Source organism: Zingiber officinale, chromosome 11B, assembly GCF_018446385.1.
Source record: "Zingiber officinale cultivar Zhangliang chromosome 11B, Zo_v1.1, whole genome shotgun sequence".
Classification (NCBI taxonomy): Eukaryota; Viridiplantae; Streptophyta; class Magnoliopsida; order Zingiberales; family Zingiberaceae; genus Zingiber; species Zingiber officinale.
This window is the reverse complement of record NC_056007.1, coordinates 87,404,482-87,464,653: the sequence shown is the minus strand read 5'-3', so window position 1 is coordinate 87,464,653 and position 60,172 is coordinate 87,404,482. Positions and strand designations below refer to the sequence as shown.

At 40.3% G+C, this 60,172-nt stretch overlaps 6 protein-coding genes across 8 annotated transcripts; 3 read left to right on the top strand and 3 right to left on the bottom strand.

The window, feature by feature from the left end:
• Window positions 1–15,586: 15,586 nt before the first annotated feature.
• LOC122033718 (probable receptor-like protein kinase At2g42960) lies at window positions 15,587–19,252 on the top strand. 2 transcript variants are annotated; one of them, XM_042592872.1, is made up of 8 exons: window positions 15,587–16,011; window positions 16,293–17,080; window positions 17,197–17,301; window positions 17,726–17,848; window positions 17,999–18,169; window positions 18,292–18,421; window positions 18,591–18,800; window positions 18,872–19,252. In XM_042592872.1, the coding sequence occupies exons 2-8, from the start codon at window positions 16,413–16,415 to the stop codon at window positions 18,989–18,991; spliced, it is 1,527 nt and encodes a 508-aa protein (XP_042448806.1). In that variant the 5' UTR covers window positions 15,587–16,011; window positions 16,293–16,412; the 3' UTR covers window positions 18,992–19,252. The 2 variants fall into 2 exon arrangements, with proteins under 2 accessions (XP_042448806.1, XP_042448805.1); XM_042592871.1 differs by having other exon boundaries at window positions 15,588–16,011; window positions 16,406–17,080.
• A 130-nt stretch (window positions 19,253–19,382) lies between these two features.
• LOC122033716 lies at window positions 19,383–28,529 on the bottom strand. The gene is made up of 10 exons (XM_042592868.1): window positions 28,199–28,529; window positions 26,837–26,880; window positions 26,356–26,470; window positions 26,146–26,272; window positions 24,518–25,206; window positions 22,919–23,189; window positions 22,575–22,854; window positions 21,818–21,979; window positions 19,960–20,439; window positions 19,383–19,882 (listed from the first exon to the last, which is right to left on the bottom strand). The coding sequence occupies exons 1-10, from the start codon at window positions 28,380–28,382 to the stop codon at window positions 19,610–19,612; spliced, it is 2,625 nt and encodes an 874-aa protein (XP_042448802.1). The 5' UTR covers window positions 28,383–28,529; the 3' UTR covers window positions 19,383–19,609.
• A 1,343-nt stretch (window positions 28,530–29,872) lies between these two features.
• LOC122034613 (probable WRKY transcription factor 31) lies at window positions 29,873–31,957 on the top strand. Of its 2 annotated transcripts, none has more exons than XM_042593926.1 (6): window positions 29,873–30,163; window positions 30,244–30,312; window positions 30,427–30,576; window positions 30,654–30,947; window positions 31,022–31,135; window positions 31,206–31,957. In XM_042593926.1, the coding sequence occupies exons 1-6, from the start codon at window positions 29,888–29,890 to the stop codon at window positions 31,818–31,820; spliced, it is 1,518 nt and encodes a 505-aa protein (XP_042449860.1). In that variant the 5' UTR covers window positions 29,873–29,887; the 3' UTR covers window positions 31,821–31,957. The 2 variants fall into 2 exon arrangements, with proteins under 2 accessions (XP_042449860.1, XP_042449859.1); XM_042593925.1 differs by having other exon boundaries at window positions 30,424–30,576.
• A 950-nt stretch (window positions 31,958–32,907) lies between these two features.
• On the bottom strand, window positions 32,908–35,228 carry LOC122033528 (putative pentatricopeptide repeat-containing protein At3g47840). Its single transcript, XM_042592572.1, has one exon. The coding sequence runs from the start codon at window positions 35,170–35,172 to the stop codon at window positions 33,010–33,012; it is 2,163 nt and encodes a 720-aa protein (XP_042448506.1). The 5' UTR covers window positions 35,173–35,228; the 3' UTR covers window positions 32,908–33,009.
• Window positions 35,229–48,361: 13,133 nt separating this feature from the next.
• LOC122033621 lies at window positions 48,362–55,082 on the bottom strand. Its single transcript, XM_042592686.1, has 8 exons — window positions 54,619–55,082; window positions 50,637–54,045; window positions 50,439–50,517; window positions 50,233–50,306; window positions 50,066–50,131; window positions 49,905–49,994; window positions 48,909–49,085; window positions 48,362–48,611 (listed from the first exon to the last, which is right to left on the bottom strand). Exons 1-8 carry the CDS (start codon window positions 54,948–54,950, stop codon window positions 48,576–48,578), a joined length of 4,263 nt encoding a protein of 1,420 aa, XP_042448620.1. The 5' UTR covers window positions 54,951–55,082; the 3' UTR covers window positions 48,362–48,575.
• Window positions 55,083–58,563: 3,481 nt separating this feature from the next.
• LOC122034719 (protein RADIALIS-like 3) lies at window positions 58,564–59,353 on the top strand. Its single transcript, XM_042594054.1, has 2 exons — window positions 58,564–58,827; window positions 59,273–59,353. The coding sequence occupies exons 1-2, from the start codon at window positions 58,593–58,595 to the stop codon at window positions 59,275–59,277; spliced, it is 240 nt and encodes a 79-aa protein (XP_042449988.1). The 5' UTR covers window positions 58,564–58,592; the 3' UTR covers window positions 59,278–59,353.
• The last annotated feature ends 819 nt before the right edge of the window (window positions 59,354–60,172 follow it).

Sequence of the window (60,172 nt, the reverse complement as noted above, 5' to 3'; positions counted from 1 at the left end):
GTGCGCTTACCTGATCAACGGAGATGAACTCATTTTATACCGCTTCTTATAATCTCTGTAATAATGAGATGTCAGAGAATATCTGATGTTAAAATATGTCGGATAGTGGAGGATATACAATAGTCTTCTCCTAAGCAGAGGAAGGTTCCGTTGTGTGTATATGTCAAAGTAGTGGAATATTCTTTGGTGAATAACCGTTATTCTCTAACAGGTGGTTCAATTCTCTAACAATATTATCTCCTAGATGGAGTCTGATCAGCTTGAAGTCGATCAGGTTTATGTTTAGAGTCATGCCATGAGAAGTGGGGAGCTGAGCCCCGGAGGTCCGACCAACTCTGGGTCAATCGGGTTTATATTAGGAGGCATGCCCATGAGAAGTGGGGATTCGAGCCCTAGAGATCTGACCGACTCTAGGACAGATCAAGTTTACACTAAGAGTCATGCATATAAGAAGTGAGGAGCTGAGCCTCGGAGGTCCAATCAATTCTGGGTCGATTGAGTTTACACTGGGATCTATACCTATGAGAAGTGAGAAGCTCAACCCCAGAGATACGACCGACAATGGGACCGATCGAGTTTATGATGGGAGTGTCGATCCTGGTGTCGGTCGTATCTCAGGTCAACCACCATGTGTTCCACCAACCCCCTTCCTCCAATGCAACAGCTAACGTACGTTTTTTCATACAAATAGATAGTAATTCATCTCCTCCGATCTAACGACTGCAATCAATTAGGCCATTTTTTATTAGATGGTTAAGCTTTAAAGATATCTCAGGGCTCATGTCAAAAACCCTAAGCATTTTAGGAAATAATCCATTTGTGCCTTGTCTTCAGTTATTTTCTCCAACGACTTCTACCGACTATGCTCCCTTTCTCGGGATCTTTCAAGTAAGTATTTTTTTTTTTATCTCTTTGCATCTCTCCTTCGTTTATCCATGACCCAAAAAAACCTTTACCCCTTGGTATATGTCCACTCGTTTTGATTTTGATAACTACGACCTTAAGATGGTCCTTCTAGCTCCGAAGATCTCTAAAAACTTGTCCATTCTCATTCCTGGCCCTCAAGACTGTCCCCACCATCATCCCCCGAGCTGCATTGCCTTCTTCAAAGATCATCTTTAGGATGATTTACGCTTCCCTATCCCTCACTTTCTATTTGAAATAAGCCAATACTTCCATATTTCGCTCAACAGACGGTGCCAAATTTGATCTCGTCTGGAAGTTGAGTAGACGAGCGGCTGGTAAGAAGGTAGGAATGTTGATAGAGGAAGGATCTGGAGTTAGAAGTCGCGGACCTATGCACACTACAAAGAGAGCAAACAGGAACATTAGAACGAGAACTAGGGAGAGGGTTCCTTGCGTAGGCACTCTGACACTCAAGTCAGAACTGTATGTTGGTGCAATATCCCTTGGTTAGGGTTGACCAAGTTGACTAAGCCTGAGTTGGCTCAAGCTTGAGTCTTGATGTGTGAGTTTCGATATTTGACATATGGAGATTATAGGTGCAATAATCCGATTGGGGAGATTGTTGGTGCAATTCCCTTCTGATCAATGATTAACCAAGTTTGATGTGAAGAAGAGTCAAGTAGGTCAAGGTTGACTGGTTACTTGATTGGAAAAGTCTTAACTAGAAGTTAGGTAAAGGCAAGTCCAATAGGAAGGTTGGCAAAAGTAAAAATCCAAGTGGGTCAGTGTTGACTGGACACTTGGTGATGAAAATCCTGATGAGTGAAGCCGGGTAGTGGCAAAAATTCTGGTGAGTGAAGTCAGGTGAAAATCCTAATAAGTGAAGCTAGGTGAAAATCCTAGTAAATGAAGTGAAATAGGTGAAAGCCTTGGTGAGTGAAGCTGAGCAGTGAGAAAATCCTAATGAGTGAAGTCAGGTGAAAATCCTAATGAGTGAAGTTAGGTGAAAGTCCTGGTGAGTGAAGCCAAACAGATGGAAAGCCCTAATGAGTGAAACTAGGCAGATGGAAAGACTTGGTGAATGAAGTCAACCACGTGAAAATCCAGGTGGGTCAAGGTTGACCTAACATCTAGTGGAAGGAAGTCCAAGTAGGTCAAAGAGTGACTAGATACTTGGCACAAGGAAATCCAGATGGGTCAAGGGTGACCGGACATCTGGTGAAAGGAAGTCCAAGCGGGTCATGGAGGACCGGACACTTGGCATGAAATAGTAAGACCAATTGGGTCATGGAGGACCAGACACTTGGCACGAGATGGTAAGTCCAAGTGGGTCAAGGTTGACCGGTCACTTGGCACGAGATGGTAAGTCCAAGTGGGTCAAGGTTGACCGATCACTTGGCACGAGGAGTTCGAACAGGTCACGGTTGATCGAATGTTGGATTTGGGAACCCTTAGGCTTGAGTTAAGCAAGTCAAGGGTGGTCAATCGATCAACCGATCGTTTGAACTAAAGGCCAATCAATCAGCCGATCGATTGGGAGAGTGCTGCGATAAACAGCAGCCCAATCAATCAACTGATCGATTGAGAGTGTTTATCGTGAGCACAGAATGCAACCCAATCGATTAACTGATCAATAGGGTATCGTCAATCGATTGGGTTGGAATTCTAGCGCGACACGAGGAAGACTGAATCAATTAGACGATCGATTTAGACCTTTTCCAGCGAGAGCATAGAGATGCTCTAAATCGATCATCCGATCGATTCAAGCCTCCCCAATTGATTGACTAATCGATTGAGATATGACCGTTGCGTAGGTAGCGAGCTTTGGATGGCTGGGATGACGCGAATCTCACGTGGCAATCGATTGGGAGCCCTAGAGGCACAGTGTATAAAACCGTGGTCATCTTTCTTCTCGCTAGTACCTTACTCGAGCCTTCTTCCAGTGCACACGATCTTCTCCGACACTCCCCGCCAGTTCTTGGAAACTCTTGGGGACAAGTGTTGTTGCACTTCCAAGGTTTAAGAGGTGATCTACGTCGACAAGGTCAAGTAAGAAGAAGTTTTTACTTTATATTATTGTATTTTCTTCTTGCGTGTGTTGTATCTTGTTGTGTGAGTGTTGTACGAGATTTCTCCAACTACGGTAGTTACCGAGAATGAGTGTTTTTTTAGTGGAGAGTGCGTTATGTGTGGATGCTTGGATTAGTCACCTCTTCTTGAGGTGGATACCAAGTAAATCCTTGTGTTAGCGTTGTGAGTCTTGTTTCAAGTTTATTCCGTTGCAAATTAACAACACCGAAACAAGCAAATCAAGTGCGATGAGCTATTCACCCCCTCCCTCTAGCTACAAATCGACCCTAACATTGTAGTCCCAACAAAAGATAGAGAAGAAGATGAACAATTTAACAGTAGTTTGGATGTGTGTGTGTCCGTGTACCGGGCTAATAAAGAGAACCTCTTTTTATACCGTTTCTCATAACCTCTACAATAATGATACGTCAAAGACTGTCTGATGTCAGAATATGTCGGCTAGTGGAGAATATATAGCAGTCTTCCCCGAGATAGAGAAAGATTCTGTTACATGTATATGTTAGAGTAATGAAATATTCTATGATGAATAGTCGTTATTCTCTGATAGATGGTTATGATTTTCTGATAATGTTGTCTTTTAGATGGAGTTTGATCGGCTTGGAGCCGACTGGGTTTATGTTAGGAGTCATGTGCATGAGAAGTGGGGAGTTGAACCCCATAGGTCAGACCGGTTTAGGGTTGATCAGGGTTATGCTTGGAGTCATGCCCATGAGAATTGAAGAGTTGAATCCCAGAGATCTGACAGCTCTGGGCCAATCAATTTATGTCGGGAGTCATGCCTATGAGAAGTGGGGGTTGAGCCCCAGAGATGTAACCAGCTCTAGGGTCGATCACGTTTACGCTAGGAATCATGCCCATGAGAAGGAGGAATCAAGCCCTAGAGATTTGACTAGCTTTGGGATCGATCAGGTTTACGTTGGAAGTCATTCCTATGAGAAGTGGGGAGCTAAGCCCAGAGATTGGACTGGCTCAAGGGCCGATTGGGTTTATGCTAAAAGCTACACCCATAAGAAGTGGGGAGCTGGGCCCTTGAGGTCTGACTGACTCTATGGACGATCGGGTTTATGCTGGGAGACACACCTATGAGAAGGGGAGCTGAATCCTGAAGATCTGATCGACTCTGGGGTTAATCAGATTTACACTGGAAGTCATGCCCATAAGAAATGGGGAGCCAAGCCCCGGAGATCCGACTGGCTATGGTGCCAATTGAGTTTATGGTAGAAGTCATGCCCATAAGGAGTGGGAAGCTGAGCCCCAGAGGCCCAACCGACTTTGGGGACAATTGGGTTTATGTTGGGAGACATGCCCATGAGAAGGGGGAGCTTAGCCTTGGAGATCCGACCTACTCTAGGGCTGGTCGGTTTTTTGCTGGGAGTCATGCTCATGAGAAGTGGAGAGCTGAGATTCGGAAATCCAATCGGCTCTAGGGCCGATCAAGTTTACGTTGAAAGTCATACCCATGAGAAGTGGGGAGCTGATCCCCGAAGGTCCGATCAGCTTTGGGATGAGCGGGTTTACGTTGGTAGCCATGCCCATGAGAAGTGAGGAGATGAGCTCAGGAGATCTGATTGGTACCAGGGCCGATCGGATTTATAATGGGAGTTATACCCATGAGAAGGGGGAGCTGAGCTCTGACCGGCACTGGGTCCAATCGAGTTTACGCTGGGAGTCATGCGCATGCAGTGACGGATCCAGAAATTCAAGTATGGAGGGGTGATCATGATAAACAAGGGGTGGTATCCTCCATCTCCACCGGTGGAACCCCATAATACTAGGGGTTCCACCGCTTGCAGGGGGGGAGGGGGGGGGGGCGACCGCTGATGCCGCCCCCCTGGATACGCCCTTGTGCGCATAAGAAGGAGGAGTTGAGCCCCGGAGATTCGACCGGCTTTAGGGTCGATCGATTTTACGCTGGGAGCCATTCTCATGAGAAGTGGGAAGTTGAGCCCAGAGGTCCGAATGACTATGGGGCTGATCAGGTTTATGCTGGATGCCAGGTCCATTAGAAGTGGGGAGTTGAGCCCAGAGGTCCGAACAACTATGGGCAGTGAGAAAATCCTAATGAGTGAAGTCAGGTGAAAATCCTAATGAGTGAAGTTAGGTGAAAGTCCTGGTGAGTGAAGCCAAACAGATGGAAAGTCATATTGAGTGAAACTAGGAAGATGGAAAGACTTGGTGAATGAAGTCAGCCACGTGAAAATCCAGGTGGGTCAAGGTTGACCTAACATCTGGTGGAAGGAAGTTCAAGTAGGTTAAAGGAGTGACTAGATACTTGGCACAAGGAAATCCAGATGGGTCAAGGTTGACCAGACTTCTGGTGAATGGAAGTCCAAGCGGGTCATGGAGGACCGGACACTTGGCATGAAACGGTAAGTCTAAGTGGGTCATGGAGGACTAGACACTTGGCACGAGATGGTAAGTTTAAGTGGGTCAAGGTTGACCGGTCACTTGGCACGAGGAGTTCGAGCAGGTCACGGTTGATCGGATGTTGGATTTGGGAACCCTTAGGCTTGAGTTAAACAAGTCAAGGGTGGTCAATCGATCAACCGATCGTTTGAACCAAAGGCCAATCGATCAGCCGATCGATTGGGAGAGTGCTGCGATAAACAGCAGCCCAATCAATCAACTAAATGCTGCCCAATCGATCAACCGATCAATTGGGCATCGTCAATCGATTGGGTTGGAATTCTAGCGCGACACGAGGAAGGTTGAATCAATCAGACGATCGATTTAGACCTTTTCCAGTGAGAGTATAGAGACGCTCTAAATCGATCATCCGATCGATTCAAGCCTCCCCAATTGATTGACTAATCGATTGAGATATGACCGTTGCGTAGGTAGCGAGCTTTTGACGGCTGGGATGATGCGAATCTCACGTGGCAATCGATTGGGAGCCCTAGAGGCGCAGTGTATAAAACCGTGGCCATCTTTCTTCTCGCTAGTACCTTACTCGAGCCTTCTTCCAGTGCACACGATCTTCTCCGACACTCCCCGCCAGTTCTTGGAAACTCTTGGGGACAAGTGTTGTTGCACTTCCAAGGTTTAAGAGGTGATCTACGTCGACAAGGTCAAGTAAGAAGAAGTTTTTACTTTATATTATTGTATTTTCTTCTTGCGTGTGTTGTATCTTATTGTGTGAGTGTTGTACGAGATTTCTCCAACTACGGTAGTTACCGAAAATGAGTATTTTTTTAGTGGAGAGTGCGTCATGTGTGGATGCTTGGATTAGTCACCTCTTCTTGAGTTGGATACCAAGTAAATCCTTGTGTTAGCGTTGTGAGTCTTGTTTCAAATTTATTCCGCTGCAAATTAACAACACCGAAATAAGCAAATCAAGTGCGATGAGCTATTCACCCCCTCCCTCAAGCTACAAATCAACCCTAACATTGTAGTCCCAACAAAAGATAGAGAAGAAGATGAACACTTTAACAGTAGTGTGGATGTGTGTGTGTCCGTGTACCTGGCTAATAAAGAGACCTCTTTTTATATCATTTCTCATAACCTCTACAATAATGATGCGTCAAAAACTGTCTGATGTCAGAATATGTCGACTAATGGAGAATATATAGCAGCCTTCCCCGAGATAGAGAAAGATTCTGTTACATGTATATGTTAGAGTAATGGAATATTCTCTGATGAATAGTCGTTATTCTCTGATAGGTGATTATGATTTTCTCATAATGTTGTCTTTTAGATGGAGTTTGATCGGCTTGGAGCCGACTGGGTTTATGTTAGGAGTCATGTGCATGAGAAGTGGGGAGTTGAACCCCATAGGTCAGACCGGTTTAGGGTTGATCAGGGTTATGCTTGGATTCATGCCCATAAGAATTGAAGAGCTGAATCCCAGAGATATGATAGCTATGGGCCAATCAATTTATGTCGGGAGTTATGCCTATGAGAAGTGGGGGTTGAACCCCAGAGATGTAACCAGCTCTAGGGTCGATCGCATTTACGCTAGGAGTCATGCTCATGAGAAGGAGGAATCAAGCCCCAGAGATTTGACTAGCTTTGGGATCGATCAGGTTTACGTTGGAAGTCATTCCTATGAGAAGTGGGGAGCTAAGCCCAGAGATTGGACTGGCTCAAGGGCCGATTGGGTTTATGCTAAAAGCTACACCCATAAGAAGTGGGGAGCTTGGCCCTTGAGGTCTGACTGACTCTATGGACGATCGGGTTTATGCTGGGAGACACACCTATGAGAAGGGGGAGCTGAATCCTGAAGATCTGATCGACTCTGGGGTTAATCAGATTTACACTGGAAGTCATGCCCATAAGAAATGGGGAGCCAAGCCCCGGAGATCCGACTGGCTATGGTGCCAATTGAGTTTATGGTAGAAGTCATGCCCATAAGGAGTGGGAAGATGAGCCCCAGAGGCCCAACCGACTTTGGGGACAATTGGGTTTATGTTGGGAGACATGCCCATGAGAAGGGGGAGCTTAGCCTTGGAGATCCGACCTACTCTAGGGCCGGTCGGTTTTTTGCTGGGAGTCATGCTCATAAGAAGTGGAGAGCTGAGATTCGGAAATCCAATCGGCTCTAGGGCCGATCAAGTTTACGTTGAAAGTCATACCCATGAGAAGTGGGGAGCTGATCCCCGAAGGTCCGATCAGCTTTGGGATGAGCGGGTTTACGTTGGTAGCCATGCCCATGAGAAGTGAGGAGATGAGCTCAGGAGATCTGATTGGTACCAGGGCCGATCAGATTTATAATGGGAGTTATACCCATGAGAAGGGGGAGCTGAGCTCCGACCGGCTCTGGGTCCGATCGAGTTTACGCTGGGAGTCATGCGCATGCAGTGACGGATCCAGGAATTCAAGTATGGAGGGGTGATCATGATAAACAAGGGGTGGTATCCTCCATCTCCACCGGTGGAACCCCATAATACTAGGGGTTCCACCGTCGGCAAGGGGGGAGGGGGGGGGGGGGGCGACCGCTAATGCCGCCCCCTGGATCCGCCCCTGTGCGCATAAGAAGGAGGAGTTGAGCCCCGGAGATTCGACCGACTTTAGGGTCGATCGAGTTTATGCTGGGAGTCATTCTCATGAGAAGTGGGAAGTTGAGCCCGGAGGTCCGAATGACTATGGGGCTGATCAGGTTTATGCTGGGAGCCATGTCCATTAGAAGTGGGGAGTTGAGCCCAGAGGTCCGAACAACTATGGGGCTGATCGGGTTTATGCTGGGAGTCATGCCCATTAGCAATGGAGAGCTGAGCCCCGAAGGTCCGACCGGCTCTGTGGTCGATCGTGTTTACGCTGGGAGTCATGCGTATAAGAAGGGGGAGTTGAGCCCTGGAGATCGGACCGGCTCTAGGGCCGATCGGATTTACGCTAGGAGGCTAGGAGTCATGCCCATGAGAAGTAGGGAGTTGAGTCCGGAGGTTCGAACGTTTATAGGGCTAATCAAGTTTATGCTAGGAGTCATGCCCATTAGAAATAAAAGGATGGATGATCCTCCATAAATATTTTTTAAATTTTTATTATTTTAGGATGGTATATTTTTAATCAAATTAGTTAAATAAATTTCATCATTTATGGTCGAATAAATATATCATATTTACAATAATAAAAAAATATTGTCTTAAATATTATTACCTAAATTATCTAAAAAAACAAGGATAGATAATATTTATCTAAATACGCTAGATAGCAAAATCATTTAATTAATTTAAATCAAATTAATAAGTCTCATCCAAAGCTTTGATATTATGATTTAAACCACGTTTATATTGTTACACTATAACAAGATAATCATAATAACAAGACTTATTAAATAAGAATATATTTAATACAATATATAATCCAAATGAAAAGTTAAACAAATATACTTCTAAAAAAAGATTGTATATTGACTAAATAATTATTATGCAATCAATATTTGATATTTTTAATTTATATTTTGTAGTTGTTGGTCGAACTTAAGTTTTGATATTGGTAAAATATTAAAAGTTAAGTATGTTTGAGATTTTGATATGCTTATTAAGTATTAAGGGAAGTTCTGATTAAGACTAACTAAGGAAGCCCTGATCGATAGGATTAAATAAGAAAGTCCTAGTCGGTGGGACTAGATAGGAAATCTTGGTAGATCGAGGACATCGAGTGAGAAACCCTGGGTCAAGAACACTAGACAGAATTCTAGATGGATTGAGGATCAGAGGTCTAGTGGAAAGTCCCGAGGAAAGTCCTAGTTGAGGCTAAACAAGAAAGTCTTGGTCGATGGGACTAGACAAGGAACTTATGGTCGATAAGAGTAGATAAGAAGTCTTGACAAATCAATGACATTGAATAGGAAACCCTGGAGTCGAGGATACTAGGCTGAAATCTAGACAGGTTAAGATCCGGAGGTCTAGCAAAAATTCTTGAGGGTTTAGATCAACTGGACAAAAGTTTAAACAAGTTAGGTGGACTAACGTTTGACACCAAGTAAACTCTCTCTAATGGAGTGGTGATGATGCACTATCAGAAAAAGAGCAGTAGGTGTTGATCCAACATAAGATTTTACGGGACACCAAAAGTTGAGACCGGACAACTCGGAGTGCTGTCAATCATAATTAATCATTATTATATCTGTGATAACACTATTATGTAGGGAAAAAAAGGAGTTAGTCGAAAAAAAGGGACTCTGGGTGCCAGGAGTGGATCAAGGCGATTGGAGGTCTGGGCGCCCTGAATGGTTCTGGACGCTTGAATAGTTCAAAACTCAACTCCGAGTCCAGATGAGGTGGTGCATCTTTGTTGGTTAGTGCACATTAGCTTCCATACACTTGGAAGGGATCCAGACACTTGGGAAGAGATAAAGCTTCGATGGAAGAGGTCAGATAGAGCTTCGATGAGGTGTTGCTACATCAACTGACTAAGCACCTTGAAGGGATCCAGGTGTAGGATCGTTGACACATAAGAGGAGGAGGAGGAGGGGCGGATGAATCATATGTATTTTAAAAACTTATCTTTTTATAAAAGTCAATACACAATGGAATAAATTAAAGTAAAATAAAATAGAATGCGGTCAATTTACTTGGTTCGGAGTCTTCAACGACTCATACCCTAAGACTCAGGTCTCTTAGATCTATTGATGAACAATCCATTAAATTTTCTATCGGTAAACTCCCGGTAGAACAATTGAATATAAAAATAGAGAGATAGAAAAAGTGTAATAACCCTACACTTTTCTTTTGCAAGTATAAGAGATATGCAATAAATGAAATTGTTACGAACACTTAGAAGAATGGAATTTGATTGAGCTTGTGTGTTGGTATTAGTCTGCTGGCAGCGGTCGAGCATAGTAGAGTCATAGTAGTTGAAGAACGAAGCGGCAGAATGATCAAGAATAAGCGTGTGAAATTTATTCAAGTGCTGACCGAACATTGCTTATAAAAAGTGTTGAGGGTGCCTCGAACCTCATCTGAGGCACCTCGAGCCACAAATCTGATAGTGTAGACTTCGGACTCTATCAACTCCGAAACCTTCAGTTTCTATCCATGTGAGGGCGCCTCCAAACGCTTTGAGGCTCCTTCGCATACCTCCGAGGCACCTCTAATACGCTCCAAGGCACCTTTGCGCAGTAAACTTCTATCCCCGAAGTTTATCCGCGTGAGAGCGCCTCCTCTTAATCCAGGGTACCTCTTCATAGCTTTGAGGCACCTCGAACACTCTGTTTATCCGAGGTTGATTTTTGTAAACTAACTCCGATACGTTACTTCAAATAACAACAAATAACCTGAAAAATAGAGTTATCACAACAAGATAAAATTATTAATTAGATATTGTTTTATCAAGACCATGGTCTAGTTATTGTCTCAGGTTAGACATCTGAAATAACTCTAAGTTGAATCGTGCCTATAGTCCCACTAGGACTCGTCCTCACTGGATCTCTCTTTTCCAGTGCTTACCTCCACTTACTTGCCAAACATCTGGTCCTCCTGACTTATTTGGATTTTATCTGGTCCTACTTAGTGTCTAATCAATCCGATCTATTAAGACTTACCTACGATACTGAGTTAGTACAATAAATATAAAACAATGTTAGCAGCATTAAGAATTTGTTGGTCTAGTTGGCTACGTACCATCGATCAAAAACCAGCCGGTCATACATACTTAGAGTTTACTCCTTCATGACTTCTCATTCTCTAAGGTTACCTACTCCTAAGGTTGCCTAACTTCACTCACTAATGTTGGTGCAACCTTAGGTCAAGGTTGACTTGGTTGACCTGACTCGAGTTGGTCAAGGGTGACCTGACTCGAGTTGTATTTTGATGTTTGACAATGTTTGACGAGAGTAGAAAAGTTGTATTCTGATGTGTTGACAAGAATACAAACTTGGGAGATTGTTGGTGCAACCGTAGGTCAAGGTTGATCTGGTTGACCTGAAAAGTCCAAGCAGGGAGCTTGGCATTGGAAAAGTCCAAGTATGGAGACTTGGCACTGGAAAAGTCCAAGCAGGGAGCTTGGCACGCGAAAAGTCCAAGTATGGAGACTTGGCACGGGAAAAGTCCAAGTATGGAGACTTGGCACTGGAAAAGTCCTGGTGAGTGAAGCCAGGCAGTGAGAAAGTCCTAACTGGGATGTTAGGCAGTTGGAAAGTCCTGGTGAGTGAAGCCAGGCAGTGAGAAAGTCCTAACTGGGATGTTAGGCAGTGTGGAAATCCTGGTGAGTGAAGCAGGTGAAAGTCCCGTGAGTGAAGCGGTGAGAAAGTCCTAACGGGATGTTAGGCGGTTGGAAAGTCCCGTGAGTGAAGCCGTAGGAGAAAGTCCTAACTGGATGTTAGGCGTATGGAAATCCTGGTGAGTGAAGGTGAAAGTCCCGTGAGTGAAGCCGAAGGGAAAATCCAGATGGATCGGGGATGATCGGACATCCGGTGTAGAAAAGTCCAAGTGGGTCAAAGGGATTGACCGGACACTGGTGGAGAGTCTTAGCAGGTCAAGGGACCGACCGGATGCTAAGCATGATGTACCAACAGTCAAGGTTGACCGGATGTTGGTTTAGGAGACTTGGGACTTGGTTTGGGCAAAACCAAGCTCGGATCGGTCTGCAGATCGATCCAATGATACGCTAGGTATCCGATCGATCTAGTGACCGATCGATAACAAATGTAAGGGTTCTCAAGACATCTGATCGGTCCGAGACCGATCAGAGTCGAAGCGCACACCTCTCGTACAGAGAGGTGGGATTGGTCCGGGGACCGATCGATGGGGCCTGATCGGTCCCCATGACCGATCAAGAGCTCTGTGGACCGATCAGGCTTCGGCACGTATCAGAGTTACTGGTCGACTTCTGATCGGTCCGGGACCGATCAGCATAGAGCCCGATCGGTCCCCACGACCGATCGACCAGCCCGCACCGATCGTGGTGATGCTCGATCGGTCCACACACCAGCCGCTATGGCACAACCGCCAGATTCTGTCTTCGTGTCTTCTTCGCAGTGCGGTATAAGACCTCTACAGGAGACGAAGAAGAGAACAACTCTCTTCCTCACGACACTGCGATTTGAGCTTTGCTGAGCTCCTCTTTGCTGAAGCTTCGCGTGAGCTTCGTGCTGGTTTTCTAGCTGCTGGCATCCGTGAAGCTGCTGCTTCATCAACGGACTCCAGACGAGAAGGCAAGCTTGTTTGTTTTACATTCATATTGTTCTTGCTCTTCTTTGTATCTCCTGTATTGCTTTTGCAAAAGATTGTGGCGAGGTTTCTCCACCCATAAGGAGTTCTTGTTGGCCGGTTTTCCGGGGACTCATCCACCGACGGATTGATAGGCTTCGTCCACCTTACGGACACGCCGAGGAGTAGGAGTTCATCTCCGAACCTCGTTATATGGTTTGTCTTTCTTCTCTTGTTTTCTTTCTACGTTGTATTTCCGCTGCACTAACCTAATCGTAGGAAGAAACGCGAAAGTTTGGGGTCGGCTATTCACACCCCCCTCTCTAGCCGTACAAAGGATCCTAACAACTAAAACTTCCATTGTTTGGCTTCACTCACCAAGACTTCTACTACCTGGCTTCACTCACTAGGACTTACCTTCACTCACTGGGATTTCCATTGTCTAGCTTCACTCACTAGGAAAGCATCATCTACCTTCACTCACTATGACCTAGCTTCACTCACTAGAATTTTCATTGTCTAACTTTACTCATCAGGACTTTCATTTTGTCTAATATCCAGTTAGAACTAGTCACTTAATAAACTTCTCACCTACCTAACCTTCGGTTAGGACTTATCTTTTCTAGTCATCTAGTCCTAACATCGAGTCACTTATTAAACTTCTCTCTTCCAAATATCAAATCTTGTTTGGATTAACCCTTAGTCAATCTGACCCGATATTGGTATATTATCAAATATTGAAACCCTAGAGGCCGATTGCACCAACACCAGGTGCTTGGATTGGTCGAATTAGCATCGAAGTAGGATAGAGGTTGTTAGAGGCTACCTATACCGATCGAAGCGCCTGGAGAGAGCGATAAAAGAAGGTCACGACCAAAGACTTTGTACGATTAATCTACACTTCTCCAACTACAAAATGCTTCTATGCTCAAGCCACAACGACACAACAATGTTGCGAAGCCACTACAAGCTCAAACGAGTCTAGTATTTAGTAACGCAAGTTGTTATTGATTCAGTTTCTCTGTATGCTTTCAGTTAAGGGTCTGTAAGATTGTTATCGAATCTAATTTTTTATAAGAGAAGTGAATTGATAATGATTACCTAATGAAAGCAGTCATACTTAGTAACCACGAGAATGCAAATCAAGTAAAACTAGAAGCGTCATCTTTACTCTCTGTTATTTAATTTCTGCTACGATGACTTTAGTTTTTATAACAAATTTTGAATGCACACTAAGCACGCTATTCACCCCCTCTCTAATGTTTTCTCGATCCAACATATTTTTAATAATTGTTTAAATATCTTAGAAAAGATATAATGTTACATCAGGTATCCAGGTTATGCCAACTAATTTTGAGTTGACCGGTTAGGTTCTACAAAAGTTTTCTATCGACTATCAGGGTAAATTGGGAAGCGCTCGAAGCGAGCGACTCATCAGTTCAATGTTCTTAGATCAAACGCCTATTAAGAAAAATTTATTCATTAATTTACTGAAATTGAAAATTGATTCTTAGATATTTGGAAAATTAAAAAGATGTCCTAATGTTGCACCATTGTCCAGGAGCATCTTAGAAGAGAGATAATAGTTATAGAATGATGCCTTAACAAAATGAAAAATCGTTGTAAAGGTAAAAATATTTTTCCCTTAAGAACAGTAGCGGATCTAGGGGGAGTGGGGGTGTGCTTGAGCACCCCTTTGCTCCTGAAAAATTCTACCAGTATACTGCAGTCCGAGGGACAGCGAGAAGGAAGACAAGCTCCAGCTCCCTTCTTTGAACACCCTTTTCCTTTTTTGTCTGGATCCACCACTGCTTAAGAACATTAATTTTCATCCTTTTCATAAACTTGGATGATCATTAACGTGTCTTACAAGATATAACAAGATAATTTCTAATTGAAGCAAAACAAATGAAGAAAGAAATAAACGACATTTGTTCTAACGGCCTTTTTATATGAAAATGATCATGCAACAAGATAATTTCTAATGAAACATGAAAAGATGTGTATTTTTTAACATTTATCTATGATCAGTTGAGGAAGAGCAATGATCAATCAACTTCAAACTGACAAGGCAAGCAAGTCCAGAACGTCGATCGATATGAGAACGGCTGTATAGCATCCATTATTCTGTCTAGGGGCGTGCATTGTGTTTCCCTACAACCAGTTAAGAAAAAAAAAAATTATAAATCGGGTGGAGGAGCCCCTTGTCAAGTAGCAAAGGGAGTGCTTTTGGCTTTCTTTGTAAGCAAGCCACTCGAGCTGTGATCCCTTGTCAATTAGCAAAGGGATTTGCTTCGACTGTGGGCGGAATGTGATGCAGCGCTCTGCATGCCCTTTATCCAATTCGATCGCCAAACGCCAACAAGCCAGTAATATTATCACATGCCCATTGCCCAGCAATCCAAAACATCACCACTTTCCTTTCTATAATAAATATCTTATGCATACTCTCTGCCCATGGTCAGAATCCACGCTGTGGATGTTGTGTGGGATTTGTTTGACTTCGTCATAATCAATTAAAGATTTTCTCAAGAGAAAGGTTCGTGGCTGTTGAAGGTGAATATGGATGGACCTTAGTGGTAAAGATAATTAATCTCTGATCTTAGCTTTTGCATTAATGTTTGAGTGGATAACAGCTGGTCCACGAATTAAATGCTTAATCCACCAAGGAATATGACCTTATTGGTCCATCTCCGTACCGATGATCTTCGTCAAAAAGATCTGCGACAGTAGAAAATTTGTTGCCATGAACACGTTGATAATCTAGTAAACGAATGCCGATCTGCTTACAGCCTGATGATAAGTGACAGGTTGAGATAGCCGTTGTGAGGGCGAGATGGTCACTTCAGCACCTGAGATGACAGTGGAAGGGAGCTTTCACAGTTGGAATAGGAAAGGGAAAGTGGGAGGGTGAGACGGTAAGCAGGATTTGGAGTTTTGCCCTCCAAGTTGACCCCTCTGTCTCTCTCTCTCACCTCATCATGATCTGAAACCACATTTATTTATTTCTCTCTCCCATCTTCATGTTTCCTCTCTATTCCCCAGCTTTTCTTTGAATGCTAACCCTGTACTACTTACTGTCTCGCTTTTTACTCCTTTCCTTTTCTCGTCGGTTCACCCTCCCATCATCATCGATCCCTCTTCCCAATTTCAGGAATCCTCCTGCCCCTAGATAGTTATTATGATTCTTTCTTCCTAGCCCATCAGCTATTCTGCCTGAGACAGAGAGGTCTTTTTCCTCAGTCCAACCTTTCAAAGATTGGATCTTTGCTAGTCATTCTTTGGTTGTTCTGTTTTCCTTCGATGTCGGAGGCCTCAGCCGTTTGATTCTCCTGTGTTGATGGCGCTCTAGCTGCATTTCGGCGTTGAAGGATCCTATTTCTTACTTGTTGATTGAAAGATTACAAAGATCGGACAACCAAAAGAGGTAACTTCTTCCTCTTTTTTATTTCTTTTCTCTTGACAGGTGGTTTCTTGTTGTTTAGGGTGACACTGAATGGCAAGATTCTTTGTTCGATCTGTTTTTGTTCATTATATCTTGCATATCTGCATTTTCAATCTCTACTTTTTTTTTTTGATGTCGTTAATTATTTATTGATTTCATTGTCAGTACTAATTTAAGGCCCCCTCCCTGTTTTCCTGTTTTTTCTAAGAAGTAAGAATTGTTCACTCCTCTTTGCTGCTCTTACTTCTTAAGCTTATTTGCAGACTGAACTCTTTCTTGTTGTAAACATTGTTAACATTGTGGATTACTTTCACAATGGCATCAAACTGCAAGTGATTTTGGAATAACCACTAATCTCGTGGTCTGCCAATTCCAGATCGAGGATGTCATCTGATAGCTCATTGCACGCAGAATTAACACAAAAGACGCCAGTTTTGGGTCTGAGACTTTGGGTTATCATTGGCATTTGCATTGGTGTTTTGATCGTCTTCATTCTCTCCATCTTGTCCATATGGGTGGCATCCAAGAGAAAGACAAAGAGGTCTTTTGACACCTTGCCGATCTCACAAATACCCAATGTCTCAAAGGAAATCACGGTCGACAGAGTTGGTAAACAGTGCGTTGCTCAAACTCTTCAGGACAGGGAAGGTCCTTTCTTCCTCCCGCAAGACAAATTCAGTGATATGGATTCGGGAAAGACACTTGCACAATTGACCATGAGCAAGTCGAGTGATGCGGATAACATGAGTCAGTCAAGCTCAATATACCACAATGACAGGGCAGGGAGTTCATATTCTGGTGATGAAGGAAGCTCAGGACTGACTAGGAAAACTTATTCTGGATATGCACTCGTTTCCGCATCTCCTTTAGTTGGACTACCAGAGTCCTCACATCTAGGATGGGGTCACTGGTTTACTCTAAGGGATCTTGAGCTTGCTACAAATCGTTTCTCCAAAGAGAATGTTCTTGGGGAGGGTGGATACGGAGTTGTTTATCGGGGTCGTTTAATAAATGGATCTGAGGTTGCTGTCAAGAAACTTCTAAACAATCTGTAAGTTGAACACTTCATGTATCGATTAAGTCATTACAACAGTGTTACCACGTCATCTTTCTATTCGTTTGTTTCAAGCAGTTAATGTTTTCTTAATAAATGGATGAATCATGTAGGGGACAGGCAGAGAAGGAGTTCAGAGTGGAAGTAGAAGCCATTGGTCATGTTCGACACAAGAATCTAGTGAGGCTTTTGGGATATTGTATTGAAGGAATTCATAGGTTAAAACATTCTATGACCAGTTCTTTTGTATGTTTTTTCATGTTGAATCTCCACTTTGGTGCAGTTAAATAACCGTATGTTTCACTCGCCAAATAGCTTTAAATCACAGTTAAAGGCAACAAGAGTTTAAACTTACAAGGAATGGCTGTAGGAATGCTAAATTATGCAAACAAAATAAAACGGCATAAGTGTCCTTAGGAAGCACATTTTTTTTCTTTATCGAGCATATGGAAAAATGGGCTTAGTACATAGTACTACTGTACTAGGGAGAACATTGTAAACTAACCCAATCAGATTGTAGATCAAGACAGCTAACTGGATATGGAATTGACATACTATGTCTTCATGGTAAAGGCTTGAATGAAAATTAGGCTTTAATTAAGTTCATTGATCTCATTTTCTTGGCTACTCTATATATTGCAGGATGCTTGTGTACGAGTATGTTAATAATGGCAATTTAGAGCAGTGGCTACATGGAGCCATGCATCAACATGCTGTACTCAGTTGGGAGAATCGCATGAAGATTATCCTTGGCACGGCTAAGGCGTAAGTGTGACTTCAAGCATGATACATAGAGAAATATATGCTCTCTTTTGATTATTCATATTAAATGTTTAGGAAGCTTTGATTTAGCTAAATCTTTAGGAGTCAACCAAATGTATTTTTGAGAAATATGGATTACTGAATGTTTTCTAGGCTTGCATATCTACACGAAGCAATTGAACCAAAAGTTGTGCATCGAGATATCAAATCAAGTAATATCTTGATTGATGATGAATGTAATGCAAAGATATCTGATTTTGGATTGGCTAAGCTCTTGGGTTCGGATAAAAGTTACGTTGCAACTAGAGTTATGGGAACATTTGGGTACGTACGTTCTTGATGTAGGCCTCTCTATGTTTGGTAGCATTAGTATTTTGTAAATTTATATATAAATTGTAAAGAGGGGACTGTTGACATGAACATCCACATTGGGTCATTAACTTCAGGTATGTGGCTCCTGAATATGCTAACACTGGTCTTCTAAATGAGAAGAGTGATGTTTATAGCTTTGGAGTGCTGTTACTGGAGACAGTTACTGGTAGGGATCCTGTAGATTACAGCAGGCCAGCAAATGAGGTATGACAAATGGTATATAGAATTGAATTAATGTTAAATAGAACTCTTCTAAATATGTTTTCCAAACTTCTTGACTTGTACTTTGACAATTTTTAATGACTATATGATAATGGTATAGAGAGGATTAATTTTCTCATCTTGAAATCCACACTCATTGTCTCCTTGCCAGGTGAATTTAGTTGAGTGGCTTAAAATGATGGTTGGGAATAGAAGGGCTGAAGAAGTCGTGGATCCGCATCTTGAGGTGAAACCAGCTATACGAGTGCTTAAGCGCACCCTTTTGGTTGCGTTAAGATGTGTCGACCCTGATTCTGATAAGAGACCCAAGATGGGTCAGGTTGTTCGAATGCTCGAGGCAGATGAAGTTCCATATCGTGAGGTATTTACTAAATTAATGCATGATTTAAGCTGCATGTTTAATTGCTGATGTTGCTCTTAAACTCTGAAAAGGACCGGAGAAACAGAAGGCACCAGGCAGGAAACATGGAGATAGAATCCCACAACTACAGTTCAAGTGATCAAGAAACTAGTGTTGGAATGCGAAGCTATCAAACTTCTGAAAGGTTTTAGGTGTAAAGCATGGTTGCAGTATATGCTCATTCACTAATCTGTCATCAACACTTTATGTTGCTAACTAGACCAAATTTCTTGTTAACGATGATGGGAAAACTGTTCGAGATCAATTGAAGGACAAGTTCTGAAGGATTAGCTAACCCCTTCCTTTTGAAAGTTAATGAAAAGCTAGTTGAGTTAGAGTGCCTGTACATGTATGTATCTATATCACTTTGAAATTCTTCATTGAACTTTATTACAATATGTTGTTTTGTTCTAGCATTGAACTTTATTACAAAACAAATTCATTGATCCTTTCTCGCTAAAAAGCACCAAAGCAAAGCTATCAACAGGTATAGTTGACGTAAAAGAACCAGAGAGCCCCCTTGTTTAGATAAGCCCACAAAAGTTACACAAATCTCCACAGCAAATGCTTTTATCTGAAAGAACGATGACTTTAAATTGTCCATATCATTGCACGTTAAGAACACACTCGGATTCTAAAATACACGGGCCTAAACTCGCTCAATAATATTAGCATCCCAAGTAGCAGTTGAATGCTTTGACTAGCGTGGGCATGTGATCAACTTATAGCGATCTATTAGACCCAAAAAAAACTTGGGCCACTTAAGCAGCTTAGTAGCCATGTTGCCAGGTTTGGCTAGCCGGCATAGCCCGGGAACCATTCGAGTTAACTTCGCCAGAATTTTGCTGATGCTCTCTTGATGGACCTCCTTGGGAAAGGTACATGTTTGAATACCCCAAGTTGCCAAGGTGCGAAGGTTGCTGAGTCTGACGGAAGCCACCACTGTGCTGATCCTGACCTGGATAATTGTAGAAGATGCTTGATGGAAGAGGTGGCATTGTTCTTGAACCAGCACCGTGAATCCACATGGTAGGGTTCTCATTCTGGTAAACACCAATCATGAATTCAGAATAATTGTTGAAAACTTGGAGATTTCTATTACATATGAAATTACTGTAACCTGCTGAAGCGCCAGGTAGTGACTTGCTTCTTTGTATTGCTGGTTAAGAGGTTCATCGAATCTGATTGTCGTACTAGAAGACATGGTCGTATGGTTGAGGTTGAAGCCTCCGGGAATGCTGGAGGAGCTTCCAAATCCCCCATAAGCAGTGGGTAAGGCAGAAGCCTGAGGTAAGCTGGTCACAGATAAGCTGCCTTTGTATTGTGGTCGAGAGTACTTCATGCCAACACTGGGTACAGCAGTAGACTGATTGAAAAGGCTGTTTGCAGAGAGTGTTTGTTGCAAAGGAGGCAAGAACGCATAGCTCTGAGGTAGAATGGGATAGCTTATCATATTCGCAAAATGACCTAGTGGAAGAGGTGGTTGAGAGTAATGGTGAACAGGAAGAGCTTGAGGAAGTGCAGAATTGGTTAGCGTGGTGGCGGTAGGCAAGGATGGTGGAGCTGATTGAGGGTCAGGAAACATCCCAGGTTTCAGTGCCTGCACAGAGAAGGATATGTTAGGGCATCAAGAATTAGATTATAGAATGTTTCACATATTAGCTGCTGATCCACTGATAAACAGACATCTCTATACCAGAAGATGAAGGGGTCACATTAGAGGGTAAAACAATGCAGAACAAGTATTTGTAATATTATCTTTTCACAATTGTCAGTGCCCCACAAGAAATAAGCAAGGGTTTCCATGGCTAAATAGCGAATACAGCATCACACCAAGTGAATACTTACTTTTGATGAAATGAAAAATTGTTAGACATTTGACTTTAGTCATGAAAATCAAAGCCTGATCATCCATGGTTTACAATGAGATAATAACTTAATAAACATCCTCAAATATCTTTATAATATAAAGATGTTAGAACCAGTTGAGTTCAGCTACATAGCTCTTATCCCTTCATTTGGACGCTATACAAGGCTATCCTAATATTCAAATCTCACAAATCACTTCTAATTCCATTAACTTATTTTCTTTAGCGTGCCCTATTACCCCTTGCATCTTTTCCACTCTAATAGATTCAACTTGTCTAGTATAAAATTTATTTGTCACTTTATAATTGTCTGTACCATTTGAACCATTTTGAACATGTCTATACCATTTAAACCATAAAGAGCATATGATGATCAAACAAAACTACAAAAATGTTTCTCCATTTCAAGTAACCACTATCTTATTTTTACTAGCATTGTCTTCCTGCCGAATAATAGATACATGATAATCAAAATTCTTAAATTAGGAAAATTTCATATTCATTATCGTAATTATTTTCTTGCTTCTTTTCTTAATGTTCCAATCCATTTCATGGACCACATATAATGGTAAGATGGTTGTGTGTGGTTATTGAGAAAGATAAAACAAAAATAGATATATAATTTAAGATGTAAAACATAAAGGAAGACCACAAAAACTCTAGTTAATGTAGTAAACAGAATGTAATTCAACTTGTTTGAATATTACTAGTGCTTGCAGTCTTGTTAAAAAAAAATTGAGGGTCAAATTCCATGCAAGGATGAAGATACATATATCCAACCCCAATAATAGGGCTAATTATCTTTCTTAATGACATGTTCATCAGTAGTTCATTTAGTACAGATGCTAATGTATAATAATAAGGAATCAGTATTAATCCTATGGAAAAGGCGTTAATCCTATGTAAAACTTAACAATAAGAAAATAATTTGCTATGTTATGTATGCTGATACTCCATGTAAACCTATGATTATAGGAAAAAAAAATCATTTCTTACACACCTTCTAATACACATACTTTAACATCAACTGATAATAAAGCTAGATAACAGAACTAAAGTATTCCAACTTAAACTGCAAATCAGATAATTAAAAACATAATGTATAACTACCTCAGGCATGGAAGTGGTTGGTCCACCAATAGACAACCCCATGGTACCATATCTTGTAGGCATTGACTGATTAATACGTAAGGGAGACAAGGGAAGATCAAAATCCCGAAGATGTGGATTACTTGCTGCTGCTAATATATTGTTTTGTAGAATATTTGATTGCTGTAAAATAAATAATTTGTAAAACTACAAATAATACTTGCAAGCGAATTGCATTCAGACAATGAATTGTAATGCAAAAATTTTAAATAATGAATTTATCATGAACATCATGTGATCCTAAGAAGTTAAAGGCAGTGGGCATATATTTACTCGAAACAGATTTTATTGCAAATCACAACAACCATCTGTTAGTCCAAATTATTCTGTGTCAGTTATATATGGATCTTATCCTTCCATTACACTCTGCAGGCTAATTCAAAAATAATATAGGATCAGCTTTTATTGTATTAAATAGAATTTTCTTTGGTCTTCCTCTATCCCTTGCACCCTCAATTCCAGTAGATAAAACATCAAACTCTAATCAACTCAACTCAAGAAAGCAAAATAATAAAGTTTGTTGTTGTACTAGCCTACTTTGCAAATCACTTATCTAAATTATATCTTTTAGGGTAGGATTTACTGTTAGCAGAAACAACAAAATCTAGATCAAGCAAACATCTATCATAACAAGCACCATTTTCAGTTAGTCAAAAGAATCAATCATCAAAATAGTGAGTTAGACAGCTGAAAAGTAAGGCATCAGATACATGCTCACCATTAAACTTGACAAAGGTAAAATATTTTGCATTTGAGAATTTTCTTGTTGATAGGTGTAAGTTGTAACATTTGGCTGTGAAGAGGTTGGCAACCCATAACTGGAAACAGATGGAAATTCACTCTGAGGTCCTTCTGTAGCATCCAGTGGATGATTCCTCACTACTTCAGATTCTGAAATTGAAGTTACATCAAGATTCTCTGAAGTAGTGCCAGATATAGAAGCCACATTCTCAGTGAGAGAAGACTTATGTGGCTCATTGTTATAGTACTCGTGATTTCTGCCAAAAGATGTTAAAGATGAAAATTTGCAAGGGGAAAAAAACAAAAAAGCGCTAATAGTACCTTGTATCTGACTCATTGATTATAGAAACATCATCTAAAGCTGGGGCAGCTTCCAAGTTTCTTGCTAGTAACTTCGATGGAAAAGATCCAGAAAATGCACCAGAACCAAAACTACCAAAGCTCAGATGGGCACAATCTGCATTAGTAACCCTCAGATGGTCAGGGATAATTACTGCAGGGCCAACCTCAGTAGCTTTTGTGCTGGTCTCCTCATGTATGCTTAATTGCATCAAGGTTGTAGCAGTTGAAGAAATTCCCACACCATTCTCAGCTGGAATGGAAAAAGGTTTCTCGTCAAGAATTATTCTAAAGAGTAAACAACATCAAGTTTGCTCTACCTACTAGAAGCAAAATTAATAAAGTCTTTCTGCATTACAAAGCATAATATTATCTAATATCCAGAATTATGAAAAAGGCAATGTTCATCAGCTGAAGACATCATTGGCATTCCACTCCTTAAACAACTAAATCTATTTGACTAAACTTATCTAATTATAAGATTCACTAATTTTGTTAACTTGTTGATACTGTCTGAAACTATTAACTTTTTCTGTAAGGTTATGTTTACCATGAAAAGCGAATAAAGGAGGAATATATTCAAGGTGGAAAAGGATCATCCGTGAAAAGAAAAGAGGAAAACAAGGGAGGAAAAGAAGCAAGTGAACGAAATAAAGAAAAAATGAAAAGAAAAAAAAAACTCATCAGTGGCAGCTGCGAACTCATGGCCTGGCCACGAGCTCGTAGTGGCCTAACCATAAAGCTCATAGTTGTTGTGACTATTATTTGCGACTAGGCCGAAACTCACGGCAACCGCAGCCAACGACGTGTAGCCAGGCAGCGAGGTCGCGATTGCAAATTCACAGCCAATTCAGGAGCTCGTGCTAGGCAACGAGTTTGCCCATGTTGATCTATGAGAGTTTGACAAGGGAAGATGGAAACTTGCTTCTCCTTGATTTTGGACAGACAAGAAAATGATAAAAAAAATGATTCATGGACGAATTATAAATCCCCTTTGCAGACTATTTTTACATTGAGTAAAAGGAGAAAGTTGTTTCAACTCTCGTGCAATCTATCTTTTCCTTAGACCAACTTTCAAAGTAAAGAGATCATAAGGGAAATAAAATATCATCGAAAATGAAATAATAATATCTTTTCCCAAGTGGTTTGAAGGTTTAATTTTGTTGTTACATCAATTAAGCATAATAATTGAAGCAAACAATAATATCTTGTTTTTCTTTCCTCATAGTCCATTGCATCAGTCTCACGCATTTAGCTACACTAACCTTTTATTTTGTCTTACTCCGTAACTCATAAGGCAATGCATAAACACTTGCTGTTTGACTTCCGGTTCCTAAATCTTTCTATAAGTTAGTTTATTATTTCTTAAATTACTTTCAATTCTCAAGGACACAAGTAGATTCTTCTTGCCTATTTCCGTTCTCTGAAATTCATTTACCTCCTTTGAAATAATTTTACAGCCAAAACGATAGTTTCTAAAATACCCATAATTTTAAAGCAATTTTATGGCAATTTCAATAACCCAATTTAAAAAACCAAGATATGTGGGGACAAGGAACAATGCGAAGCATCAACTATTACCTTCATGATGATCAAATTCAACATCTTCAGATTGGTAAGCATCTATACTCTTTGAATGTGAACCATCTATTGAAGTGTCTACATCTATCTTCCTCTCTGGTACAGGAATATATTCGACTGGCTGAGGTTTATCGTTAGGTCGTTCATCCAGGTCTTGGAAATCTTCCAAACAAGGATCTATATGCAAGTCAGAACCAGCAATTACCATACTAGGTGCTGCTAAGGCTGATGGGTTAGCATAAACTGCTGAGGCACCAGATATATCTGTAAAATTTGGAACACTTTCTGTGGGTTGCTCATCACATATGTACCATCCATCAGTAGAAATATGCTGATTTTCAGCAGTTCCAAGGCCATGATTAATATCAGAAATATATGTAGATTCCTGAAAAGAGTCTAATTTCTCCTTAGCTTCAGATGGCAAAATTGAAGCTGGGATTTGTTTTGAATTGTGATGTGGTCCATTTGATGTTGCTGCATTTTCAGATATGTAAGGTTTTCCACTTGCAATGGCAGGCATGCTTGGATGTTTCCCTTGAGGTCTGCCCATCTTGACAATATCAGCCATGGAAACATGTGCCAACTTCCCCAACCAATTGTTTTGGAGGCCAGTTGAAGATTGAACGGATGTTGAAATTACATCAGCAAAGTTGGTTGCGTGCAGTGGGATTCCCATGGAAGCAGAAGTGCTGCAAGGGAACAAAGCCACAAATAAGAGATCACAGAGATTCCAAATAACCTAAACATTATTGATCCAACAATCTAAGCAGAACATCACAGGACATGATATCATGATAATCTAGAACATATACTTCTGCAGTAAAATCACAATGCTAACAGACTGCACACTAGTAGTAGTTGATCCGAAGCTACCTTCAAAAAGTTATTTGAAAAATCATACTGGGGCATATTTCAGCACAAGTGACAAGCATGGCTATCAATTAATTGGCAACCTAAATAGTTAGGCATCTCTTAGATAAAACTGGTTAGCTACTCCTCACATGGATCATAATAAACAAGTGCAATAGCTGTATAATACATGCAACAAGGAATTTCTTCATTCCAACCAGTCATTTAACAAGCCACTTAACTACAATGATTTATGTAGATTATAAAATGAGAAAACATAGTTAAGATGGTATGAACATCTTTAAAAAAAAAGATTTTTAATTACACAAGAACATAAGAGTTACAGGTGAAAGGAGTAGAAGAAGACCAAAGAAAATTTTAGTGACTGTTACAAAGTGATTTAAGAGATTTGGATATACAACAATAGAGCCATGGATGCAGTTCAATGGAGGGACAATATTCATGTAGTCAACCCTGACATAGGGACTAATACAGTTTGATGAACAAGAAAAATATCGAAGTTGCATGCTTTAAATTGAACCAAATAAGATGCAAGAAGAACAAATGAGCAAAAAACCTTTAGCAACAGCCAAACTAACAAGAGTAATTCATAAATTCAAATAAACATATATGTACAAATTAAAGGATTCATTAAATCCAATAACATCAAAGCAGGGATAGTAGAATAATCTTACAAAGAAAAAAAATATAAATCCTGATCTAGTTTAATAGGGAAGTAGAAATTCAATGTTACTAGAGAATGTTGAGGAAAAACTTACCTTTGAATTGTTGGTTTTTTTGTAGGGTTGTTTGGTACTGTTGCAAATTCCACAACTGACAAAACAGGAGCAATACTACTACCATTTTCTTTCTTGTTGATGGGTTTATCTTTACCAGCACCATAATCTACAAGTGCAAAAAAAGTAAACAAAGATAAATACACAAAACTAATCAATGTCAAACAACTAAATAGTAATGTCAAATCAAACCTGTTAAAGTGGACTGGGAATAAGAACTACGACCTCCACGGTCACTACCACCCCTAGATTCACGACCTGAATTGATGTTCACAGTTCGGGACCTAGATTCTGGTGGCTCTCTTATCTAGAGAGTACAGGTTAACAAAAATAAGATGCAATGAATCACTGAAATTCAAGTTTGGAGCTCGATAAAGGATATAGAGTTAGAGATAAGAAAATATACATGAGTTTAATTAGTAAACCAACAATCCATGAATTCATACTTCTAAAATATTTGTCAATGGTTTGCAAAGAATGAGCCAAACAGAGTGTATATGTTTCATCAATAGCCAATGGTAACACTAGATAGTGAAATGAGGAAAAGTAATAACTCAAGGAATAGAGATAATGATGGAAATAAATTTAGTTAGAAACTGTCATTGTTGATCGCAAGTGTTTTTTTACAGAAGAATCTGTTAATAATTAATTAGCAGACGACATGCAAGCACACCTCCTTTTTCTTGTCACGCTTGCTCTTGACCTCATGAAAAGTATCTGCAGCAAAATGAAGGATATTTAACAAAAGTGATTGCAGTTGTGTGCATATGGAAAAAACATTTTATCAGATGGCAATGAATGGCAAGGAACAACCAAAACAATAAGTCAAACCAATATATGAATAACTTAAAATGGTTGCATTTTGTCAAGTACAACTTGTTTCAACTGCTAACAAAGATAACAGACATGAGATCTTAGATAGAACAAATGAGAGAACCATTCATCTTTTAATATGAGAGCCTCAATGATCCTTCTGACAAAATTCGCCAAATTTAAACAAAACCCAGTACTGCAATACTAATTGTTATCTACAACCTATTAATTTTTGTAGCAGTTAGGACTGATTAAATAAACAAAGATTACTACCACATGGATGTAAAATGAGGGAGCCAAAAAGCATTATAAGATGATCCTGCATAGTTAAATTTCTCAAGATTAAAACAAAAAACAAAAGACAAAATCCAAGAATTCTGTCCACAGGCTGTTGAAGAAAAACACACTTTGTTGACAAATCATCTCAAACAATCTTAAGCCAGTATCATAATTGCTTCCAGATACACATCTCAAACTATTCAATCAATAATCCCATTTGATAAGCAGCAGGGAACAAATCACAGTTTGACAAATAATGAGATAGCACGGTTAGTAGGAAGAACCGCACTTCATTATGAGAAAAGTGCAATGTGCATTCTGAAGAACCACAGTCAAAAGAAGGATGAAAAAAAAGTGAACTAGGAATGTGGCTGGTTATTAATATTGACAATTTACCTGGAGAAGTCTTATGAATGGCCAGAGCCAAATTTTGGCAGGACTAAAAAATTTCCCGAGGGGATGGACTATTTTCTGATCCATAAAAATGATCCAAGCAAGGGAGTTAAGCAACACTTGGCATAAGAAACTGAACCAAAGAAGTCAAATGGGTGCAGATTTCAAATGTATCTAGATAGAACAGTAGCGCAGACGAGAACAAAAATTTCAACACGTTCAAGTGAAGGCTTTCCTCTTTTATATCTCCGCCCTTGACTAACCATTACTAGTCCAACAAATAAACAAAAAAAAGGTTAAATTACCACCAAAAAATAAGCATTTTCAAGAAAATCGCGCATGAGGAAGCAAAACTGGCAGGCAAGACTGGATCTTTTTTCTTAGATCAAGCGGAAAGAACAACAGGCACCGAGTACCACCATCGAGCGACCCTTTCCATCCCAACCCCTACCAAGTAGAACTCGAAGGAAACCACAGAAATAGCGGGATTCCGTGAATAATCGAATAAATAAAGCGAACCCGAGAACAAATTAGGAGAAGCAGGTCGCGCCTTGGGAGAGGAGTCGGTGGACGGCTTCGTTGGGGTCCATATTGCACTCACGCAGCATGGCGTAGATCTCGGCCTCGGGGCAGTCCACGATCTCCTTCAGACTTTGCACCAGCTTCCTCGACCCCGACTGGATCGGAGCCGCCGCCGGCCCGCTCCCCTTGCCCCCGGCTCCGCCTGCGCTCATCCTCTCACTCTCTCCTTCCCTTCCTCTCCGCCCTTTGTTTGGCCCCTGTTTCCCCAAAGCCGGAAAGAAAAAATACAAAGCACCGGACTGCGGGTCTTATAGCTCCGGCTGCCAAAACCCTCTCCTATAACCTACTTTACAATAATTAACGCCACGTTATCTTGTTGCTCCTCAGAATAGAGAGGAGAGGATTCCGATGCACTAGATACTTACTAATTACTTTACTAATTGTCTTTAGGGTAATATTAAATGGTTAAAATCTGATGAACCAAAAAAAAAAAAAAATATATATATATATATATATATATAAAGATATTTTAATAATATCATATTTATATATTAATTATATGTATATACATTTTATACATTATAATTGGAAGATAAAGATTTTTAATTGATGATTCTGACCAATAAAATTTACTGATTAATAAAATATCTTGTACATGTATGCATATATTCTGACTGACCAATTTAACATTACAAATTTTGTTGATTAGAATTTTGTCAACTAGAAATTTTTATCTTTCAATTATAATGCACGCACATATTCATGTAATTAATATATAAATATGATATTACTAAAATATTTTTATATATATATGTATGTATGTATTTTGATTGATCAAATTCTGACTATTTAATATTATCCTTATCAATAATATTAATGGTTTAATGATTTTTTTTTGATGACTTAGATTATATATTGACATATTGTTATGGTTCAATTTTAACACGCGATAATCTATTGAGACTTGGCAAGGCTTGTGAACTATTGAGAATTTTTTTTTGAATAACTTCCACTGAGCACTACAAAAAACACCTTGGAAAAGCATACTGCAACTTTTATGTGCACATGAAACTGATTACGCATCGGTAGAAGAAAAAAAAACGACTGAAAGAATACATCGGAAAACTACGGCGTCGCCCCACGTCACCTGAAAAGGGAAGCAAAGAGAGACGACGGAGAAGAGGAATTGATAGGAAGGCGGCCGAAGAATCATCAACGGTTGATATTTCATAACCAGAAAGATCATTCGGTGGAGCGTCGTTTTCCTTCCCGAGGAAATACTTGGCGTAGACATACGGTGTTGTTTTCCATATCGTCGATTCTCGTATAATACAAATTCGATGGAAATCTTCTACAAAATATCTCGACGGACAGACGGATTGCCTGTACTAAAATTGTGGTAGTTTAAAAGGAAAAAGAGGTTAATCGAGAGTTGAAAAGGAAAAGGTTGACGGGGTCGCCCATCGAGGGACCCGCCGGGCCGTTCGGAGGCGGTGGACTTACCGCTCCAGAAGCAGTCAAAGCCGATCGCTTGCCTCCTCCTCCATCTCTTCTTATCTTACAAAAGAAGCCCACGCCCACGGAGGAGATCTAACGGTGGACTCACCACCCTTCTCGCTCATCCGCAACGACTGTCAAACTTACACGTGCCCGTCACCCTACGACTCCACTCCGTCGCCCAAGTCATCCTCTTAAATCCTCCCTCCTTTCACAATTAATGCACGGCTCCTCCTCCTCCTCCTCCTCCTCCTTGCAGCTTCTCATGGAGATTAGTAGAGATTCAATCCACGAAGATGATATTCAGGCCACCGAACGGGCTACTGGCGGCGGCTCTGGTGACGACGGTTCAAAGGCCGCTGGGATGCGTGGGACGGTGCATGAGATGGATTTCTTTGCAATGAAGGAGAGCAGCCAACCGCCGACGTCCTCCAGGATGGATCGTGCTCGTGTGCCGGATCTCAATCTGAACAAAGAAGTTGATCTCGCCATGAACGTTAGTTGCATTAGTACTGTGGTTTTATTTAATTATGGCTTTATATATAATCGATCGTTTAATTTCATGTGCTAAAATAGATTGGTTTTACTCCGACGCGGGATCAAGCGCCGATGGCCCCGGTTGGAAACAAGAGTGTTGAGATCGAGGTTGGGATCGATCTAGTTTTTTTTTTTTAAAATTATTTCGCTGATTAATTTCTTACGACAATCGACATGCGAAGTTAATTAATTGGTTTAAATATTATCGGAATGATCAAGAAGTTAGAAGAGATGCGTGAAGAGCTCGCAGAGGCGAAGGAGGAGAACCGGCGGCTGAGGGAATCGCTGAGCGACGTCGCCGACAAGTATGGATCCTTGCGGGCTCATTTCATGAAGCTGTTGCAAGAACGAGGAGGAGGGAAACTCCACCAGGTGGGAGGGATCATGTGCAAAATTGCGTGCTTCTGCAGTAATTTCTGACTAAAATCAACAACTATATACCTACTCAGGCCGAAGACGAAGTGACCCGGCGAAGTCATCAGCTGGAGGAAGAGGAAGGTGGATCGACTGTGGCGAGGCAATTCGTCGATCTCCGACCCGCCTTATCGGCCAAGGAAGAGTCTCACAACACAGAGCTCAGTACTGATGATCAGGACAACTCCGCTCACACTAATCTCGACGCTGGGGAAATGGAAGTGGCCGCTTCACAGCCCAAGACGACTCAGCAGCAGCAGCCGCCGGACCACGAAGCGACCATGAAGAAGGCTCGGGTCTCAGTTCGAGCTCGATCCGAAGCACGAATGGTACATCGTATAATTCATTATATTAGATTGAGTAGCTTGATTGGATTTGTAAAGCTTTCCATGGAATTAATTAGATAAACGACGGCTGCCATTGGAGAAAATACGGCCAAAAGATCGCCAAAGGAAACTCCTGTCCTCGAGCTTATTACCGCTGCACCATGGCCGACGGTTGCCCTGTTCGAAAACAGGTAAATTTCTGATTATATTATTCAGGATGAACTATTTTTACCCACAATTGTCCTTCGATTATATCTATAGGTTCAACGGTGCGCCGAGGACCGGAGTGTGTTGATAACAACCTACGAAGGGACCCACAACCACCCACTTCCTCCGGCGGCCGCCGCCATGGCCAGGACTACTTCGGCGGCCGTGTCCATGCTTCTGTCTGGCTCCACGTCAACTGCCGACCAACCGTTGCTCGGTTCCAACAGCTTACTCGCCAAAAGAACCCTGCCTTTGTCGTCAGCGAGTGTGGCCATGATCTCGTCATCTGCTCCGTTCCCGACCATTTCGCTCGATTTAACCGGCGTTCCCAATTCTCTTCCACAGTGGAGGCCGTCGACGAATATCGATCCATTTCGAGTGCTCCCATTCTCCAACGGCGTGGCTCCGAGCCTCGCATCCTTCGGCCACCACGACCAGCAGTCTCATTTCTCAGGGTTGCAGATGTCGACAAGTTGCCTCACCGCCGGCGATGAGGGCGGAGCAACGAGCGAGTTTTTGCCGATGAAGCCGCACCCGTCTGGGCCAAGGTCGCTTGCTGAGACGGTGAGCGCGGCGACGGCGGCTGTCGCCAACGATCCCAACTTCACCGCCGTGCTCTCTGCTGCGATCTCCTCCTTCATGAATCGCAATGGCGACGGCAGAGAGTGAATCGAATAAATCAGATGGGATGGAGCATTAGAGATTTTCCTTTTTTTCCATATCGTTCTTTTACTCATTTTCTTTTAATTTGTATTAATTAATTAGGATTTAAGAAAAGAGTTAATTAATTAGTTGTTTTTTTATAATCCAGCTTAAGATTAGGAAGAAAATCTCCTAATTATTCCATAGCAATTGATCCTGTCTGAACGCTGAATCGATGGATACTGGGTACGTGGCGCTCTTCCAACCGATGACGTGAATCTCTGACCGGTCATATGGATCTTCGGCGAACCTGTAAAGAAGTCGGGCCGGGAAGGGGTTCCCGGCGACGACCCTCCGACACTCAAGTCAGACAAGAGAAAAATGATAGTGACTTCGAAGATGTGAGATCATGTGATCGCGTACCTCCGGCGAAGTCTGAGAGCTCTTATATAGAGCTGCGAAGAGGCTTATGCATACATACCGAGACGAACACGTGTCCTTTTACCATACCTCAGTATAGGCTTGTCAGAGGAGCTTGTCTGACACCATACTGCTACAGTTCGAGCACGTCTCTGATGGGACAGTAGAACCTTCCATCGTCGAATTCTGCGTATAGTCTGGTCGTCGAATATGCCTGTTGTCAGAAGATGTTCCCCAATATCCCCTTGTCCTTGTCTCCTTTTTCCCCGAGCCGAGTGTCCCTCCGCTCAGCAGGCATCGGTCCGATCGGGCGCAGGTATTGGTCCAACCGGGTGCTCGGCTGAGACTATTCCTTCACAGCATTCGTCTCGGCCGAGCGGGCTGGCCGCTCGGCCCGGAGATCCTGTTCACCATGAGCGTCGGAAACTCGACTCCCCGTCGAGTTGTCTTTGATTCCGCTAGGACTCGTTCGGCCGGTCGACCTAATCCTTCTTCGATCGGCCGGACTTCATACTGACCCTTTTGACCTTTGACCACCATCTGACGTTGACTCCCCTCCAGAGGATCCCGTCCGAACGGGAGGATCAGCAATAGAAAGAGATTCTTTAATCCGAATTCAGTTAATTCATTTTAAATTTAGTTTGATTTTGACTCAATTACTTTAATAAATAAATTTGATCATCCTAAAACTTGATTAGGTGGTTTTTATTATGCAATACGAACCCTTTATAAATTAACTAATATAAAATATATGAAAAGGCTCATTGAATATAGACCGTTTGACTAAGCCGCACTTTCAACAACTCACCCTGCATTCTTCTTCTTCTTCTTCTTCTTCGAATTCAAACTCTGCTCTCATGGTGATATCTCCTGCCATCCTCGCTTCATAGTCGGCCAGCTCAAGCATGTAGTAGATGGCGTCCTCCATTTTCTGGTGAGAGCCACCCCCGGCTACAAACACCCCTAGCGCCTCCCTGCCGACGGCCACCCAGGACCATCCCACTTCCTTCCTCAACCCCTTCTCCCTCATCCATTTCCTCTCCGCCGCTGCTTCTGCCCACCTCCCTTGCCCTGCGTATATGTTAGCAGACACTACGTATGCCCCCGCTCCGCGCGGCTCCAGCTCCTTCACTGTTGCCGCTGCCCTCCTCACACCCTCCACGTCCCCCTTCGCCGCGCACGCCCTCATCAGCGATGCCCAAGCCACCGCGTCCACCTCGCTCTTCGGCATTTCCTCGAGCACTTTCTCCGCCTCCGTCACTCTCCCTGCCCTCCCCAGCAAATCCACGATGCAGCCGTAATGCTCCCTCCCCGGATCCACCCCCTGCTCCCTCATCGATTCCAAGTACTGCAGAGCACGATCCACCAGGCCGGCGTGGCAACACGCCGTGAGCACCCCGATGTATGCAACTCCGTCGGGAGATAGCCCTGGCGTGCGCTGCATCCGCTCAAACAGCTTGATTGCCTCCGCGCTTCGGCCATGCTCTGCGTAACCGATGATCATAGCGGTCCACGACACTACCTCCTCGGAACCGCGACCTTCGAATACCTGTGCCGCGTCTTCGAGGCTCCCACTTTTCGAGTACATGGCGATCAGTGCGCTTGTGATCATCACATCAGCGTCAGACCCATCGACTATTGCGCGGGCATGGAGTTGCCGGCCGATGCCTAGCGCTGCCGAGGAGGCGCATACACTGAGCAGGCTGGAGAAGGTAAACTCGTTGGGAGGTGGCCACCCATCGCGCCGCATTTCTTCAAACAGAGCAAAAGCCTTCTCGATCTCACACTCCAGGGAGAAACCGGAGATGATAGCTGTCCATGAGACGATATCTTTTGTCCTCGTTTCCCGGAACATTGCGTAGGCGGAGGCAAGGAGGCCGGCGCGGGCATATAAAGTAACGAGGGCGTTGGACACCGAACTGGCGACGACGAAGCCCCGCTGAATGACGCTCGCGTGCAACTGCTCCCCCAGCTCGAGGTAGGCGAGCCCAACGCATGCCGAGATCACAGCTGCAAAAGTGTAATTGTTGGGGCTTACCGCCTCTAGGGAGTCCGACTGCATCCGGAAGAAAGCACGAACTGCTTCCTCGTAGCGGCGCTCCTGCACGTAGGCAGCGATGATGGTCGTGTACGCAATCACGTCGAGGGAGCGCACACGGTTCAACAAGACGAGACCTTCCCGAAGGACGCTGCACTTGGTGTACATCGCAGCGAGCGTATTAGCCACGAACGGTGCAGTCTCCAGCCCAAGCTTCGCGGTCTGTGCGTGGATTTCACGGCCGCGTGCGAGCAGGCGTGCGTCGGCGCAGGCCTTGAGGGCGGTAGCATAAGTGTGGGAGTCGCACGGCACGCCGGAGGCCCACATATCGGCGAAACACCGGACGGCTCGTCGGCACCTCCCTGCGCGGACGAGAGCGGAGACAGCGCTCGTCCAGGAGACGGCATTTCGGTAGGGCATTTCATCGAACACCTGGAGGGCAGATGCGGGGTCGCCGGTCTTGGAGTACATATCCAAGAGGGCGGTAGCGACAAAAACAGAGCCAGCAACCCTCCCCGATTTGAGTGTGTAAGCATGGAGACAGCGTCCGTGAGGGCGGAGGCCGGGACCGTAAGCGCAAGCTTTGATGGCGACGCTGAGGACGAAGGGGTCCGGGTCGAGGGAGGGATCGGCGGAGCGGACGAGGGAGGAGAAGAGGCAGAGGGCCTCGTGGGAGGCGGAGGAGGAGACGTAGCCGGAGATAAGGACGGTCCAGGAGACGATATCGCGGTGGGGCATTCCATCGAACAGGAGGCGGGCGTCAAGGAGGCGGTCGGACTTGACGAGTTGCCGCAACTGTGTGTTGGTTTCGTAGACCACGGCGGGGCCGGAAGGGAGGGTTTGGGTGAAGGACGAGTGGGCCGGATGTGCGAACCGGAACAGTCTGAGCCGTGGGGAAATGGGCGAGACCTTCATGGTCATGTCTCAGTTGGTGAGCAAGGAATGGGACGCATGTTAATATTGCAGTAAAAAATCATCATCCGACTAGCTTTTTCAGGACACCTGTACGCTATTTAATCTTGACTTTAATTACTTTAATAATTTTTATAGATTTTAAAAACCTAGACAGGTATTCAATTTAGATTTTTATACCCTCTATAAAAATTTAATAGTATCTAAATTAAATTTTTATTCCGTTTTAAAAAGTCATATGATATTTAAATTTAACTTTTTAAAATTTTATAAAAATCTTTTGGTATCTAAATTTTCAATATATATTTGTGAATTCTTTTAAAATTTATTGGGTACAAATTTTAAACACTTGCTACAATTTTAAAATATTGTTCTACTCACCCTTGAAATTTTTATAGATTTGTAACTCTACATGTCTCTCTATTTTCTTCTTTCACAAGATTAGACGTTCATTTCTTTCCAATAAACTACACAATCGAGAGTTCTCACCATCAACTTTCAAAGGGTATATTTTTTATGAAAATTTTTGAATCATTCTTGACATTTTTATTCACTACGACACCGACCGTTTTATCCCTTTGTAGACATGCATTTGTCGTTAAACAGATCCTTTTAGGGTTACAGATACTACTTTAGAAGAAACATTCGGCCTTGCGCATGTTAAAGAATCTTCGATTTGCCTCGTTTTTACTGTTGTTTTCGGCGTCTAGGGTTCCACGGTCGGCTTCGGCTAAGCGAGTTCAGTGCTAGGATGGTGTTTGAAGTCTAATGTGTTTTAGGCTTTGGTTTGATGAATGGAGTCATTCTGCATTATTTTGAGAGGATATTTTGGTCATGAGTTTGGATGAAATTTGAAGCATGAGGAGGGACTCTGGAGGATTGAAAATGGTGTTGGTCCCTAAAGAGGTTCAGTTGGAGGCGTGGGCAACTAGTGGGTGATCGAAGAAGGATTACGAGGAGGAGGATAATAAGAAGGGAGAGGAGATTGACTGTTTGATTTTTGTTTCTTGATGAGATGATGAAATCATGTGGCTAATAAGTGAAAAAATTATTAATGAATACAAGATCTTGGAGTCTTGGACAAAAAATGGTTAAAATGAGAAAAAACTAAAATCTTCATGTTTATTAGGATCACCATTATTGTTTTGTCACAATCGAATTGTAATAAATTGAATTAAAAAGAGTTTATCCTGGGTCAACTATTCCAAAGTTGAAATCAAAAGAAGAAAGGCTAGAACAATAACGGTTGTCAAACCAGTGATAAAAAAGTTGCAAAAGAATTCAAGTTTCCAAGGAGCATAAATTTCTTGGACCACTTTTTTATGGTCCAGGGGATGTGTCACTCTCATTTACGGTCAGATCATGATCATGATCCGGTCGTAAATGGTTGCGATCCCTTCTAGGGTTCATCGTCCCCACCAGGTTATAATTTTTATTCGGAACGTGTGGTCGGAGGCCGCCCGAAGGCCTCTGGTGGTAGATAAGTGGCCAGATTACTGGACGCCGAGCGAGGGTGTCCTTGGGGGCGGCCTCCGACCACCCGCTCCGAATAAAAACTATAATCTGATGGGGATGATGAACCCAGAAAGGGATCGCAACCATTTGCGGTCGGATCGCGATCATGATCCGACCGCAAATGGGAGTGGCACATTCCCTGGACTACAAAAAGTTGTCCAGAAGATCCTGCCTCATTTCGAAGCTAAAAATGACATACTAGTTTAATTATTTATTTCCTTGTTTAATATGAGAACAATGATCTTCACATTGCATTTACCCAACAATTTTCGCACAAACATATGCTCCACATTTTGAATTATTAAACAAATCTTACTATGGTAGGCATGCTGTCACAGATGTTAAACCTACACTCAAAACAATATCATCAAAGTGACTAATGAAGTAGAAAATATCTAAACAAAAGTTATGCTACTCATGCAGAGTTGAAATATTTGTTTTTTTTTCATATTATTGTTGCTTGGTAGTAAAAACTTAGGGAAACTTCCTGTTGCATACTTGAAAGACTTTAGAAAACTAATAATCGAATAGGGGATCATGTCATGTTAACATAAAATGTTCATGATCAGTTTGATAGACAATTGATACATCAAACACTAGATTGCGAATTAAGTCAATTTACACCATAAATTGCATGGAATATGTTTAGATATACGTTAATCATTTTCCATGCATAAAATTTTTGATAAAATATGTGTAATGACATGTAATTTTGAATGGTACATAATTATAGGTTTGTTGCCTACTATTTTTCTAGATTTTTAGGCATGCTTATGTATTTATTTTCTATCTTATATATATTTAAGTGATATTATCAATAGGAGATTCACAAGCTAAATATATTGTATAGACAACTGAAGAGAGCAACAAATTGTTAAACTCATGATTGAGAATGTCACACAAGGATGACATGATAGAAGTGGAGTCTCTAGCAAAAAAACTATAGAAACAAAAATACTATCAACTCTAAACAAAAAACTTGCAATCGAAAAGACTTTTACATAATATCAAAGTTGTTTAAAGTGGTTCAAATAGAGGTACAATAACTATTTTAAGTTTATACGTCGTAACTTTGGTTTTGGATGAGATCCTGAGATGAAGAAATTCATGGCTCTTGAAGAAATTTGGAAGGATTATTTTAAGATTAGTATTTTCTATTTAAAATAAAAAAAAAATTATATTTATGATTAAAATTATAACTAGTTTTAACACTTGTTATTTTTCATTTTTTGTAATTTCACCCGAAATATGAACATTATCGAACAAATACTTTTGAGGATTATGAAGATCTGAGAATTACAGTTGGAAATGGAACTGCTACAGGAAAATACTCGATGAGACTAGGAGATGACACTGATGCAAGAATATTAGAGGTGGAAAGAAATTGAAGTACTAATTTGTTAGAGCATTCATAATAAGATCAAATATTTCTCCCAAATATTTGTGGTTCCTATATCCACATTATCAATTAAATATCTCATTCCTTAAATATCTCAAATCTTACAAACAATTATCCCACAACCCAAATATTTATCGAACCCGCCTATTAAATACCCCACTATCAAATATTTCAAATTTCACCATTAAATATATATATTTTTAATTTTTTTTGTTAAAAAAACAAAAAGAGAGACTATGCTTGGTGATTTCAAATCTCCTCCATAATATCCCCTTCCAATGAGAGATATTTGAAATTGAGAATATTTGGAGAAATATCTCCTATTATGGACGCTCTTAGATGATTATGTATTTGATCACAATACGAGCCTTCATTTTTCGAGGAGTCTATTCCATCATTACTATCTCAACCCATAAGTTTAGAAGTTCCTCCAACCAACAGAAAACGAGATAGGACCAAGTTAGAAGGAAAATCAAGTATATTCAATAATATTGATGCAGATGTTATGTATAGACTGTCTCACACTCTTGAGAATGCGGCTTCTAAAATAGAATCAATAGGGAAAGCAGGTGAAGGCTGTTGGGATGCTATCAAGGAGGTCTCAAACTTGGATCATCGTACTCGATACAAAGTACTTGATTTGCTTAATACCCAATCAAAGAATATTGATTTCTTGAAAATGACCATTGAAGAGCGTTTAGGATGGATATGTTGGTTGCTACTCGGAAAACTTAATGGTTCCACTGTACAAAAATTTTGTACAAAGGTCTTAACCTTTTCCTAGCTACCATGCGTTCTTTTAAATTAAACTCGGATCGCCTGCGGAACTTAACACGTTTGATCTCAAGTTTAATTTATTTGTTCTTTTAGGTTTAGACTTGGATCTCCTGCGGAACTTAACACTTTCGATCCAAATCACCTAGGTTATTAATTATATTAAATATTAATTTCTAAAATTGGCTTCCAGTACTGACGTGGCGAGGCACATGACCTTCTTGGATATGGAAGCAACCACCACCGACTAGACAAAGCCTTTTAAGGAAAGCTAATATTTAATTTCCTTAAATAACTTTAGGTCAACCAAAAAAAAACAATCAAATCACAAGGAAAAAGAAAAACAAAAGAACACAACATCGAAAATAAATTCGAAATACTAGAATCGCATGCCTCTTGTATTTGGTATTTTTACAAAGAAATAAAACTAGCATGATGCGGAAAAACATTACTAGTTATACCTTTCTTTTGAAGACAAAGACCTCTTGATCTTCTACCGTATTCCTCTTCTAACCTCGGACGTTGTGTGGGCAACGATCTTCCGAGATGATAACCACCTTTCCACCTTCTTTCTTTCTTCTAGATTTCGGCCACAATAAATTTCTTCAAGGATGAAGAATTTCGGCAACCACCAATGCTCCAAGGGATGCTAGAGACGAGGCTTGCTTTCTCTTCTTTTTCTCCTTCCTTGATCTGGCCACAAACAAGAGCTCCACCAAGAAGATAGGTTTTGGCCAACAAGAGGAGAGGAGAGAAATAGGGCCGGCCACCAAAACCAAGGAAGAGAGGGAGGAAAAGAATAAAGGTTGTTCACCCATGAAGGCTCCTCCACCTCCTCTTTTATAATCATTGGTCTTGGCAAATAAGGAAATTTTAATAAAAACTCCATTAATTCTTTTGCCATGAAAAGGAAAATTTTATTTAATTAAAAATAATTTTTCTTCTCATTATTATAATGGCCGGCCAAACCAAAACTCCAAGCAAATAAAAATTTTAAACACAAATTAAAACTTCTTTATTTGCTTCCGGAAATTTTATAAAAAATTTCTCCAATAATTTTTATCCCTTCATGATTGGTTAAAAGAAAATTTTATAAATTAAATCTTTCTTTAAACATGTGGATAATTTCCGGAAAGTTATCTCTAAAAATTAAAATATCCTTTCAATCTACAAATAAGGAAAGATATCAAATCTTTTCTTAATCTTTTTAGAAACTAATAAAAGAGAATTATTAATTTTTTTTAAACTTTTAAATCATGAACATGGTTAAAAGGAAAGTTTTTACCAAAATTAAAATCAACCTTTTTAATCTACAAATAAGGAAAGAGATTTAGCTCTTCTCTTAATCTTTTGTAGAATCTTATAAAAGGAAAGATTTAAAATTTTAAACTCTCTTTTAAATCATGTTATCCACATAAGAAAAATTTTAAAAATAAAAATCCTTTTATTTTAATTTGGGCCGGCCACCTTGAAGCACCCATGAACCAAACTTTGGCCGGCCCTAGCTTGGTCTCCAAGCTAGCTTGGCCGGCCCCTATGGGATGGGTAAGAAGGTGAGTATAGGTGGGTATAGTACTCTATAATTAAGAGGCTACGATAGGGACCGAGAGGAGGAATTGATTTTGGTCTCCCAATAAAATTAAGCATCCCGTGTTCGCCCCGAACACACAACTTAATTTTATCAATAATAATTCATTCCACTAGAGAAATATTATTGAACTACAGCACCAATCCCAAATTACATTTTGGGCTCCTTCTTATTATGAGTGTGTTAGTATCCCTGTGTTTAAGATGTCGAATGTCCACTAATTAAGTGAGTTACTGACAACTCATTTAATTAATATCTTAGTACAAGAGTAGTACCACTCAACCTTATCATCATATCGGACTAAGTCCACCTGCAGGGTTTAACATGACAATCCTTATGAGCTCATCTTGGGGACATTCTCAACCTAGATTACTAGGACACAATTTCCTTCTATAATCAACAACACACACTATAAGTGATATCATTTCCCAACTTATCGGGCTTATTGATTTATCGAACTAAATCTCACTCATTGATAAATTAAAGAAATAAATATCAAATATATGTGCTTGTTATTATATTAGGATTAAGAGCACACACTTCCATAATAACTGAGGTCTTTGTTCCTTTATAAAGTCAGTATAAAAGAAACGACCTCTAATGGTCCTACTCAATACACTCTAAGTGTACTAGTGTAATTATATAGTTAAGATAAACTAATACCTAATTACACTACGACCTTCCAATGGTTTGTTCCTTTCCATTTTGGTCGTGAGCTACTGTTTATAATTTATAAGGTACTGATAACATGATCCTCTGTGTGTGACACCACACACCATGTTATCTACAATATAAATTAATTGAACAACTACATTTATCATAAATGAAGACATTTGACCAATGTGATTCTTCTTTCTAGATAAATGTTTATACTAAAAGCTAGACTTTTAGTATGCATCCTAACAGGATAGACTATAAATTGAATGAATGAGGGAATTTTTAGGGCATTACTAGTAATGATTTTTATTATGATAAAATTCTAGCATATTATTTTGAATTGTTTTCTGGTGATTGAACTAGCAATGATTTCTTAGTTCAGATTATTTATAAATTTATAAGTTTCTAGTTGATTATCAATTATATCTTATTTTGATTACAAGTGGAGTGATTTTCATAAATTATTAGAGTTTTTTTTTTATTTTAATTTCTTGTTTGATGTCATGTGCTTCATTTAAATGTGAAACATAAACATGCATGAAGTAAAAGAACAAATGGAGGACGAGGTAATGGAAGAAGAATTAAACAAAATACTTAGGTGTTTGTTGGTGGAGTTTTATAGGATCTTATGTGTGTTGATTGAGCATATATCTTATATGTGCAGTGAATATGTCCATCGTCTCTTAAGTAGACAACCAATAACTTCCAAAGGATACAATTATATTCATAGAATATTAAAAGAGGATCGAACACACTTTCAAGAAATTTATAGAATGCACTCTAGTGTATTTTTAAAATTGTACAACATCCTTAGATAAAAAACATCATTGTAAGATACAAGATATATTTGTATTGAAGAAATAGCTGTTATGCTTTTACTCGTTGTTAGTCACAATACTCGATACTCTTTGATTCATAAAACATTTGATCGATCACACTACGATACTAGCCAAAACTTCAACAAGGTGTTGAAAGCATTAAATATCATTGCAACATATATGATGGTTAAACATAGATATGTAGACTCTTCCTTACTTTAAAGTAATAAAATTATTCTATTATTTTTATTACTACTATTGCTATTATTTGTTGGTGTAATTTGTACTAACGATTTAATTTTGGTTTTGATGAATGACAAGTCAGTTAAGTTAGGTCTTTATGTGATTTAATTACTTTACCAACTGGGCAGGAGTTGACGAGTCTGAAGGTGACACCAGGCTGAAATCTAGTTAGGTCTAAGGACCTGATAGTTGGTGCGAAGCCCAGATAGGTGAAAGGACCGACCTGATATCTGGCAGGAAGTTCGGTTGGGTCCGCGGGACCTGACGATCGGTAGAAGTTCAGTTGGGTCTACGGACCTGACAACTGGCATGAAGACCTAGTGGGTCAAGAGACTAGTGGACAGGCAGCAAGTTGGTAAGTTAGGTAAGTTACTAGAGGAGAGTGACTCAGTGAGGACGTGTTCTGGTTGAGAGATAATAGGCGTCGATTCAGTTTAAGTCTATTTTGGATCCCTAAACTAAAACCTTGACTAATTCCTGGTCCAAAGAGGACAAGAGTTAATTATTATTACTCATTATTATTATGCTAACACTTGTCTTGCAGATTATTATTTGGTTTATTGGATTAACATATTTTGTAGGGCAAGAAGAGCACAAAAAGTCTATGGTGAACAACACCCGAGGCACCTTCAAGCATTAGAAGGCGCCTTAGCACTGTTCATGGAAAGTTCCTTCGGTGCATGGAAGATGCCTTCCACGGGATAAAATTCTGACCTCTTCGGCTATAAGGATCAACTTTTTTCGGGATCAAGTTTTACACATTGTAGGAGCCTTTAACTCTATGGAAGGCACCTTACACAACATTTATAAGAGCATCTTGACCAAGCTTCAAAAAATAACTCATACATAAGTTTCTACACGTCTGATTGAGGTACCGACTGCTCTGACTTCTTGTTGTGACGCTACTACAACGCTGCTATGCCCGTCTATCGCTGAGAAGCCATCCAAACATCGAGCTCGAGCCGACCGACTCTGAAAAAAGTATTTGGTAACTTTAAATTCTGTACTTAATTATTGCAAAAAGAACAAGTGTAGTGTGTTGCATTTGTTCCGACGTTCTCTTATACTCGACTCCCTCTTCTGGCGGTTTCGGAAGAGGTATTTTAGTGAATTACCCATCGATAGGTGTGCGGGACCCGAGTCTTGGAGTAGGATTTGCCGAAAGCTTCGAACAAGTAAAACCAACTGTGTCTGTCTCTGTCTTCAATTACTTGTTTTCTTAATTTATGTGTTTTTTCACAGCGTACTTTGTTTTCAAAATTGAAAAGAATAAATTTTTTAAAACCACGTGATTTACCTCCCTCTCACGTGCGACTCGATCCAACATTATTATTATTGTTATTATTTTACCATTGTTACAGGATTGCATTGAAGCTAATGATGGTAATCATTTTCCAACAATGGTACTTGGACATGATACTAATATCTATCGTAATCATTAAGGAATGATTTCTCAAAATGTTTTGGCAGCTTGTAACTTTAATTTAGAATTCATATATGTACTCAGTGGGCGGGAGGGATCTGTCCATGATTCAAATGTTTTGACAGATGCTTTATCAAGAAATAACAGACTTAAAGTTACACAAGGTATATATATTTTATTTTATATGTTACTTGCTTATTTTATTTTCTTATAATTTTTTAAAATTACATATGTTATTTATATTTGGTCATTTGATTCCATGAGTATGGTTTGATAGATAAATATTTTTTAGTGGATGGTGGATATTCGAATCGGCGATAATTTTTGGTTCCATTTTAAGGTGTGGATTATCATCTTCAGGAATTCACTAGCCAAGGTCATAACCTAGAAAATAAAAAGGAGTTGTTTAATATTCGTCATGCCTCCTTGAGGAACGTCATTGAGAAGGTATTTGGAATATTTAATCATATTTTAAAATATTTAAAATAGCTCCTTCATTTTCATATACAACCAAATCGAACTTGTTTTAACTTGTGCATGATTACATAATTTTCTTCGCAAGGGGTGTTATTCTAATAAATTTCCAATTAAACCAGATAATGAAGCTTTATTATCCTTGCAGAATATGTTCATGATTCCCTCGGATAGGTCTAGTGGTTAGCGCATGAGGTGTTGCCATCGTAAGGTCTGGGGTTCGCCTTTTTTGCCATCATAATGCCAATGTACGGAGAGATGCAATAACGAATCGTGGAACGATGTTCATCATATTGATAATAACGAGCCTTAAATTTTTTCTTTCTAGTAAATCCATAAGTTTCCATAAAAAAGTTTACAAATGTCTGCAAAAGTCTTATAAAAAAAATCTATAGAATTCTATAAAATTATTTTTATAACTCTCTAAGATGTTGGAACCCCAAGGTGTTTTGATGTGATCAAACAAGCTAAGTTAGGTCCTGCGTTTGTTTAACCCTTGTGTCTAAGTGTGCAGGAGCTTAGGAACACAGGAAGTCGAGCGGAAGACGCGGCTAGCGAGAAGGACGGCACGGGAGAGAGCCGACGGGCTCGGTATGTCCGAGGGACGAGGTGACCGCGGAAGAGTACACCGGTGGACGAGAAGAACGTGCGCGACGTTCGAGGGACGAGAAACCAGGAAGGAAGGCTGCTCGAGGAGAAGGTCGGAACATGGGTTCGGGTGAGCCCAATTCCGAATGGCCGAGATCACCCAAGCTAGTGGAGTCGGAACAGAAAACCCGGACCGAGACGAGCTGAACCGAAGCGGAGCGACCGGACGAAAAAAGTCAACCAAAGTTGACTTTTTGGGTCCGGGGCGCTCGGAACCCTTCGGGGTACCCGGACCGAAGTTTTTTACCAGATCGAGTCAAACTCGATCTGAACGTTGGGGGATAAAGTTTTATCCCCCCAGGGCGCCCGGAACCCCTTCGGGGCGCCCCGACCAGTGCTATAAATATAGCACTGGTTTGCACAGATGCAAATGAACTCACTGATTGTAAATCCAGTGCTTGCACGCTCTCTTTTAGTCTAAGCTTCTGTTTTCTGCGCTACATTGCTGTAGGAGGCTTCTCCGCCTGAAGGAGATTTTTATTGAGCTTAATCTTCCTTGGATTAACAACCACATCGGTTGTAACCAAGTAAATACTTTTGCCTTGCTTTTTCTTTATGCCTTTAATTTACTGCTTAGTTTATTTATGCAAGTGTTAGCTTAAAGAGTTCGAGGAGGGTTTGTTTTTCTTTTTGTGTTAGCAGGATATCCAACAACCCCCTTCTAGCCGACCCAACGGTCCTACAAGTGGTATCAGAGCCAAGTTCGCCTCAGAAGGACTAACCGCCGTCTGAAGCAACAAAACAATTACCGGAGCTAGCGACTACCCACCAGCATTCGAGGGGGAGCTTGCTTCTTGGAAGCAACAAATGACGGTATTTCTTAACTCTGATATTGGTATTTCTCTAATAATGAAAACAGGTTATGAAGCACCAAAGACAACAAATGGAGAAGAACTTGATCTACGCCTATGGAACAAGAAGCAACGTGACGAGTCAATGACAAACGGTCGGGCAGAGTTTCACATTTTAACAGCAATATCAAACGAAGACTTTGATAGAGTTGGCGAATACAACAGCGCAAAAGAACTTGGGGAAAAGTTCTTAAAACTCTACGAAGAACCGATTGAAGTCGTCCCCTCAATAGACATCGAGCCGTCATCAGAAGAATCCGAGACGGAAAAAATTACCGAGATAGCCCCAACAGCCAAAGTACATCCCGAGATCAAGGAAGGGGGAGAATCTTCGGAAGAAGTTAATTCAACAGGGGGAGAACCAACGACCAACGAGGTAAGTAAGGTATGGTCTCTACCTTCTGAACAACCGGTTAATTCAATAGAAAAATTGCCTGAAGATTTTTGCGATTTAAAAATTGAATTACCGAAAAAGTTTTTTGAATTAGAAAATCAATTTTCAAATTTGTCTTGCAAATTAGAAATATTATCAAAAGAAATTTACAAATTTAAAAATATTTTGACAAAAGAATTATGCAAATTAGAAGAATTTTTCGAATTACAAATTATTCTCTCGAAAGAATTTTGCGATTTAGAAATTAAGTCACCAAAAAGGTATTTCGGATTAAGAAATCTATTGTTAATAGATTCCTGTAAATTAGAGTTTTTGTTGTTAAAAAATTCTTGCAAATTACAAAATATTCTTTCGAACGAATTTTGCACATTGCCGAAAGAATTTTTTGTATTGTCGAAAAATTTTATCAAGTTAGAATCTATGCTATTTGAATATTTTTGTGAAGTTGCAATTCAAAAAATAATAGAAATTAACATGATACAAATTATTGCATGTTTAATATCTGTGGCTTTAAATTTGAAAAAGTGTAATTTGAGAAGTTATGAAAAATTGAAATGGAAATTTAAAACTTGCTGATATAAGTATCAGTATAAAATAAATAAATAAATGCATAAATTTTTTTTTTAATGCTATCAATTTTGTTAAATTTTCTTGCATCAATTTTTGGGCTTAGAAAGATTTATTTCTGGTAAAAGCTTAGAAATTTTTCAAGAGTTATTCTTTGACTTAGAAATTTTGTTTCTCCGAAAAACATTGAAATAGATTTCTATAATTTTTCTAAGTGTCAAACCCTTAGATTGTTTTTTTTGAAACCCCATTTTTATTGTGATCAAAGGGGGAGAAGTATGTTAAGTCTAGAGGGAGGTAATATAATTTTTCAATTGAAAAATATTTAGACTTATTTGAAATAAATTATTTTTATTGCATATGGTTACCCTAACTTAACTTGGGTTGCTCACATCAAAAAGGGGGAGATTGTTGGAATCCCAATGTGTTTTGATGTGATCAAACAAGCTAAGTTAGGTCCTGCGTTTGTTTAACCCTTGTGTCTAAGTGTGCAGGAGCTTAGGAACACAGGAAGTCGAGCGGAAGACGCGACTAGCGAGAAGGACGGCACAGGAGAGAGCCGACGGGCTCGGTGCGTCCGAGGGACGAGATGACCGCGGAAGAGTACACCGGTGGACGAGAAGAATGTGCGCGACGTTCGAGGGACGAGAAACCGGGAAGGAAGGCTGCTCGAGGAGAAGGCCGGAACATGGGTTCGGGTGAGCCCTATTTCGGATGGCCGAGATCACCCAAGCTAGTGGAGCCGAAACAGAAAACCCGGACCGAGACGAGCTGAACCGAAGCGGAGCGACCGGACGGAAAAAGTCAACCAGAGTTGACTTTTGGGGTCTGGGGCGCCCGGAACCCTCCGGGGCGCCCGGACCGAAGTTTTTGACCAGATCGAGTCAAACTCGATCTGAACGTTGGGGGATAAAGTTTTATCCCCCCAGGGCGCCCGGAACCCCTTCGGGGCGCCCCGACCAGTGCTATAAATATAGCACTGGTTTGCACAGATGCAAATGAACTCACTGATTGTAAATCCAGTGCTTGCACGCTCTCATTTAGTCTAAGCTTCTGTTTTCTGCGCTACATTGCTGTACGAGGCTTCTCCGCCTGAAGGAGATTTTTATTGAGCTTAATCTTCCTTGGATTAACAACCACATCGGTTGTAACCAAGTAAATACTTTTGCCTTGCTTTTTCTTTATGTCTTTAATTTACTGCTTAGTTTATTTATACAAGTGTTAGTTTAAAGAGTTCGAGGAGGGTTTATTTTTCTTTTTGTGTTAACAGGATATCCAACAACCCCCTCCTAGCCGGCCCAACAGTCCTACATAAGATTATATAAAAATCAATAAAAATTTATCAATTTCATAAAAATCTATCATTAAACAAAATTAATAAAAGTCATTAAATCTCTTGATTATATACACCCCTTAGAAAAGGAATAAATCATGAAAAATCTTGGTTCAAATCCAACAATTCTTTATACAGAAGAGGCCAGACTTTGCACTCATTGAAAATTAACATTAAAGTCTATTACAGCAATCACATATATAAATGTACCAACTGTGCCAACTTATGAAAATATTTGTTCAAGTTAACAACTAAGCCCTCGAGGCAAACCTCAAAATTGGGCTCCTGATTGAAGGTTGATTGCTTGGTCTCATAAGCCTCCATTTGTACACCTAAATATTAACTTTGCAAACACAAATATTTTTCACCTAATATTAACTTTTTCTATCGCACTACATGAAATAAAGCATTGCAGCGCACTAAAATAACGTGAGGCTATCTTAATACTAAGAGAGTTGCTCTTGGAAGGGGATTGTATTTCGAAATGCAAGGATCAAATGATCGTTTATTGACGTTAACAAAAGAGCCTTAATCAATTGAATTAAGTATCAAATTCTGGCATACACTAAGAAGAATTTTTCATATTTACACGTGCAAAAAAATGTTCAATGGAATAATTACAGAACTGACATGCTAGTTTTGACTTTTGAATCTAAAACACATTTATGCACTACAAATGAAAGGTTCAAGGGTGAAGACTACACTACAGTGTATGCATTCTTCATATTTTATCGCTCTTCTGAGTTGAATTTGTTCCACGCGTCCTGCATCATTAGAAAATGGTGATCAGTTTGTACAATATAAATAAGGCAGATGTAAGAAGAGCAAAACTGACTTATGGATCCAACGTTTATGATTCCTGTGCAAGCTTGATTTTCTAATGCTAAGAACTAGTCACTAATTTAGGAAAAACAACTTGTGTAAGCTTGATTTTCTAATGCAAAGAACTAGTATTAATCTCCCACTGCTGCTAACAAGACAACATAAGAAAACACTTTAACAACTATCTAATGTCACATGGTCATGCATTTTCGATTTTATTCCTGTATGAGAGGACTTGCCTTGAGAAGATCAAAAACCTTCTCACAAATGTACTTTTGGCGAAGGCTAGCACCTCTTTGCTGTAATTTATCAGGATGAACATAGAGTGTAGCTTTCCTGTAAGCTTTCTTCACAGCAGTAGCAGCAATGACACCTGTCAACGAAATTGGCTGCCAACCACTCTCCGGCCCCAGGATCTGAGAACAAAACGCCAAATGAAATGGCTGAAACATCAGCAGCTCCATATTTTCATGCAAAATCTATTTCTGACTACTAATGGAACTCATGAATTCTCAGTGTGACATTGATTAAGCACAATGAAAAGATACAGATACAGTGATACAGATTGTAAATCGATCCCATATAAGTAGAACCATTTGATATGCTACTGGTTCACTAAAATCAAGATTAGAACAAACAAATTTAAAAATCCCATGCAATTCCTATATGAAAAGATAAGTTGCTTTCTTTGATTTAATTCTCTTCAATTCCAACAACTCATCATGCTAGATGGTGAGTTTCATGTGATTCTAAAGAATAGATTTTTGACAGTTCAAAGCAAATGGGAAGTGGTGACTTGAACTGCTTTTGTTCCAACTGTCAAACGTGCAATGGGCAAACAGAAGACCAAAAGAGCCTGTCCACTGTCCCGAATAAAAATTCATAACTATTAGAATCTGGAAACAACAATTTTCAGATTTTGGATCTTTTAGTACATTTCGACATAGTTATATTCCAGAAGTTTTTTTTTTTGATAATCACTAATTCTGAAGGTAACGGCCATGCCTCTTGGTTCACCTATCTCTATAAGGTTCGCTATCAGCCAATTCCAAAAGATAATGTAATTTGCTACAGATATTGTATTGTCCATTTGGGTGTGCGATAAATTAAAACATTATATTTCCTCTTGCAAACGTACTTGAGTTGGATTTCACTCATAGTATTGAATAAGTCTAAAAATGTATTCATGCATACTATACCATTAAAAATTGAACGCTCTAAACAAATGCACATACATATTGCAGAGTTGACAACAATGCACGCAAATTTCCTTCCTTTCCATTTGACCATCTTTTGATATCAGGATCCAAATACTCAGCCAATCTCTGCAATTAAATATCAACATAAATATTAAGCAAAATTGGATCTAGTATATTGATCACAAACAATCCATTACATTTCGCTCTGCTTGCTCCCTTTGAGCGAGAACATCCCGCAAGCTCTTCTCTGCAAGAGCATTTGCCTGACACAAAGAAACATAAGAGTAAACAGTGTTAGAAATACTAAATATGAAAAATGATATCCTCAACTACCAAGAAAGTCCAAATCAGACGAAATGCACACCACGCGTTCAGCTGTTCTTTGATGCCTCTCAAGCCTAGCCTTATTCCTGAGAGATGATTCGTCCTCAGCTGCTTCTGATCAATAAAAGAACCCAAGTATCTCAAAAAGGGAGAGAGGCTATGGATATTCAAGTATAAGAAAAACAATAACAAAGACATGAAAGGCTCACAAAAAGAACTCTTGACAATAATCCTAACATAGCTTACTCTGGCTATCCACAAATGAATATCCCTTGGAGTTGCTCAAAGAATCAGTATTGTGAAACTGTGCACCAGTAGATCCATCCTACATGTCCAACCATATGAAAAAGTCAGAGATATAAAAACTGTACTCTGAATAATTAAGAATCAAAACAACCACATATAACTGTTGCAAATATCTACTTAAGGCATATACTTGTTTACCTTATTCCAGGGCTTTGAATGTTCTTCTGTTCCATTTTCTTTACTCATTTTATCCCTGTAGAAACCGTTTGGTCTCTCTTTGCGTTCCCTACCATTTCCAGCTGCCTTTTCAGCAAGTGCTCTTTCTGCAGCACGCCCTCGAGCTTCAGCAATTGCTCGTTCAACAGCAGAACGCTCTGCCTTTAATCTAGCTTCTTTCAAAACCTGCTCAGCTACTGATTTTTCCGCAGCAAGAGCATTAGCCTTATCTACCTTCTCTTGAGCCTCTTTAAGTGCTCTTTGTCGAACCTCAGAAGTAACCCTCTCTACAGCGTTTCTTTCTGCCCTTTCTTGGGCTTTGGCATGTGCCCTTTCATGTACTTCATGAATTGCTCTTTCCACTGCAGCTCTGTCCTTCTCTCTCTCTTTCTCTCTCTCTCGTTCTTCCTCTTCTAATTTCCTTGTACAAATTCCTGATGATTTACTTTCTTTTTCCATGACTTCACTTTCTTTATCTTCTGTCTTCTTAAAGTTGGAAGTGATCTTTGAGGGCCCAACATTGTAAATGTCTGAAGCACCTTGAGGTGATTGTAATTCTGAGATACCATCACCATTTTCTGACTGAACATCCGAATCTTTGAACAGGAGGCAGCACCTGGCATCTGAATCTCTATTCACGATATCAATGTTATCTGGGTTTGCATGAATCTCTCCAAGCTTTTCGTTTTCTCTAACTTCCTTTTCTCCTTGTTGTATCGTTTGCTCAGATTTTTCAAGCAAACAAGACTCTTGAACTGCCTCTGGCGTCTCATCACATTTCTGGTTTTCACCTGGTAGTTCATTTGCTTTGAATTCATTGCAATCTTCCGAGCACCGACCATCTGCTTTTGCATTCTCAGGTTCTTCATATGCCATTACTCCAATTCCTTTTTGTTTCATTGAATTCTCTCCTATTTTATCTGTTTCATGGTCAACTACCAGTCCTGATTCATATTCCCCAGAAATGGATGACTCTTTATTCAAGTGTTGTTGTACCCTATCTTCCTTCAGAGTTTCCACTGTATTTTCATCCATTTGCACCGGGTTGTCTGAGTGACCACCTTCAACTTGCTCTTCTGAAACATCCGGGTTTGCATGAATATCTCCAATCTTTTCATTTTCTCTAACTTTCTTGCCTCCATGCTGTGCTGTTTGCATCTCAGATTTTTCCAGCAAACAGGACTTTAGAACTGCCTCCGGTGCCCCATCACGTTTCTGGGCTTCCACTGGTGGTCCATTTGATTTGAACTCATTGCGATCCTGAGAGGAGGCACCATCTTCTTTTGCATTCTTAGGTTCATACGAAATTACTCCAGTTGCATTTTGTATCATTGAATTATAACCTATTTCATCTGTGCCTTGGTCAACTACCACTCCTGAATCATATTTCTCAGAAATGGACGACTCTTGCTTTGAGTATGGTTCCTCCCTAACTTCCTTCATAGTTTTCATTGTACGTCTATCCATTTGGACAAGGTTGTTTGAGTGACCATCTTCAACTTGCACTTCCCTTGATGGATTTATAGAATCATCATATTCACAAAGAGCATCCAACTCTTTCTCTGCATCGAACATGCCAGATACAAATGCCATCCTCATTTCCTTGTCATGTGGAACAACACCTATCATGGATGCATCCAGAATAGTACCATCATCACACTCTTCACTGTTTGAATTATCTGCAGTGAATTTCTTCTCAACTTTTCCAGATTCAGAAGTTACTTTAGCAGTTTCTAATTCTAATGTATCTGACAATATCATTTGGACCGACTGAAAGTCATGTAGATTGTCTTCAAATTCATAGTTGCGCTTAGCATCTTTTGACTCCTCAAACTTATGGATGTCAAATGTTTCCAGATTTTCTTCATTTCTAACTGCAACAGGACTCTTATCAAAAGAGAATGGTATGCTCAAATTTTCGCCATGAACTTCTTGAGCCTCTTCAAGCTTCTTGTTTTCCACACTACAAGAAATGTGAGTATCCTTAAGGATATCAATATCTTCTTGAAGCTGTGGCTCCATGAGAACCACATTATCTAGATCTTCAATTGGTTCTCCCTTGCAAGAATCGTAATCATCTTTCACATCTGTGGCAATCTTTGGCTCATCAATCTTTTCTATATCTGCATTCAAATTATTATTGCTTTTAAATTCAGATGGCAGTGTAACCTCTTTATTGTCATAATGACTATCTTTGTTAATGCTTGTAGTTCCTTTCATCATTTTCCTAATAGGTTCCTGCACATGTACATGTTCTAGTATTAATGATTGTTCTTTGCTTGCTATCCTTGACTGTTCTCGATCCATCATCTTCCACTCCAGACATTCCTTTTCTGGAGCTAAACTGTTTTCTTTCATCATCTCTTGACCATGTTTAGACATTATCACATCTCTTGTTGTATCCCCAACATCCAGATCTGCCTTTAAAACATTGGTGATATTTCCTTTCTCTGAAGGAATGTCATCAATCTTGCCCTCTTTTGCCAGCTTTTTTTGTGTTGTAATAACACTGGTGTTATCTAAAAAAAAAGAATATTGAGCAAGCTTCTGTTCGCTTATGGTTTCATGGTGACTCTTCTTTCGGTTGAGATAATTTACACGTTTTCTCTCCATCAACTCCCTTGCACTTTTTAATCTTGCTTCAGCTAATTCCATTGCTTTCTTTATTGCAGCAGCAGCTGAACTTGCATCAATGTCTACATCCAAGGAAGGACCATCCCTCATGACAACTTGTGGTGCATGGATTTTGGAAACAAACCCATAACATTCAGGATATTCATTTCGTTGAGATGAATGGTGTCCATCTATACTGATTTCCACATTAGGCTCTGTCTTTAAGAATGGATGATTTATTTTGTTACATGCTTTTGGAGGTGGTCTTAGTGGTGGTGGTACTTGCAAAGGTTGTGTTTGGAGACTGACATCTACAACACTCACATACATAGCATCGGAAGATGTTACATCATCATTAGTGACTGAATTACTGCTGGAAGAACGTGAATGGAGATCCAAATTTATGTGATTAAGCTCTGAAGCAGAACATAGACTGCTACATTCCTTAATATCTGAGATGGTTACATTTCCTGAGGTGCGTAAATCAACATTGTTAACCTTGCTAATTGGAGCACCAGGTTTTTGCATTTGCAAATGGGTAGTACATTCAAGAATGGATCTAGGAGGATCAGATTTGTGTGATTGTCGTCTCACAGCACCATCATTGCTCCCATTATTTTTCACATTATTTGCCAGGTTAGATTTCCCAGAATTATGATTCGAAAGATCACAATTCAATGGGAAGCAATCAAGATCATCTTCAATGCAATTCGCATCTTCTAGAGGATATTCAGATTCTTTAATGGGCTGACCATTAATTATCGGATCCTCAAAGTCCCTGTCAATGGCGAATAGAAACCTAGTGACTAATAATCATTATTCTAAGAAAAATAGTCTTAGTGGTGTCTAAAAAGACAAAATTTAGTAATCCTCTTTGAATCTCCCAATCTAACTAATAGCTAGTTTTAAACTAGTTGATTTTGTTGATAATTCAATGTATGCAACAAAAAACAATGGAAAGGGGAAATGGCATTGATCTGCTAATTGAGACCTAGAGATTAGCATGCCAATAATGAAAAACAGATAGAGCCTAGGTGAAGGGTTTTCTAAGTGGGCAGGAGTTATATTTTGGAATTCATTCAGCGCAATAAAATTAGCAAGAAAGAAGTGAAAAGTACACAATATATGTTATATTGTAACCATATCAACAAAAGCTAGATGCATAACGTACTCCTACATCTTCTCATTCTTGTTCGTTATGCATGCAAGATGCAACCACGTTTTCTAAACCTTCACTGCCAGCTTCAGGAAGGAGAAAGCCATTAGCCGACAAAAGGTGATCTTTTTTCACACAACACCAACAAAATACCACTCGACAAAGATAGCTAACAAAAGAGATTCAGAAGCACACCTCCCGTTCGCGGAACCGACTTCCACGCCCCGACTCGAGGAAAACAAGTCCTCATGCGCTACAGAAAATTCCCGAAAGTCCAAGTCCCCGAAGACCTCAGAGTAGTCGAATCCAGGGCCGTCGCGCACTACGGCAGTATCACCGTCAAGGCCGTACGTCTCCGGGGGCAGATCGAGGAAGGGGATGCTGCAGGAGGTCCCTGAACCTCCGAAAATCTCCGCGTAGTCGTCGGGGCGGGAGGGGAAAGGAGAGGCGGCGAAACGGGGAGGACCTCCGAAGACGTCGACGTAGACTGACGAAGCAGGCTTCTTGGAGACACGTTGCCCCTCCATGGCTGGGAGGAAGAAGAGGCGCGGTTAGGGTTTCGCTTGTGCCTTCCTTCAGCGGTCTTCGCCGTCGTCGTCTCTCGCAGTGGGAGGAAGAGAAAGGCGAAATTTTTTAAGGCGAGCGCTCTGGCCAGTGAGGTGACAGTGGAACACAGTGAGACCTTTTAATTTTATTTTAATAAATCAAGGGAAATTTTGGCGAGCATTTTTCCAAAATAGCCCTCGTTGAATAGTTATTTTTACCGTACATAGTTAGCTAAATTTTCCCTTTCGAAATTTATTGTTTATGACACAGCTGCTATTAATTTATAGATGCCGGTGGAATACGTGTTATTTAGTTTATAATATCAAGGTATATACGATAATGACGGTAATAATTAAGGATCAAAATTTTACAAAAGTTTTCATCATCTTTTGAAATCCCTCTTAATTAATGACGTGGGAAATATCGAATAAAAAATATTTTAAATTATTAATTTTGTCTTTCGTGGATTTGCTTCTCCAAGCTGGAACAACAGATCGTTGGTGGGACTACTGTTCATGTGCCATAGAAGGGCGCCACCAAACTCATTCGCTGTCATCACTTGAATTTGAATTTAAATTTATATTTGCATTAATTCATCCATTCCATAAAGAATGCGCTGGAATTGGGGTGTCATTTTTCTTTGCTTCTCATGTTTTTCTGGGACGTTTTTTTGTTTCTTTGTTAATTGTTAGAATTATTTGATCGCTTTTTTGGCATTTAGTTATTTTGGTTATATTTTGGAGAAATTAAATTTGGGGGAATCCGAGATTAAATGGGCCGGGCCCAGTTGAGTTGGCCCACATGCAGTGTGATATACCTGGATTTTGGGATGATCAGATTTTATATCACCTGTTCTCGTCCTTATTTATTACATTTATTTAGATCATCATTTTATCCCAATCCTATTTTTAATTTTTATTTTCATTCTCATGTTGATATCATATTCATCCTTATATCTATACTCATTTCACAAAAGTATATTATAATTAAATATCATATAAAAAAATATAATTCAACAAAAAAAAATATATAATTTACTCCTAATTTAATCATATTCAATAAAAACATATTAAACACAAAAAAAAAACAATTAATGGGTTTTGAAAATTCATTTTTAATATTTAATTAGATACTTGGGTCGAATTTGAATAGAATTCTACTATACTCATCTCCATATTCAATTACCTGAATACTTATACCCGATTATTTGATTATTTAATCAGATCTAAGAAAATTTTCTATATATCCTCTTTCATTAAGTCGAATGTTAAATCCAACATATTCGAAGGAAATTGTCATCCATATGAAAGTCGGATGTTAAATCCAACATATTCGGAGGAAATTGTCATCCATAACCGGGTTCTTAGTTATTTTATTCAAAAGGGCACTATTATTTTTAACATTCTTATAGAAACTATAGAATTAGCAATTAGCATGGAACCAAGGGCTCATTACATTTCAACACCACCTTAATGTGGTTTAAACAAAGATCAAGCTTGCACATGCAACTCCTTCAGCTTCAGTCTTCGAAAATTAAAGCTTCCTAAAGCTAGTTCTCTACTAATTGATCGTTAGTCACGAAGCCTTCCTAATTCTTATCGCCGAAGCCGATTAAGTTGTGTTTTTCGTTTAGTTCATTCATAGTTCATGCATCCTACCGTACTGTAGAAGCAAGTGAGTTAAAAAGATACAAGTTAGGTAAGGATTGTTTTTGATCTTCTTTCTACTTCTTTCATATCTGTATGGGTTTCAGAAAAATTTATTTTCTAATTTGGATTGTTTAACTGCATAAGTCAGTGATATTATCTATATCATGTTGTTAGTTTGAGAACACAAGTATGCATAGTCCTTGAAAGTAATTGTAATAGAGTGAAAGTGTCACAATACTGCCTGGAAATGATCAAACAGCCATACTTTTGGAGTGAGAATCTTTGATTTTTGTGAAATATTTACTGCAAGGTTTTTGTGTTTCTCCACTACCAGAGAAAGGGAGCAAATCTTCCACAGAATAAGCTGGAAAATGATCTCCAACTCAACAATTTAAGCTTATCATTCATATCTTTACTATCACTTGAGCCTGTGATGGCTGGCTAGATTTAGTCCACTACTGGGTTATCTGCCGAGAATCTCGAATCACACTAAATGAAGGACCACACAAGAGATAAACCCAACTACAGAGAATCCAACCATTGCTCTGTGGACATGGGAAAGATAAGGATTCTCACAGTCATCTGGAATCTGTATCTGTAGTGCCACCTCTTTGCCCCAATCCTGATTCCTAAGAATGTTTCGTTTTGTTCTTTCGCTTTGTCAATGATGAATTCACAATCAAACTGTCAATCCCTTCCTGTGGATCTTAGCCTTCCACATATCACTCAGACAAGCGAAGTTTTTTTGAATTTTCTACAGATTGAATAAAGATTCGGTAGGCTCGGCCACCGACCTCCAAATTCGTAGGAGGAGAAACACTCCTTTTACTTTGGTTTCACTGTCTGGCAAATTTTCATCATCTGCTTTTGAAAAAGATTCTGTATGGTGGAGCATTGATATCACAGATTCACAGAAATTGGATTATCTTCAGTGGATTTGATTAATTTGTATAACAGAATGATTCAATGAAGTGGAATTGTATACAAGAATGATTTAAAACTAGCATGGATTGGATTATCTCTAGCAATGTTGTGTCGTTGCATTGCTAAAATATCTTTAGAAGTGTTGTTATTTTTTGTTGGCAATTGTTAAATCTGAAGTGGTTGGTACTTATCTTGCTTTTATCTGGCCTGCGACTTGACAGGATCACCCTCTTGTATCTTACAAACTTTGAAGAGGCAAATTGGAATCTGCTCGCAGTCGATTGGGTTAGGGATCAATCAAAATGGTCCAGTTCCAAAGATTTAGGTGCTCCGTATCCACTCGAAAGGTACCGTCAGGTGTCTTGACATGCTGACAATTAATGAAAGAAGGACATTCAGAATTGCCCCCCAAACGTTTTTGCAGATGCTGTTGATTCTCACACCTTTTCTTTTTCCATTAATTCGATGATATGCAAACCAGCTGACTCTGTAAGGAGGTTTACATGCCAAGTAGCAGACTTCTGCACCTCATCAAGCTTCTTGTGGATATTTTGGCATGCAACTCTTGAGCTTAATCAATTAATATTATTTGGCTTCATGTGTTGTGGTTGATCAATCAAATTATATGTACACTTCAGTCTTCAGCTGCTCATTTGTTCATAGCAGCCTTTGGAGAGACAGGGAACACAGACCACAGAATCTAGTGGACAGGAGATCTACAGTAAGTCTAAGGCACGAGTCAATTAGAGCCGATTCAAAAGTAACAGCTGGGGTTTATCCTTCCCTCCTGCTTTACTTTTCCGTCGATCCATCAGCTTCATAATGGCTGCTACTTGCACAGAAGCTGTCCCTTTTACTAATAGAAAAGCTACTTTATGATATAATTAACATTGTGCATGAGATTAGAATCAACATAATACACGATCTTAATTAGCTTCTTTTGCAGGGCTTGCGTGGACCTCCACACGCAGTGTGCCCAGCTCGATCGCTGGGCTTATATAAGAAGAGGCCGAGGCCACGGCACTGTTGCAATTAAACCAGTGTAGATATATGGCGTCGAGTTCGATGAGCGCGTCGTGGACCGCGAAGGAGAACAAGATGTTCGAGAAGGCGTTGGCAGTGTTCGACCGCGACACGCCGGACCGGTGGCACAAGATCGCTCACGCCATGGGTGGCAAGACGGCGGAGGAAGTGAAGCGCCATTATGATCTGCTTGTTGAGGACGTCCGTCGCATCGAAGCCGGCCAAATGCCTTATGCCAATTACAGGTCCTCCAACCGCAGAGGTACCTAGATTTGCAGCAGAATCTCTCTCTCTCGATTTTCTGACTAAATTACTATGAACTATCTCTGCAACTACTGTTCCATTGAGTTCTCTCTGTGCTCGCAAAGCTCCATGTTTCCAAAACTCCTCTGTGAAAAATAAAGAAAACAAACGCACACATCAAAACAGGCAAAAGAACAAGTATTTTGCTTCAGATCGACTTGCTGAAGTTGGATTACTGACATATTTAATACCACGTTATAGAATTAGCCTTTAATTATATAAATAGTAGCAAAACAAAAGGCTTTCGATGAGATATTTGCTGGCTTTCCGAGCTTTTGGCTTAGTGAGCATGACAGATGCTTCTTTTGGTGTCACTTTCAGTGTTGCTACTTTTTGCCACCGTAAAAGTGTTTAATGGAAATTATTAAGAAGCTAAACCTTTTTTTTTTCTTTCTCTTTGACAGGTTGAAGTACTACCTCAGGAGAGAGGAAGTGCAAAAGCATCAAGCAATTTATTTCCCGTATGTTAACTCCTCTTTTTCTGGATATCAGAAAGAAGAATCTTAAAGGACTGTCTTTGTCGATAATCGATATCAATTATGTGTTGTAGTTTTAGAATGGTGCATATGTATTACAAGATCAGATGTGTGTGATCTTGGAATAATTAATTAGTATATTTCATGAAGTTTAGGACTTGTCAACTTGTGAGTGTTATGTAACTTGTAAGTGGGGCTTGTCAATGGAAACTCAGTGTTGTTGAACAACAAGTCTGGTCAGTTCTCCTCAATCTAAAACACGATTGCGATATTAATTAAATTCTTTGATAATTACTAATTATGTCCAAAAGTGGGAAGTTGGAAAGTTCGGGAGGTGGTGGCTTTGCTGATTATCTGTGGACCTCACTTCGTTCTGCAAAACAAGTAATGTCAGTACCAAGCCAGGGAACGGATCCCAGCGTTGGTCCTCCGACACTCAAGTCAGTCATCGAAATGTGGAGAAAAGTAGAGTAACTGTAGAACTATACGTAAACAGTAGATACGTGTACCTTCACAGGTGATGGACCCTCCTTTGTATAGAGCACTGGTGGACGACGTGCGCGCTTCTTGAGGCATGGACACGCTCTCCAATAGAAGTTTCCACCGTAGGTCCGTCTGTTAACCATGCCTCGTATCAGCGGCACTACCTCCCAAAATAATATCGAAAGATACTATAGTGGTTCCGTCGCTTGGCCGAGCGGAGTAGCCGCTCGGTCAGGACTCCACTCCGTCCATGGACAGGACCCGCTGCTTGGCCGAGCCGAGTAGTCGTTCGGCCAGGACACCTCCGCTCTGTCAATCTCAATGGCTCTTATGTGCGGTGACCGT

Excerpts from the sequence above, each read along its gene's own strand:
- LOC122033718 (XM_042592872.1), top strand. The coding sequence starts at position 16,413 with ATGTCATCTGATAGCTCATTGCACGCAGAATTAACACAAAAGACGCCA. Across the intron at positions 17,302-17,725 it reads TGTATTGAAGGAATTCATAG|GATGCTTGTGTACGAGTATG; the intron begins GTTAAAACATTC and ends TATATATTGCAG. Across the intron at positions 18,422-18,590 it reads ACAGCAGGCCAGCAAATGAG|GTGAATTTAGTTGAGTGGCT; the intron begins GTATGACAAATG and ends TCTCCTTGCCAG.
- LOC122033621 (XM_042592686.1), bottom strand. The coding sequence starts at position 54,950 with ATGGAGGGGCAACGTGTCTCCAAGAAGCCTGCTTCGTCAGTCTACGTC. Across the intron at positions 49,086-49,904 it reads TGTTGTCAACTCTGCAATAT|ATCCTGGGGCCGGAGAGTGG; the intron begins GTATGTGCATTT and ends TTTTGTTCTCAG. Across the intron at positions 48,612-48,908 it reads AGGTTTTTGATCTTCTCAAG|GACGCGTGGAACAAATTCAA; the intron begins GCAAGTCCTCTC and ends CTAATGATGCAG.
- LOC122033528 (XM_042592572.1), bottom strand. The coding sequence starts at position 35,172 with ATGACCATGAAGGTCTCGCCCATTTCCCCACGGCTCAGACTGTTCCGG.
- LOC122033716 (XM_042592868.1), bottom strand. The coding sequence starts at position 28,382 with ATGAGCGCAGGCGGAGCCGGGGGCAAGGGGAGCGGGCCGGCGGCGGCT. Across the intron at positions 21,980-22,574 it reads TACCTTTGTCAAGTTTAATG|CAATCAAATATTCTACAAAA; the intron begins GTGAGCATGTAT and ends TTTATTTTACAG. Across the intron at positions 19,883-19,959 it reads ACTACCTGGCGCTTCAGCAG|AATGAGAACCCTACCATGTG; the intron begins GTTACAGTAATT and ends GGTGTTTACCAG.
- LOC122034719 (XM_042594054.1), top strand. The coding sequence starts at position 58,593 with ATGGCGTCGAGTTCGATGAGCGCGTCGTGGACCGCGAAGGAGAACAAG.
- LOC122034613 (XM_042593925.1), top strand. The coding sequence starts at position 29,888 with ATGCACGGCTCCTCCTCCTCCTCCTCCTCCTCCTTGCAGCTTCTCATG. Across the intron at positions 30,577-30,653 it reads GAGGAGGGAAACTCCACCAG|GCCGAAGACGAAGTGACCCG; the intron begins GTGGGAGGGATC and ends ATACCTACTCAG. Across the intron at positions 30,948-31,021 it reads CTCGATCCGAAGCACGAATG|ATAAACGACGGCTGCCATTG; the intron begins GTACATCGTATA and ends GGAATTAATTAG.